Source organism: Rosa rugosa, chromosome 3 (genome assembly GCF_958449725.1).
Source record: "Rosa rugosa chromosome 3, drRosRugo1.1, whole genome shotgun sequence".
In the NCBI taxonomy this organism is placed as follows: Eukaryota; Viridiplantae; Streptophyta; class Magnoliopsida; order Rosales; family Rosaceae; genus Rosa; species Rosa rugosa.
Genome location: NC_084822.1, coordinates 25,823,617 through 25,881,867, shown reverse-complemented (window position 1 = coordinate 25,881,867; position 58,251 = coordinate 25,823,617). Strand labels below are relative to the sequence as shown.

General features: G+C 38.8%; 1 protein-coding gene across 1 annotated transcript; it reads left to right on the top strand.

Annotated features, from left to right (window-relative positions):
• The first annotated feature begins 32,889 nt into the window (after positions 1–32,889).
• LOC133738505 (sucrose transport protein SUC2-like) lies at positions 32,890–35,782 on the top strand. The gene is made up of 4 exons (XM_062166063.1): positions 32,890–34,434; positions 34,866–34,929; positions 35,049–35,092; positions 35,244–35,782. Exons 1-4 carry the CDS (start codon positions 33,187–33,189, stop codon positions 35,427–35,429), a joined length of 1,542 nt encoding a protein of 513 aa, XP_062022047.1. The 5' UTR covers positions 32,890–33,186; the 3' UTR covers positions 35,430–35,782.
• Positions 35,783–58,251: the final 22,469 nt, after the last annotated feature.

Here is a 58,251-nt window from a genome sequence, read left to right as displayed (position 1 = left end):
TATATATATAGATATAATATATGTACATATATATATAGATATATATGTGTGTGTGTTTACATATTCATATAGACACACACACACATATTTATCTTATGTCCACGTACATCCATCGATGAAATATTTACAAACGTGATGTAAAAAAATAAGTAAGTTTTGTGGTCATCACGCCATCGGTCAATCAAGAAAACATGCAAGCGATTACGGTTGACCAATCCGATCGGGTTCGAAACTATGGTGAAATTGACTAAATTTTTAATCACACTCATAATTTATTGTAATAATCACATCCAACGGTCGGTTTTCCCATTTTCTTTGAATTGGTAGAGGTTGCTCTTTGGAGTGTGTGATATATAAATATAGGTTTGTAAGAGTAACTAAGTTTGACCTAGTTGATCGAATTTGAAATGAGAACCAAATTGGCTGGAATTTTTACAACCACCATAAAATATTACAATCTCTCAATCAAACGGTTGGTTTTTCCAAATTCATTTTCCACTTCATGGTTGCTTTAGAATGAACCTCAACAATTTAAATGCAATGTATAAGTCATACAACTTTAAGAGGCAAATTGGTATAGGTCAATGTATTTGTAATTAAAATTGAAATTTGTATCTTATATCTACGCACATCCATCGATGAAATATTTACAAACGTGATGTAAAAAAATAAGCAAGTTTTGCAGTCATCACGCCATCGGTCAACCAAGAAAACATGCAAGTGACTACAGTTGACCAATCCGATCGGGTTCGAAACTATGGTGAAATTGCCTAAATTTTTAACCACACGTACTCATAATTTATTGTAATAATCACATCCAACGGTCGGTTTTCCCATTTTCTTTGAATTGATAGAGGTTGCTCTTTGAAGTGTGTGATATATAAATATAGGTTTATAAGAGTAACTAGGTTTGACCTAGTTGATCGAATTCGAAACGAAAACCAAATTGGCTGGATTTTTTACAACCACCATAAAATATTACAATCTCTCCATCAAACGGTTTGTTTTTCCAAATTCATTTTCCACTTCATGTTTGCTTTAGAATGAACATCAACAATTTAAATGCAATGTACCAAGTCATACAACTTTAAGAGGCAAATTGGTATAGGCCAATGTATTTGTAATTAAAATTGAATTTTTTTATCTTATGTCCACGCACATCCATCGATGAAATATTTACAAACGTGATGTAAAAAAATAAGCAAGTTTTGCGGTCATCACGCCATCAGTCAACCAAGAAAACATGCAAGTGACTACGGTTGACCAATCCGATCGGGTTCGAAACTACGGTGAAATTGACTAAATTTTTAACCACACGTATAATTTATTGTAATAATCACATCCAACGGTCGGTTTTCTCATTTTCTTTGAATTGCTATATGTTGCTCTTTGGAGTGTATGATGTATAAATATAGATTTATAAAAAATTAGTGTCTTTAAAAATTTATTTATCAATAAATTAGTATCTATATATAAATATAGATTTTTTTGGGTACAATATAGATTTGTTATCTTTGGTTGTATTTGATCATTATCCAATGAATTTCCAAAGCTTGATTAAAAAAAAAAAAATATTTGTGTCTTTAAATATTTATTTATAAATAAAGCCCGCAAGGCCCGGCCCAAAAAAGCCCGCAAGGCCAAGCCCGGCCCGGCCCGAAAAAGCCCGCAAGGCCCGCTTTATATGGACGGGCTTGGATCCTTCGATTTTTAATAAAGCCCGGCCCGGCCCGGCCCGCCATTATTTAAAAATATAGCAAGGCCCGGCCCGGCCCGGCCCAAGCCCGCTATGAATGGGCCGGGCCGGGCCCAGCCCGGCCCGTTGACGACCCCTAGATGATGCTACACGTTCCCGATCGACGATTTTCAACGAGCACGACTCTTCTTTGTGAAACACAATTGATAACTGATAAACATTTGGTCTTTCAAAGTCAGCAACTTTGACTCACGTTTTTAACATTTTATGCATTAAAACTCAAAACTCTATTGATTTCCTTATTGACTATAACCGGGTGGTCGGTGTGAAGGATAACTCTTAAGATCAAGGAGAACGAACTGTCCTGTGTGATTACATCATAATAAAAGTAGGAGACAATACGAAACATTAGAAAAAGCAAAACGAGCTACTTTGTAAGTCACAATATTATCTTGACAATAAATATGAGGAAACTAAGAATCTGACATCTCATAGAGACAAAATGTAATGTCATCATACATACAACCGATGGTAGATGTACAGAAAATGACTATGATTTTTTGCATTCAGTAGAGTGATTCAGTCGGTCTCAAAAATCATCGGAGGAAGGACTTGCTCAGAGACAAGTAAGACGGTGCCCTCCCTGCTATTGCCTCAACACGTGAAATTGGATGGTATATATGATCACCTAAACAGTGACAAGGAACATCTCTAATGATCAGTCCCACTCCTCCAGCTTGAGAGTGAGGATGAAATGCACTATCAAGATTCACCGAACTTATCGGAAGAGGTTTCCACCTTATGCTTCTCCTCTTAGCTATTGAAAGAACCAAGTCACAATTAATCACCAAGATATACGTTGATTGAATTAATTAAGAACCTACTCATATTACGCGATCGTAATTTAAGACTGATATCACTGAACTCATTTTGCAATAATAAGGAGAGGTGTATTTCATTCAGATTTTAAAAGATTGTGTTTGAATTTTTATATTCCATGGATTTACTTAAGCCACACACTGCTTAAATTTCATATGAACTCTGATTGATTCTAATGGATTCATTTATCAGCATTTCTTTAGATTTTAATAGGATTAAATACTTGTTACTCCTCAAACTTTTCCCTGAAAAACAGTTTAGTCCCTCGCCTTTTAAATTAAATTGGATAGTCCTTATTCTTTGCAATTCTCACATAATAGGTCCAAAATGACTATTATACCCCTCAATTCATCTTTTTATTATTATTATTTTTTCTCTCTCTCTTTTTTGGCTACATTAGAATGGGATTTACTCTGGACACCCAAAGGAGGACTTTGGTCACGCACGCAGCAGCCTAGAGCAGACGTGTAGCTCCGATAGTGCGCACAGCACATGCGTGCAGCGGCCAACCTTGCCCAGCGTAGAAGCGTGGCAGCCATACGAACCCAGCATAGCAGCCCCGCGCACAGCAGGCACGCAGCACAGCCTTCTTACACCACTCTACCCAACTCAGCCAAACCTCAGAGACCAATTCCAACAAGCGTACCTCAACCGAGCACCACTCCTAGCTTCGATCCCATACTCGCGGCTCTCTCGGAGCCTTGGACCTCAATCGACCTAATCGACTTCAATCTGAGCCTTGAACAGATCAAAATCTGAGCCCGGCAACGTAATTGGGCGACAGCTTGGTGGTGAGGAAGGCATCGTTTTGGGTGGAGTGGGGTCCGATGCCAAGCTCGGAGAGGAGTCCGACGTCGTTTTGGGTGGAGTGGCCCATCGGAGACTAGGGCGGGGCCGTCGATGTGGAAAGCGAAGAAGAAGAAGAGGTGGGTCGCTGTTGGGGAGAGAGAGAGAGAGGAGTCCGACGTTGTTTTGGGTGGAGTGGCCCATCAGAGAATAGGGCGGGGCGGTCGTTGTGGAAAGCGAAGAGGAAGAAGAGGTGGGTCGCTGTTGGGGGGAGGGCCGTCGTTGTGGAAAGCGAAGAGGAAGAAGAGATGGGTCGATGTTGGGGGGAGGGAGGGAGGGGGGGAGAGAGAGAGAGAGAGTAAAAAAAATAAAAAAGACAAAAATTACAAAAAGAGAGAAAAAAATAATATAAAAATAGAAGTGAGGGGTATAATAGTCATTTTAGACATGTTGTGGACCTATTATGTGAGAATTGCAAAGAATAAGGACTATCTAATTTAATTTAAAAGGCGAGGGACTAAACTGTTTTTCAGAGAAAAGTTTGAGGAGTAACAAGTATTTAATCCATTTTAATAATTCCTTGTGATTTTTTTTGCAGTACTTTTATTTTTCATTATTAACGTGGTGAAACCCTAGCAGCAGAGAGCGAAGCCATGATAAATTGTGATTTCGTCCAGCAGTGACTGATGTCAGTGGTGGCGCTTGCTTCGTTGTTGTTGTGTTGCTGCCAGACGGGATTTGTTCCATTGCCTCGGCTTTTGGGATCGGTGAGCTTGAGGTGATAGTGCTTGGTTTGAATTCGATTTCTAGTTCGAATCTTCTCGAAGGCAAGTGCGTTTCGTGGGCATTGGTGCAAGTGATGGCGACTTGCGGCATGGGCTGAGTTTGGTTTTGATCCAAATCTTTCCAAGCAGCAGCGACGACGACGACGACAACGTGGAGCTTCCGGTGGTCTGATATGCAGGGGGTTGCAAATCCATTTTGGGTTTGGGATCGGTGTACAGCTTCTGGCTCTTGTGTGGAGGCGTCATGGCGGTGGAGTAGTGGTCCTTGTATCATGGAGACAGTGAATGGTGAGTCGCGGTGATGGTGGTATGTGAGACAATTTTTAGGTTAAATATCCATTTACCCAAATTTGAGCTACATTAACCCCATTTACCCAAACATCTTATAAGATTGCCCACTTATCCAACAAATTACATATTTTTTGCTCTAATACCCAATTAAGTTATTTTTTAAATTAATTTTTGTTTATTTTTGAGACAATTTTGCCCTCTCTCCCTTTGTCACTTAGAGAAAGAGAGACTTCACGGGACTCCGGTCGCAGGTTGCCGAACTCCGGTCACCGGTCGCCGGAATCCTATCACCAGTCCCAGGACTCCCGTCACCGACCGCCGGAATCCGGCATCCGGCGACGGGCGTATGGTTTTATTGCCCCCTAATAAAATTTTTATTGCCCCCCAATAAAAATTCATTGGGAGTTAATGAAAATCTCCGGCGACTTCTTTGCGAACTTTCGGCAACCTCCAGACTGGTGACCAAAGTTTGGCGTCCTATTTTATTGCCCCCTAATAAACTTTTTATTGCCCCCCAATAATACCCAATAAACATTTTATTGCCCCTCCAATGATTTATTGGTGGGTAATAAAAGTCTTCGGTGATGTCTTTGGAAACCTCCGGCGACCGGTGATAAGATTTCGGCGACCGATGACCGGTGACTGGAGTCCAGCCATGTCTTCAATAACTTTTTAATTATTTAAAGGGCAAACTTGTCTTTTTATATTTAAATTGGGTAAGTGGCACACAAATCTTTTAGTGGAGTAAGTGGGCATTTATTGGGCCTAAATTGGGTAAATGGTCAAGAGCCCCAGTTTTTACGTGGGAGGTAGAGGCTAGTTCTGGATTGGCTTAGCCCTGTTGGACATGGGCTATATTTTTTCCTTTGGGTCATAATGGGTTGTTAGATTAATTAGTTTTAGTTTTTGCTTCAATAATTCCCTTCATTTGATGGGAGCTTTGGCTGCAGATTTTTTTTGTGGTCTTAGTGGTATGTTTTGGGTTTTGGGTTGTTTAGCCTATAGCTGAGAGTAGGTGCTTCTGGGGAAGCCCCCTCTATGTAGAGAGGTCCCAGAAATGTTAAGAATAAATTGGGTTGAGAATTTGGCATGGTCCGGTTCCTATCCTGATTGTGTCATGTTCTCGTAGTTACATGGTTTTGGTTGCTATCCAAGGCATGTTTACATAAGATTTTAGTTTCTAGGACTCTTAACAGTAGCTCATTTCTAACGGGCCCTTCATAGGCGGGTTATTGTGTATTGTTTGCCTCTTTCTAATTTTTAATGGATTGACACCCCACTTTGATGAAAAAAAAAAGAAAATGTTTTTGGTAGTTTTTTTTTTTTTTTTTTTTTTTTTTTTTAAATTAAGCAATGGATATATAGATCTAATGATAATGCTATATCAATGCCAAAGAAGTACGGCAACAATTCTCCCCTTCTTCATGTTGTCTAATCATATATGAATAATAAGATAAAATAATTACAACTTGAAACATTAGAGTTTTATACTTGAACCATGTATAGAATACTTGAACCATGTATAGAATACTATACAATATAATAGGCAATTAACTTTGAAACCAAAACAAGTTAGTGACTCCTAATTATAAAAGAAACACGAAGTTTTCTAGTTCATACTTACCTTGCATGCCTAAATAAATATAAATTAAATTCAACTTTCAAGTCTAATAAGAAAAAAAAAATCAACACTGAGAGTTTCTATTACGACCTCCAAATTTTCTCTTAAACTGAGAAATTTTTCTATCCTACGGTAGAACCATGTCAGCTTGCCACATGGTCTAACGCCCCAGTAAAAAATTGCCATGTGGAAGTTTTTACAGCTTATGTTACCTCCTGTTAGCTACTCATCCTTTTATTGTTATCTCCTAATTCATCTTCTCATTATTCTACAAAGATTGCAGTTTCTCTCTCCAACAATGAATAGAGATGGAGCCAAAGATCATGATCAAGGTAAACAATAAATGAAGGTATTTTATTAAAGATCTTCTCATATGATTACATCGATCATGCATGTAGTTAGATTCTTATACATAATCATTCATCTCAATTCTAATTGAAGTATTAGGTCTTATATTTTTCTTTTTCTTATGTAATCATTTGAAAAATTCTTAGATAGAATCTCAATTCCAATCGAACGATCTACTGCAACCGGGTTGATGAGTTCGATCGACGAGGTGTTCTTTAACAGGAAGATCTGGCCCATAAAGCTATCCACCCATCTGGAAAAGCCACAGGCGTCGTTACTAGATTTTGCAGCTTACCACGAGGAAGATGCAGATGACCAATTCGAGTTGGGGCCATACTGAGGCATAGATCTGAGGCTTCGTGACAAGTCTATGCAACGAAGAACAAGATTCACGTCTCTGATGATAAACATGCCTTTTGATTGCGAGATTTGCCGTGCTAATGGAATTAGTGAAAATGACTGCTGCTTTGTAAAAGATATGAAGGACAGTGATTTGGGAAAGAACCCCAACAATGGAGAAGAGGAGGAAGAAGGAATAGGAAGCTTGGAGACTACTTCGATTTAGGCTTCGTCTTCACTGAAATTTGAGTGTAGAATGAAAGAATAGTTTAAGAGAGGATGAAATTAGTTTCAAGATTTTTTTTATAAGGTTTGTATCGGTTAACAGCAATAGCTAATGCATGGTTTGAGCTATAAAAACTTCCACGTTGTAATTTTTTACTAGGGCGTCAGACCATGCGACAAGCTGACATGGTTCTACTGTAGGATAGAATAATTTCTCGCTCTTTACACCTCCCTTTTTCTTTTAAAAACAAATTTTCTCATTCGACCTCCCTTAAAATACTAACATAGCCTTATTCTTATGGTTTATATACAAGATATAGACACTTTGTAACATATAGAAACTTGAACTGAATTTACTCACTGTAACTCCATTAATTAATTTTACTTTTCAAATATTCCTTCTTCCTTTTCTTTCGGGCGTTCCCCCATTTTTATTGAACCTTGATGACTCATTTTTGATGCAAAACTATTAATTGTCTGCAAACCCAGTACTTCAAGGTGTTCTCCTAATGCAAAAATTCTTGAGGTGAATTTATTTTTGACACATGCAAGCTTCTTCATAGATGTCTATTTTTTTTTCTTATGTGCCTAGGGTGTCAAAATGTCCATTTAATCAACTGCATTCATGCAAAAAAAATTTAGTAACTTACTATAGTCCCTAACTGGTTAGTGTTCTTTTTATTGAGAACGTTGAAGTTGAGTGTTCTCTTCAATAGATACTAATTGTATATTACTATCAATTCTTTTAATGAGCTTTCAAGTACTTGTGTTTTTCACATGTTTAGCATCTTGAATTTGGAAAGTGATTGTTGTAATAATTAGATGAAGATATGAAAATATAGGTTTATGTCATATAAATTAAGTGTAGAGAAATAACACTCTTGCCTATGATTTTTTATTTTTTTTTAATCAATCCATAAATGATTGTGAGATTGTCATTACTCAAGCCAAAGTGGTCATTATATCCCTCACTGCCATTGAATAGACAAATAAGAGGTTGTGGGGATACCACGCTGGAACATAGGACTATACCATCCATTAAACGACCAGCGCTCACTTATTAAAACAAACCTATTAACGAAGATAAAACTAGGACATAGTAATATACATAGTTCAAACTAAACTACATTTTCTCCTAACTAGGGCTAGGAGGTTTCTCTGAGTACAACACACTCAGGACTTCTTATACACATATCTATCGTGATTTGGACGGGTTCTTGTTCTTGGATCCCAGTGGTCTTCCACGCTTCTTCTTGGTAGTAATCGGCTCGGCTTTCATTTCTTCATTGGACATAGTAGCAAGTGACTTCATCACTTCTTTTGGTACAAGCGTGTCACTAGGTGTTTCAATGAATCCAAAGATTTAGCTGTAAATTTAGAAGGGAATTCTGGCACTTTTACCTTTTCTTGTAGCAACATCCATGACCTTACCTCCCTGCAACCCTTCAAAGATAAATTTCAGTTTTTTTGTTGATAAAAATGGGGACGTTGTGGTCTATCCTGTTTCATAATTAGGAGGTGTAAAGAAATAGCTTTTGCCTATGATTTTTATCCATAATAGTAATTTTATCTTAGGATAGATAGGTAATTTAAAAATTAAACAAGAAAAGAGGTTAAATGAGAAAATTTGGAGGTCCCAATAGAATAACTCTAATTAGAGGTACTAAGGTAGGTTGTTTTTAGTTTGGCCTTTGCAATATTGATTCTTTTGTTTTATCGAAAAAGGTTGTTGGTGACGAAAAAATTCGTAGAGGATATTGACTCACCAATGAATGCGGACTGGAGCAGGAGTTGACCAGGAACGATCTAGAAGTTTTCTTTAAGCGTTGACTTGGAGTTTGACTGTTGGCTCATAGAAGAGGGGGTACCAGCAGAAAATCCTCCGATGCCTAAATCGATACGTTTCTTAGTCGAGTGGAGTAAAACAAGTTGGAATGGGATGGTTTACTTGGACGTCAAGCCTCCTTTATATAGGCGACGACTTACTTGTAGGACAAGCTGCCATTATCTCTACCTTTATGGCTAAATTTACTTACACGCTTATGATGATACTTATTGCTGCAATAATGGCGGTTAATCATGGCATATTTATAACGGCCATTCATCACGTATTCATAGTTGTAATTACTACGTGGGAAATTCTATCTCTCCCTTTAATCCACTTTGTTTTTTGTTCTTCTTCCACTCGACATGGCTGAAATCTCATCTCCACAAACAATAATTTTTTCTCTCACACGACACCAAGGGCGGATTCAGGAGGTGGCGAGGTTGTGCAGTTTTCCAACCTTAAATTTTTTTAGCCTGTTAAGAAGTTGAAGGCTAAGAAGACCTTTCACTTTGTAAAAAGGGCAGAAGGGAAGAACAACATTGAAGAAGAAGAAGAAGAACACACTCTAATTCTTTTTTGAAAAAGAGAAGCTGCCTTCAAACATCGATTTTTGGAGTAATCTCAACAAAACGATGACTTTTTGGATTGTTTAAAAAAAAAAAATTAAAACACATGGAAAGAACTAGATTCAAAGGTATAGTTTACTCGGTCTCTCTCCAATCACTATTTTTTTTTTATCTAGATTAATGGATTAATTGAAGTTATTAGTTGGACTTGGCAGCATCTTTGATATGAAATTCATCGATTCAATTTTTTTTTTCTTGGAGAAGTCTTTGAATTCTAATTAATCGTTAATTTTTATTTGTAAACTTTATGCAGATTTATTTATTTTTTATTGATAGCCATTTAATTTTATTCTTGACCACCCTGAAAAAAAATTTCTGAATCCACCACCGCGCGACACAATATTGAGATCCAATTCTTTCTTTCCTGAACAACATGGCAGCTATCTCACCTCCACAAACAGTACTTTCTCATTCTTCAATAGAAGGTGTCACGCCCCTGATTTTTAACACAATTAAAAATCGATATACAATCCCATAATTATATATGCGTGAACGTCCAGCCATCAATACAAAATACCTAGAAACTTTTTCCCTTTTAACCCAAGTACATATTGATGCCCTGAACCGACTATGTCAATATTGACTCGCTCCACAGAGTCATATATTACAATGCTTACGAGTTAAATTGTCAACAACAAAATAAAACATAAATGCTCCTCAGAGCTAACTATACAACGGAAGTCCTTATCAACGGTAAAGTCACAAAAATGGCTTCCTACCGTAAAGCTGCAAAGGCACTATCTCAGCTTCAGCCCCGATTACCCTAACCTGCAAGATTAACCCCTACACCGTTTGAATAGTGTACCAGGTTGTCACACAACAAACTTGGTAAGCTTTTGCAAGCCCGTATGAGTAACTCAAAACGGTCAACACAACTCACACTAGAAATAAGGAAAACAACTGATGCTTTGATTCCTTAAAACACGAAATAAAGGAGAATAACTCACACTTTAATTTCCATTCAAATCGAAATAAAAGAAAGCAACTTACACCTTGGTTCCTTTTAAAACGAAACATAGAAAAGAACTCACTCCTTGGTTTCTATCAATTGTACCAAAATCGTACCATAGAAAACACCCCACACATGAATTCTATCAATATAACATAGAAAGCAACTCACTCCTTGATTTCTATCAATTGTACCAAAATCGTACCATAGAAAACAACGCACACTTGAATTCTATCAATTCGTTAATAAGGAAAACAACTTGCACCTTGTCTCCCTAAAAACCGTTAATAAGGAAGCAACTCACACTTGTTCCCTAAAAATACGTAATGTCATGAGTTATCAATAACCAGTTCCCATTACCCCATGAATTACCTATATGGCAGACAGATTAGAGCTCTAACTGAAATGTAACCACTCATCCGGCCAAAGACGTGATTACCTGATATTCTGCCCAAGGTCATAGACCTTCGTTCCTCGGGCCGCACAGTCCCTTGGAGCAAAACATTAAAGGAGTCGCACTGGACCCAAAAATGTTACACAAATCTCAACGCTTTTGAAAACAATCGAAATCAACATTTTCATAATCATTGTTTTCCGAAAGCCATAACCCAAAACAATAAAAAGCATCAATTCATGCATATTGTTTTCATAAATCCACAAACCCACCAAAACATATATATTTCACGTAAATATATATATATATATATATAGGATTTTTCTCAGGTAAGGATGTCCTTAGTTTTTCTTATGGAACGGATTTACTGTTTTCACCCACTTTCCGATCACATTTTCACATCTTAACCGTTCAGTTTTTAGGTCCTAATGTATGGATCACCTCTGCAAAATTTCAGCCAATTTGGTGATCGTTAAGGCGTCCAAAATTGCAATTTACACGAACGAACCGAATCTGTCGAACCGGAACCTTTCGTTTACATTGTTGTAATTTGCAGTTTTGGATGCCTTAATGATCACCAATTTGGCTGAAATTTTGCAGAGGTGATATATACATTAGGACCTAAAAACTGAACGGTTAAGATGTGAAAATTTGATCGGAAAGTGGGTGAAAACCTGAAATTCGTACCTAAGAAAAACTAATGACATTCTTAGTGTAGCCGGACTGTATATATATATATACACACGTAGTCATCCGCTCAGGAATGCCTACTAATACCACTATAGTTTGCAGTTACTAAATAACTCTAAAAAATAAAGGTATTCCGTTCATTAATGAACTTTGTGAGATTACTCACCTCGAAACTCCTGCTGCGTCTTCAATACAGAACAAAGCAGCCAAACCACCCAAAATAGCTGTCCAAAGAATACTTCGTCACGTACCTAAGGAATTACAGCTCTGATTCAGTTAACGAATCACAATTTAATAAAGTTCGAATCCCCAAATCGAACCAAAATCTCAAGGTAACGCCAAATTTAGGCGAAACCACTTCCGAGATCTCCCAAAGTCTCCGGAACACTTCCACGATCGATGTGTCCAAACCACAAGTCGATCTGATGCTTAAATCCTCAAGGATTGAATAAATTCACCGATATGAAACGGTAAAAATCATAACAAATCCATTCAAACTCTAAAATTTGTATATTATATATCGAAACGCTCGTATCAACGAGTAGAACATATATAATACCAGAAACAGTCCCCTAGATGGCCAGAACACCGCCGGAACGCCGCCACAGGCGGTAGCGCACCGCCGCCGGCCAAAACTCATTATTTCCCAAAACTCCCAACATCAAAAATGTTCATCTAATCATGCTTGTGAATTTTCATAACTAGCTCGAAGTCAGAAAACAAGCATAAAGGATCGAAAACTTTGCTCAATCTGAGTTGAACTGATTTCCACGTAAATCGATCCAACCAAACACCATAGATTGATCCAGAAGGCTCCCACGAAGCCAAAGAAGGAAACTTGAAGCCGTGCCGTCGCCGAAGCTACGTTTTCCGACCGGGTCAGAAAACACCAAACTGCGCCGCCTTGTTGCGCTGCACACTGTGGATATCGCCGCTAGAGGATGCCACAGAGACGACCGGACGTAGGAGACGAACTGATCTGGAAAGTTTCGTCACCGGAGATCGCCTGAGCTCGCCAGAAAAGTCGGGTCGGGTCAGACGAAAACCTTCGGTACTGAAGTTGCAGCCAAGAGAGAAGAGAGAGAATGGATAAATTTCTGGAAAAGGAAATAGGATTTATGATTTCAATTTTCTGATTTTCTCTATTTATACTAAAACGGAAACTTCTTCCGATAGCCATAACTTTCGCATACGAGCTCCGATTTCTGCGTTCTGCATATCCACGAACTCGTATCGACGCGCTCTACAACTTTCGTGAAGGAAGTTTTCGGAGAATCCCAACTTACCAAAAGTCAACCTTGAACCCCCCCTAAATCCACACTTTACGAATGAAAATTCATCCGAAACACTTCCGCTCCGTCCACGAGCCACGAAACCGTCCAATAACCATAAAATTAATTCCGGAAAATCCTCGGAAAATAATTACGAATTTCCGGGGTATCACAGAAGGACAATGACAATGTCATACCCAGAATTTCAATCACAATAATAATAGAATTTCAACAACACATGAACTCCGGGCATGATGGTTCGGACATCTAACAAAACAGCTAAGAAAATTTTCCTTTAAACAAAGGCAGCCAATTACTATGTCCCGAACCTGCAGTGTGAATACAGACTCGTTCTTTAGAGTCACATATTACATTACACAGAGTTTACAAATTAAATTGCGTTAACAAAATAAGAAGTAACCGCTCCTCAGAGCTTACTACACAGCGGAAGCCTTAACAACAGTAAAGCTACAAAATTAGTTTCCTACCCGATCAGTTGCTACGAGGTCTCCGCTTCAGCCGCGATTTCTCTGACCTGCAGGATTAACCCTTACACCATTGAATAGTGTACCGGGTTGCCACACAACAAACCCGGTAAACTTACAAAAGCTTGTGTGAGTAAATTCAAAACCACAAAGTACAAACACATTCTTAAGTTACCTCAACCTAAACAACGATAAGCACATAACTTACAACTACAACCATCAGTTTCATATCCTTCCATAATATGCTTACGTAAGTCAACTCGTGATTAAAACCACATGCTCAGATTCTCAACCTGGCTTCCAATTACACAAATTCCAGTCAACCAAGACCTCCTCAAGTAATGTTTAAAATCATTTAAACGCACAATGGCGAATCACAAAATCACACTCCTTTCCTCCCCACTGGAAGCCTTTATCATCAACGTGACATTAAAGGTGAAAATCAATAAATCACATTCCTATCCTCCTCACAGGGAACACTAGTCACCACTATGGCCCCTTAAATCATTCAAACCCTTAACAATAAAACCAAGAAGAAAGCAAGGCAACCACAAATCAAATAAAGGTAAATCAATTCATAGTAATTGTCACAACTCCATGCTCTCACATCTATAGGTAACTCCGATCATCACGGTTACCATCTCATTAGTTGTTAACTTAATAACAAGCGTACCTCTTTCACTGAGAAATCATCACAGCAACCCTCTTGATCATTGTTATCTTAATAACAATTTAACTCCTTTACAGAGCAATCATCACACTGATCATCACACAGATTTCACCGGTCATCACTCAGATATTCCCACATTCTTCACACAGAAATCATCACAAAGATCATCACACTGATTTCACCAATCATTACACATATATTCCTACATAAGCTTTACACAACAATCATCACAAGGATTCATCACACTGATCATCACACAGATTTCACCGGTCATCACTCAGATATTCCCACATTCTTCACACAGAAATCATCACAAAGATCATCACACTAATTTCACCAATCATTACACGGATATTCCTACATAAGCTTTACACAACAATCATCACACTGATTTCACCGATCATTACAGATATATTCCTACACAAGCTACCATATCTTAAATCCTAATTAAGATGGTCTTATTAGACCCATGGTATCTCAACAAATGAAATTAATCACAACTCAATACACAATTTCACTATTCTCAAACAATAATGAACTCAATTCCAATCATTGTTTGCAATCTCAACAAAAGATATTCTATAATCATAACTCAATACACAATTTCACTATTTCTAAACGATGATGAACTCAATACATCATATACTGCTCATATCACAACAAATGCACCATTACATATATATTTCATGTAATTATATATAATATATATATATACACACGTAGTCATCCACTTAGGAATGCCACTAATACCAACTATAGTCACAGTTAAATAAATAACTCCATGACAATATGGTAACTTTATTCATAAACACATATTGTGAGATTTACTCACCTCTGAATCATACTGTGTCTTCACACGCTAACAAAGACAAGCAGAAATCACCGCAATCTGCTCAATAGAATTCTATGATGTACCTAAACACATACGGTCTCAATTTAGTGCACGAATCACAAAGTGATTAAAGTTCGAATCCCCCATTTGAACTAAAATCCAAAAGTAACGCCAATCAAGGAAAAACCTCATCCGAGACCACTCAAAGTCTCCGGAACAGTCATACGATCGATATGTCGAAACTACAAGTCGATTGAATGGTCAGATCCTCACGGAACATTAGCATGCTAATACGATCTCTAAAAATTACATATCATATATCAAAATGCTCGTATCGACGAGTAGATGATAAATGAAACAAGAAACTGCCCCTGACATGGCCGGACGTGCCGCCACAGACGGCTGCACATGCACCGCATGTGTCGCCGGACCAAACTCAAAACCACCTTAATCCAACCATCCAAAATGGAGATAATACCAAGTGGAGCAACTTTAATACCTGGGGTTCAAGCCAACTAGGCCTAGATCGCAGTCGCAACCCCTAGAATTATTGTTCACCTCGAATTGCAATTATATACTGTGAATCGATCGAAACCACCACCAAGGATCGAAAGAGGAGGCTGCCACGAGGAAAACAAGACTGGTTTCACGTCCAACCGTCGCCGGAGGGGCGAGTTCCGATCGGATCCGAAGTATCCAATTTTTCGCCACCTCGCTGCCTCGCAGTGGGGAAGAATCGCGGATAGAAACTGCCACAAGGAGGACCGAAACAAGAAGAGGAATCAATCTGGGTTGGTTCCACCGCCGGAGGTCGCCGAAAAAATGAATTCCGACCGGGTCGGAAATTCCGATACGGGTCGGGTCAGTCGGGGTTGAAGAGAGAGAACATAGGTTTCTAACTTTCCGAAAATAGAAGGTCTCCAAAAATATCAGATTATGAATTTCCAATTTCAGAAATTCTATTTATAGTAATTTCCAAAAATGGCAGAAACTTCCATTAATCATAACTCTCTCATACGAACTCCGATTTACGTGTAAATATCCACGAACTAGTATCGATTCGCTCTACAACTTTAGTGAAGGAAGTTTTGCGAGAAACTCAACAAATAAAAAGTCAACTCCTTGACACCTCGAAAATAAAACGTTTCGAGAAATTATTCGTCCGAAAGACTTACACTCCTTCCCCGAACTACGAAATCCTCCCAACCACCAACTTAATAGTTTCTGAAAAATTATTGAAAAATAATAACAAATTTCCGAGGCATCACATTCTACCCCCCTTAAAGAAATTTTGTCCCGAAATTTAAATGTACAACACCAACAAGTACGGATAAATCATCCTCAAAACCAATTCTCAATCCCTAACAAAAATTCCTCTCAACACGAAGCCCCCACAAGACATTGAGCTAGTCAACCATACAGAATGCAATCCAATCACCAATAATGATTACAGTCGCACTTTGAGTGATTCTTCATAGTTTCTGGAACAATCTTAATTCCTCAAAGTAAAACATGTCCAGATCAAACAAATGATACAGGTACACTACCCAGTATCGCCACCTTGGCACACTCTACCACTCCACTTGGTGGTAATTCAAATATTTCCTGAATCTCTTTCCTGCGCACAACACCACAACAATTTTGCTAACTATAGCATTGCACACAGACCACACAAGAATTCAGAATCCTGCCATCAAACAGTATCTGCATTAAAACATCGATAAGGCCACACTAGCATTCCTAGATATTACAATAGATTCCTTGTATTTAGGAAGCTAGGCACCGTTGTGCACTCTATGTATCTCTTGCGCCTCTGGAGTAGTACCAAAGGAGGGTCTCCGCTACCTCTACGTATTTGAATGTACAATGAGTAGGTCTATTTTTATGTACCACTTGTGGGTACTACCATTAACTTATTGTGACAGGACCCGCCCCAGATTTCACCCTGAAATCCGAAGTGGCCCTGCGGGGCCCACTTTAGAAGAAATTCTACCAAAAATTTGGCGGAACTTTCCCTAAAAGTAGGCTACCCAAAACCTGCAGGAAAACATTTACACTTCTAAATCATCCATCCTTAATCTTCTGGAGCCATCTGCTCCCCAAATCACAACTCCCATTTCACAAATATCAGTCTCAACCTAAAAACAATATTAATCTCATAGATTATCAGAGCAATACTAATCCCCTAGGTAACAAAGAAAACATAAATAGAATGAGTACGCGGAAGCAATGCTGTTGCCTATGCCTCGACTCCAGGTACGCCCGATCTCAACTAATTTCGCCTGCAAACTGGGCATTTGAAACCGAAGGGCCCAGGGGAAAAGTATTGAAAAACACGTTTGACAGGACCCGCCCCGGATTTCACCCCGAAATCCGAAGTGGCCCTGCGGGGCCCACTTTAGAAGAAATTCTACCAAAAATTTGGCGGAACTTCCCCTAAAAGTAGGCTACCCAAAACCTGTAGGAAAACATTTACACTTCTAAATCATCCATCCTTATTCTCCTGGAGCCATCTGCTCCCCAAATCACAACTCCCATTTCACAAATATCAGTCTCAACCTAAAAACAATATTAATCTCATAGATTATCAGAGCAATACTAATCCCCTAGGTAACAAAGAAACAGAAATAGAATGAGTACGCGGAAGCAATGCTGTTGACTATGCCTTGACTCCATGTACGCCCGACCTCAACTAATTTCGCCTGCAAACTGGGCATTTGAAACCGAAGGGCCCAGGGGAAAGTATTGAAAACACGTTAGTGTGAGTGGACAAAAATAAATAATTAAGATGATTTAAATGAAGCAAACTTAAATACTTTCCCACTTATTTAAATTTATAAAACTTCGATGCATGCCACGTTTATAAAACACATTTCTTTAAACTCAAAATCTCGTGAAAACATACCAGCCCCGCTGGCTAAGAGATATCGGACTAGGCTCCGCTAGTCAAGTAATAATAGGATATGGGGAAGAGATATCACCATACGGGTAAAGGAGCCCCTTAGGCTCTTCCTACCCTCGACTGCCACCCACACACAGATTGTGTGAGGAGGAGAACTAATAACCTCGACTACCACTCACGTGAGGAGGAGAATAAATCACCTCGACTGCCACTCACAAACACAAAGTAAGTGAGGAGGAGACCTAATCGAATGACCCGAGTATGGTGAGGAAAAACAATCGAAAACCGGTAAATCAGTAAGGCTTCCCCAACCTCGCAACAAAACACGAGTATGAATCCCATCCATACTCGGAAAATCTCAAGAAAATATATACTCCAATGACGTGGCCCCGCACGCCAAATTTCTAGAATTCATAAACCATTAGGCGAGAAATAATCGATAAAATAATTCAATCGAAAATTCCATTTTCGAAAAATATTCCAAAAATCTCAATATCGACGAATAAAATATATTAATAAATTCCGGAAATCACCTCGGAAAGTAATTCGTCGAAAATCACTTAAATCATGATTTCAAATAAAAGCCATATATCGGAGATACTTATCAAAGGCTCAAAATCCATTCCCGAATCATAATTGAAAATAAATTATAATTAATCTCCGAAAATTTAATCATATTCCGAAAATAAATCATAAAATCCAAATCTGAGCATAATAGATTCGTATATGAAATTCATATGGAAAAAAAAACAATGCCAAAATTAAAATCCAAGGCAAAATATTATGCTCGATAATAAAATGATAAATAAATTATTATTTCGGGAAAAATAAATGCATGCATCATTCTTTAAAAATAAAAGTCCACTCACAGTACTATTCAGGTGATCACGCATACGAGTTCCTTCGTCGAGCAATCGCTCGGTGCGTCACCCTGTACACAATTATATTCCGTGAATAACTATTCAACAAATTAATACGATTCCTAAAATCAATTCCTCATAATTACATCTCCACTTCTCCTCGGATTCAACCCACATTCTACCACTAATACCAATTCGTTATCTTAAAGGTTCCAAGTCAGAACCGAGAGATATCCGACGGTCGGATTCTCATAATTCGATAATCGAAACCCTAAACTTCAAAAATTCATAATTAATTCCAAGCTTCTCCAAAAATCACCAAACTTCACAAACAAGCTCTACAACATTTATAGAATTTAATGGGCTAAAAACTGGAATTAAAACACTGCCCTACACGCCTCCACGCGCCACCCACAGTGGCGGCGCGTGGGGCTCACGCGCCGGTGGCCACCACCTCCAATGGCCACCAAATTTGGACAGCACCACCTACTCATCAGACCCAACCATTCATTCAACTACAACAAGTTCCGATTTTACCTGGAAGAGCTCCAATTCGGCCGGTGAAAAATTTCCAGAAATTCCAAGAACCCTAGAAATTGCAAATCGTTAATTCGACCTCTACACTGCAAATTGAAATGAAAGACCTTAGGGGAAATGATCTATGTCAAAAACCGAACCTTCGATGTCAATTTCGTGGCCGGAAACGGCCGGAATCGGAAGAATCGCCGGAAAACCCCAATCTGCTACAGTGAAGTTCACGGCTCCAAATCGAGCTCCACCGGTCGAGCCACCGCAAAACACCACCCCAGGCGTGTCAAGGGAGAGAAGGCGAGCCTGATGATGTCCGGATTCCATCGTGGGGTGGCCGGAAAAGGAAGAAATCGGAGGGAGAAGAAATCGGGCCGAAGAGGAGAAAGGATCGGGGGAGAGGAGAGAGAAAAGCCGGTAAGTTTCCAAAATGGAAACTTACCACAGTTAATTGGCTATTTATAGAAACTTACCCTGAATAGTAACTATGAACAGTAACTTTAATCTTTCGCTTATAACTTTCGCATACGAACTCCGATTTTTACGAACCACATATGCACGCGCTCGGTTTAACGTCCTCTACAACTTTCACGAAGGAAGTTTTCTCAAATTTTGACCCGATCAAAAAGTCAACTTTTAGGGCCACTAAAGTTACCGAAAAAGAGTAAAAGTAAATCGAATTGTCGTTTACTGTCCAAATGACTAGTAAACCGGTGAATTAAGATACGGGATGTTACAACGTTAGCGTGAGTGGACAAAAATAAACAAATTTTAACAAAAGGAAATTTAATACTTTCCCCATTTATTTCTCTAAAAACTCCCGATGCATGCAATGTTTAAGGACAACAAAACAAGAGAAGTTCTGTACAAGAAAAACCGACTAGCCCCGCTAGTCACAACTAAAAGAAAAGATTGAAACTCCGGTACTCAAGAAAAATAGGACCAGCCCCGCTGGTTAAACGGAAATCGAACTAGCCCCGCTAGTCAAAAATAGTAAAGTGAGTAGGGGAAGACGATAGCCATACGAGTGAGCCTCCCAGGCTCGGGTGATAGCCTCCCAGGCTAAAGTACTCCCATTACTCCCGTAATATACCCTTACGCCACTAAGTGTAGCGATAGGATACTGGGCTTCAGAATTACTGTCACAGAGACAGTAACCAGCGCCACAAAGGCGGAGGGCTTCGGTGATCCCATCACCTCGCCACAAAGGCGGAAGATCAAAGCTAACAATGATAATAGTCACCTAAAGTATGGCAAAAGAAAATCCGAAAACCACAGTAAAATCATAAATACATAAGGCTTCCCCAACTCTCGCAAATGAATTTCCAACGACGTGTCCCACACGCCAAGAGTATCTCAAATCAATAGCAAAAATGCGAGAAATAATAATAAATCATAATCTCCATAATTCGAAACAAAACCAATTCCAAAATCATCATCAAGGCATTCCCAATGCCAAAATCTGAAAGTCGATAAATAAATAAGAAAGATCAATAAATCAACGGCGTGTCCCACACACCAAAAATAAACTCATATTCAAAAAATAAATAAGATAAAATAAGCATAATCCAATGACGTGACCCCGCACGCCATAAAATCTTCAAATAATAAATTATCCAAAACCATTTCCGAAAATAATCATATGCACGAGAAAGTAATACGATAAATAAATTATCATCTCGGAAACAAATAAATAAATGCATGCATCATTCTTTGAAAATAAAAGTCCACTCACAGTACTATTGTGCGACCACGCAAACGAGTTCCTTCATTTAACCGTAGCTCGCGGCATTGCCCTGTACACAATTATATTTCCGTAAACGACAATCCGATAAAATAATTACGAACCTAAACGAAACCCAAAAATCCCTATCTCCATTACTTCTCAAATTCAACCCAAATCTCTTCCACAACACCAATTCCTCAATTTATATATTCCACAACGAAAACGAGGGAAATCCGACGGCCGGAAATCCGACGGCCGGATTTCCCACAATTTAATCACAAAACTTCAAACTTCGGAAATTCACAAATAATTCCAAACCCCTCCAAAATTCACCAAACTTCACATACAAGCTCTACAAAAATTCTACAATTTAATGGGCTAAAAACTGAAATTAAGACACTGCCCTACACGCCTCCACGCGCCACCAACAGTGGCAGCGCGTGGGCCCCACGCGCCACCGGCAACCACCTCCGATGGCCACCAAAATTTGGCAGCACCATCTACTCAACAAACCCAACCTCTTTATCAACTACAACAAGTTCCAATTTTACCTGGAAGAGCTCCAATTTGGCCGTTGAACACAAGCCCAGAAAACCCAAGAACCCTAGAAATTGAAATTGTTAATTCGACCTCTACACTGCAAATTGAAATGAAAGACTTTAGGGGAAATGATCTATGTCAAAAACCGAACCTTCGATGCCAGTTTGGTGGCCGGCGACCGCCGGAATCGGAAAATATCGGCGTTGACTCAAAACTGCTACAGTGACCGTCCTCTTCTTCTCGTTGCTGCACCTTCCACAGTTCATATTAAGCTACGAAACGAACCTAGAAATGAAGAATAGGAAGAGAGCTTTCCAACGACATCTTATACGTCAAAATCCGTCGCCGGATGGAGGAGTTATGGCCGGAAGAAGGTGAAGAGGTCGGAGAGGAAGAGAGGGTCGGGGAGAGAGAAGGGAGAGGGCTCGGTAAGTTTCTGAAAATGGAAACTTACCACAGTAACTCGGCTATTTATAGAAACTTACCGTATGAACAGTAACTTTAGTATTTCGCTTATAACTTTCACATACGAACTCCGATTTTTACGTACCACATATGCACGCGCTCGGTTTAACGTCCTCTACAACTTTCATGAAGAACATTTTCTCAAATTTTGACCCGAACAAAAAGTAAAGTTACCGAAAAAGAGTAAAAGTAAATCAAATTGTCGTTTACTGTCCAAATGACTAGTAAACCGGTGAATTAAGATACGGGATGTTACATATTGTCTGTCTATGTCCTTAAATGACAGCGGAAGGATATGTAACGGCCTATTCTGGCTTGTGATGAATATACTATTTTTTTATTAAAAAAAAATGATAAAAACAATCAGTTTGATGTTTGGTAACTAGACCTGTAAATGGACCGGATTTAGATCGGATCGACCTAAATCCAAATCCGTTTACTTAAAAAAAAATTCGATCCAAACCCACTCCGTTAATTCGGCGGATCATTGATAGCTCAATCCAAATCCATATCCGTCGGATTAACAGATACCCGATCCGCTAATCCGACCCGTTTATAATTCCAAAGCAACATTTTTTTTTCTTTCTTTCCAATTATGGACTGAAATTGAACAATATCGCTGCTGTTCCATAAGTAATCACTCTATGAACAGTTGGTTGAGTCAACCAGAAATCTAAAACAAAATTAATTTGTAAATGGATGACAAATTTGAGACCAAATGACTTATGTCTGTTGGTGTCTTTGTCTGTTGGTGACCAAAGAAGAAATCCCTGCCAAGCAAATTCAAATCGCTGAGTAAATCAAAAACTACCCAATCAATTAGATTACGAGCATAAAAGATGAGACTAACAACGACATATATCAATTAAACCAACTCCATAAACCTTGAGGAAGAAAAACTGGAAGACTAAGAAATTTTGTTCATCGAAAAACAAGACTTCAAGAATAAAAATTAAGAAATTATGACCCTTTTGAAGGAATTCAGAAAAACAAGACTTCAAGAATGGCTAGTAAGGGAACTACTGCATAGGAAAAATTCAAGAAGGAAGAATAAGAATTGGATTATGAGAGTACCAGATTCACTCGATTGTACTCGACAAGAGATCACTGAGCACAAAAGAGGGATGAAGCAAGTTGAAAACTACGAAAGGACAGGATATGTTGAAAGAATAAAAGTGTCATTTTGAAGAAATTGTGAGGGAATTATAGATCTTGAGAAAGTTTCATAAACTTCCTTTTGGTTCCGCGTGTTGTATAATTAATCAGTTTCTCAAAAGCAGCCAAGAGGTTGCTTTTAAAGAGCGATGTTTAAAAGATCATTGCGTCCTTAATAAGCACTTCTATTTCCTTACCTTAACTGATCAAAACAGTAATAATAAGTGATTTTATTTATGGAAACGCACATCCAAACTGCTCCTTAATCTCAATACCAGAGAAAATCAAGGGACTTTAATTGAAAGATTGAACATTTTTCATAGTCATAGAAAACCTATTTCATCATTTGTCAGGCTCATTCCCCCAAACCTTACCAAACCTCACAACTACACCCTCAACAAACCTAATTCTCCAAAACGAACACATTTAGGCAAAAACCCATAAACAAAATCAAAACCCTCATAAAGATTCTAACTTTAGAAAGATTGAATAAGAAAGAGGAAGACTAAACCAACCTATTGAGCTAAAGTTGAAGCAACAAAGCCCAAATAGAAGGATATTAGCAAAGCTGGTGAATTTTGTTTTCTGGGTTTTTGGTATCATGGTATGGCATGGATGGTGTGTGTGTGTGTGTGTGAGAGAGAGAGAGAGAGAGAGAGAGACTGTGATTAGTAGGGGAAGACTAACAAGGAAAAAAAATTAACTTGATGCCGTTATAACTGCAGAATATGAAAATTGTGTCGGATTTAAATGTTGAAGTACCAATGTGATAGTTTTTTAATAGGATTTTTATCATGGATGGGGTATGTACTTTTCATGATCGGACAAGCTAGTACCCTGACTTTAAAAGCAATCAATTAGGTAATGGTGCTTCCATCGACCATCTGTCAATTCTCCGTTAACTTTAAGGGCAAATAAGGCATTTTACTCAGGTTGCCTAATGAAATGTCTATTATATCCTCATCTGTTGTAGCAATCTTTCTCCAAATACTATTCCTCTGACACTTGCATTTAATTTCCCTCCAAACTATCAGGCCAAAAAAAAAATTTCCTCTCCAATTAATAAATGTACCCATTAGAAACAATAAACCAAAGGCACAAGAGCAAAACATTTGAAATAGTAGAGACAACAATAGAACAAACCAAATAATAATCGTCCTCTTTTATTGGAAGCACATCACGACTCATCTTCTTTATCTGGAAGAATGAATTTTTGGGTATATCAATACATGTTTTAGGATCGAGATTTGAACTTGTGCATCAACTTATTATCAATTGAAACAGAGAAGACAAAATGGCTACGGTTCTCTCGATCTGTGGTGGGTTTAGTCACTGAAGAGTGGTTTCTCTACCAGCTTGGTGTTGTTTAGCGTTAAATTTCTGGGTTTCTTTGTTCTTGGTTTTCGTTCTTGATTTGTGTGAATTTCTTGGGCTTTTCCTTTATCAAACAATATTTGATTTAATCAATCAATAAGAATTCAAATGCGGACGAAGTGGTGTTAGCTCAGTGGTTAGAGCACCCACTACCTAAGATCGAGGTCATGAGTTCGAGTCACCATGGGGGTAGGAGTGAAATCTTTTGATCCTCTTTATATGAAGAAAAGAAAAGAATTCAAATGCAGACTTTCTTCTTCGATCAAGGATTCCAACTCCAAATCAGACTCATTCAATAAGATATTTCATCTTCATTCTTTAATTGAACAATACTTGAATTAATCAATAATCATTGAATCTTGCATCTGCTGGTGGATCTTGGACACCTCATGTCCATCATCTTGAATAGCTTAGATATATCTATGCTTGTAGCAACAATATGTTTTTAGCAAAGTTAGGAGAATCTCTCAGTTCCCTATGGATTGATAGAGAACTTTGGCTAGAAGTGATAAAGATTTTTTTTTTCCCGACTGGAACGAACGAGTTCAAAGGATGGAGATTTGGTGTATAAGTCCTCATAGGTTTTATTTGAGGTAAAAAGTCAATTATGTCCCTATGTATTGGGTCAATTAATTGACATGTGACTAATACTAACAGAGAATAGACGGAGTGTGGACAGAAGTATCTTATTGATGTGATTTTGAGAATTCAAGTACCTAATTGATTGTTTTTAAAGTCTGGGTATCAGCTTGTTCTATCACGAAAAGTTCAAACCCCACCCATGATAAAAATCATTTTTAATATAATGTACTAAAATGATGAATGGTCTTTTTTTAGGGTATTGTTTGTAAAATTTTATTTTTTATTTTTTGAGAAACAAATTGGACAAATTTCTTGATATAAGAGAATGACTTATAAAATTATTACCTTCAAATTTTTGATTGCATATGACTTTTGGGATCGTCTACAGTACATTAATGTACCGATACATTAAGTAGACTACGTTCAATACAGAGGTAGACTAGCTCAGTACATGGGTAGACATGCATGGAGTTAGTCTACCCTTATACCGAGCTAGTCTACCTCTATATTGAACCTAGTCTACTTGATGTATCGGTACATTAATGTATTGAAGTATTTTCCATGACTTTTTATCAATTTTATGTCACTAATCATGTCTTATGTCACTAACTATATCTCAAGTCGCTAATCATGTTACTAACCATGTCTCATGTCGCTAACTATATCACTAACCATGGATCGAGACGACATCACAGCAGTCGAACTCAATCATGTCACTAAACATGTTTCATGTCGCTAATAATGTCACTAACCATGGATTTGAGACGACATCACATCAATCAAACTCAATCATTTCTCTAACCATGTCTCATGTTGCTAACCATGTCACTAACCATCTCATGTGAGTCAACCCCCAATTCTCCATTTTTGTAATTTCAAGTGTCCAAATCCAAATCAGTAATCAATGTATCATGGGCTAGTTGTGTCCCCTCAAAACTTGATGACCTCCTAGAAGTGGCTTTCTACCGTGACCTGAACAAGCTCTCCGGCAAACCCAAACCCTCACTGATGCACACATGGTGTACTTGGAGTGTCTAAGAACACTCGGCCTCTCCCTCACTCATTTCTTCGATATTGGAGTACTTGAAAGAAGAGTACTGCAAACTGATCCACAAGCATTACTAATCAGTTCCACAAATTCAATATCAAAAAACATTAAATTCGAAGAATTTAATTCTTGAAATTCAATTTTTGACTGCAACAAAAGAATAATAAACAATGAAAACAACAAAATTGAGAGGATTTAGGAGGGCATACCTCAACATCAGCGACAAGTGCGAAAGTGAGAACGAGAAATTCGCGCACCAAAAGCTTATCATCGACACTGAGCCGGCCACCTAAAACGCGTTGAACTCGTCATTGCATATGAAACCGTCGCGATTTGTGGGATTTTCTCTTCTTCTTCTTTTTTTTTTTTTTTTAAGAATATTCGCTCTATTTTTTTTTAGAATAATTGAGAGAGAGAGAGAGAGAGGATGGCATAAGTTGTAATTTTTATTCTTTTTAATGTCATGTTGTTAATAGATTGAGTGATTTAACATGAAACATATTGTATGACCTAATCTAACATAACATATGTTAGGTACATATGACTTTATTTATCATTATCTCTTTTTTTTTTTCTGTTTCCTTTTTAGTGGAATAATATCACATTATTCACAAATTTCATTTCAAAAGGTTCGAGTCTTATAGAGAGTTTGTATTTGCTGTTTTTCTTCTACCTATTTCTAATACAAAGAAGGATAGCCGTGCCGATGCTATTATTTTATCTTTTTAAAAACAATAAATAAACTTCCATAATACAATTTGAACATATTTACCCCAAAATTAAAGAGAAAGTAAAACTCAATACTTCATTAAAGATGTTATTATTTTTATCTTTTAAAAATATATATAAATAAACTTCCATAATACCAATTTGAACATGTTTACCCTAAATCAAACAGAAGGTAAAGGAAAGTAATAAAATTTTCCTTTGTCCAAAAAAAAAAAAAAAGAACTAAAGGAAAAAAATTTAATTAATAAAGAAAAAGACTAACACTTTATGCTGAGACCAAATCAGATAGTAGATATGATATGAGCAACAATTCAACATTAGTTAGATAATACTTCTTTACAAATTTCCATAATATACCAATTTAAACTTCCACAATACCAAATAAATTTCTAGATACAATTGAATTTCTATACTGTACGTACATCACCTAGGGTTTGCGTCTGCAACCTAGGGTTTGCGTCTAGTCTGCTAGATTTCTGGTTACTATCTACCATGAACATGGACATACTCAATTGGAATTGTAGGGGCATCTGCAATGATGTAACTAAGAGGGCTTTGAAGGATTTGATATCCCAGAATCGTCACCAAATTGTTTTTCTTTGTGAAACGAAAATTAGTCGAATGTCAGACTTTCTTAGCCTTCATGCAGCATTAGGTTTTCAACATTTCAAGGAGGTGCTGAGTGATGGAAACTCGGGGGGACTAGGGATGTTTTGGAATGGTGATGTGGGAGTCTGACACGTTCGTCGTCTGCCCACCATATTGATCTGGTTATTGAAGGCGATCCAGGGGAGCCATCCTGGCGATTGACCAGTTTCCATGGTTTTGTACGAACGGGAGATAGAGACAGGTCGTGGCAGCTTCTCAAGAATCTCAATGATCTTGATTCGCTTCCTTGGGTTGTCATAGGTGATTTCAATGAGATCCTGAATAGCAGTGAGAAGATTGATGGGCCGGTAAGGGCAGAGCGTCAGATGAGAGGTTTTCGAGATGCCCTTGGCTATGGAGACTTGCTTGCTCTAGGGTTTTTGGGACCAATGTGCACTTGGTGGAACTCAGAAACGCAGTTGCGGTTGGATAGGGCAGTGTGCACACCCTCATGGTGTGATATCTTTGGTTACTCAAGGTTGCGTCATCTTCCTCTGAGTGATTCCGATCATGTTCCTATCCAGTTGCAAGCTAGTTCGGTGCCTCTGGCTCCCAGACCGCGTCATCATCGCTTCAAATTCGAAGCATATTGGTTGCAACATGTGGAGTGTGATGGAGTGGTACAGGAGGCATGGCAAACGGATGTTACAGGGACTCCTATGTATTGTGTTTCGCAGAAGATAAAGTACACCAAAATGAAGTTAGACAAATGGTAGAAACAAACCTTTAGGGTGAGGCAACTAAGCATGCTTGGTATTCGATCCCGGCTAGAAGAACTGATGGATGTGCCTATTTCGGAGATAGTACAATTGGAGAAGAAGAATTTACAAGATTGACTCCAAGTCCTTCTCTCATAGGAGGAGACTTTTTGGTGTCAGCGTTCAAAAGTTACTTGGCTCCAAGATGGGGATAGGAATACAAATTTTTTCCACCGAAAAGCTTCTAATCGGAGACGGAAAAATCAGCTTCATGGTCTCTATAATGAAGAGGGAGTGTGGTGTGAGGATGATGTAGGTGTTGAAAACATTGTTACTACCTACTTCACAAAGATGTTTGGCTCACAAGCTATTGATAATGATGCGGTCAATTTGACTCTTGACGCTATTCAACCTTGTGTTACCCTAGCTATGAATGATCAGTTATGTGCTCCTTACTATCATGAAGCAGATGTATCCCACGAAGTCTCTTGGGCTGGATGGGATGCCTCCCTTGTTCTTCCAACATTATTGGGATACAATTGGGCAAGATGTTACTTTAACGATGCAAAGCTTTCTACAAACAGGTCAGTTATTAAGACAAATTAACTTTACACATATTTGTCTTATTCCAAAGAAGAATGATCCTGACCAGATGTCGGATTTGCGGCCTATTGCTTTGTGTAATGTGCTGTATAAAATTTGCTCCAAAGTGGTGGCCAATCGACTAAAGCTAATTTTGCCTGAGTTGATCTCTCCTTTCCAAAGTGCTTTTGTGCCAGGGAGATTAATTACTGATAATATTCAAGTGGCTAATGAGATTCCCATTTTGTTCATAACAAAAGAGAAGGGAGTGAAGGTTTTATGGCTTTGAAACTTGACCTTAGCAAGGCTTATGATAGGATGGAATGGTCCTTTCTCCGAAAGGTGATGATCCGATTTGGTTTTGCACATGATTGGATTGAATTGGTGATGCAGTGTGTCAGTTCTGTGAGATATTCCTTCTTAATTCGTAGGAAACTGCGTGGCTATGTTTGTCCGAGTAGAGGATTGAGGCAGGGAGATCCTTTATCTCCTTACTTATTTTTGCTTGGAGCTGAGGGGTTTTCGGCTTTGCTGCAAAGGAAACAGGATGCTAGTCTTTTGCCAGGGATCGAAGTATGTGACAATGCCCCCTATGTTAATCATCTTTTGTTTGCAGATGATAGTATGCTTTATGCTAATGCATCTTTGGAGGCTTGTTATGAGATTCAGGATGTCATTAAGACATATGGGCGAGCTTCAGGTCAGTTGGTTAATTTTAGTAAAAGTTCTGTTGTGTTTAGCAAGAATGTATCGGAAGAGATGAGAGAAGAGGTCTCTAGTTTAATGGGGGTTGAAGTGGTAGCTTCACATGAAAAATATCTAGGGCTTCCTACCTACGTGGGGAGGAAGAAGACTGCTACATTCCAATATATTAAAGATAACTTGGCCACGAAGATTGAAGGTTGGCAGGGTAAGATGTTAAGTGGTGCGGGGAATGATATTTTGATTCGGGTAGTAGCTCAAGCTTTACCTTCTTATGCTATGAGTGTTTTCCCGCTGACAAAGAACTTTTGTGAGGACTTGGAACAAATGTGCGCCAGATTTTGGTGGGGTAGTACTTTGGATAAGAACAAAATACATTGGAAGACTTGGAATGCTTTGTGTAATCCAAGGGAGGAAGGAGGATTGGGATTTCGGAGTCTTACAAATTTCAATTCGGCAATGCTAGCGAAACAGGCATGGAGGGTAATTCTTTATCCGGACTCTCTCATTGCAAGAATTTATAAAGCCAAGTACTTTCTAGAGTCTTCTTTTTAGGAGGCTCCACCCCGTGCTTCTCCCTCGTTTTCCTGGAGAAGTATAAGTTCTACTAGGGACCTCTTGAAGGAGAATTCATGTTGGCAGATAAGTAATGGGGAGGAGGTTAATTAACATATGGTCAGATTTTTGGATTTCTGCTTTGCAAGCTGGGAGGCTGAGTCACAATGATTCAGCTATGGGGGAAGTTAGCAAAGTTAGTGATTTGATTGTAGTTACAGGAGTTTGGAATGAGCCTCTGATTTAAAGGCTGTTTGATAGAGAGGAGGCCGAGATCATATTAAACATCCCTCTCAGTCGTAGGAATATACATGATCGATTGGTGTGGAGGTTGGACAAAAACGGTGAATTTTAGGTTAAAACGGCTTACTGGTTTTCATTTTTTCATTCTTCTTGTCGGAGCCCTTTTACTCTAGCGGTAAATGGGAGATTTTGGAAGAGGATTTGGAAGGTTTCGATTCCTAATGCAACAAAAGTGTTTGCTTGGAGGGTGTGTCATGATATTTTACCATCAGTGGAAAGGTTAGCTACAAGGCATATTCAGGTAGAATCTCAAGGATGCGTTTTGTGTGGAGGCGGCAGTGAGTCCACTTTACATCTATGTAGAGATTGTCCTTTCACGAGACAGGTGCTGCAGGGCCATGGGATCTTAAGGAGGAAATGTTTTGATCCACAAGTAGCAGACGGTGATTTGTTGACATGGTTTGATTATTGTGTGAAGACATTATCTCTTACAGAGTTGGGGGTGTTGATTTTCCTACTGTGGAGCATTTGGAAAGAAAGAAACTCACAAGTCTGGGAGGGGAAGAGTGCGTTGGCTTGTGATGTTTTGCTTAGAGCTGATGCTCGTATGCAAGAGTTTCGTGTTCATAACACCAACTTTGCAGTGGCTGGTGCTAGAAGAAGAAGAGTGCAAACATGGGTGGCTCCATCAGCAGGAGTGTTAAAAATCAATGTTGATGGCTCCTTTCATCATAACACTAGGTCTGGAGGTTTTGGTTTTGTGATTAGAGATTCAGGTGGTGCCATGTTAGCTAGAGGTGCAGGTCCTCTACGCGGACTAATATCAGCAGAACATGCCGAAGTTTTGGTTTGTGGTGATGTAGGACGAGATTTTAGCCAATTTCAACCAAAAATCTCGAAAAGAAAGAAGAATCTTCACATTAAGAAGAATAATTTGAATATTGAAAATTGGTATTCAAATAGGCTTCTTAATGATGAAATTAATCATAAATTACTCTTTTGGATATATCGGGATTCTCGAGCAAAATCTTGATTGGGATTCCAAGCGTAATATTCTTTAGTATCTAGGATTTTATTTCTGATTTTTATTTAATCAGGTTTAATTAGGTTTCCTAGTTTTAGTCTACAATAAATTCTTCTTTATGTTTTCTAGTTGTATTAGGTTTATGCTATGTGTCCTATATAAGGCACCTCTTAGATTGTAATTTTCATTCAAGTTATCAATAAAAAAACCCAAATATTAGAGAAGTTTCTCTATGTTTTTACGGCTGTGTCCGTAATTGCTAGTGGATTCTAGCTCATCTTATATGGCTTTTGACGCTTGACGGAGTCTTTTATTATCATGTACACGCTTCCCGCATCACAGGACGAGATTTTAGCCAATTTCAATCAAAAATCTCGAAAAGAAAAAAACGTCTTCACATTAAGAAGAATAATTTGAATATTGAAAATTGGTATTCAAATAGGCTTCTTAATGATGAAATTAATCATAAATTACTCTTTTGGATATATCGGGATTCTCAAGCAAAATCTTGATTGGGATTCCAAGCGTAATATTCTTTAGTATCTAAGATTTTATTTCCGATTTTTATTTAATCAGGTTTAATTAGGTTTCCTAGTTTTAGTCTACAATAAATTCTTCTTTATGTTTTCTAGTTGTATTAGGTTTATGCTATGTGTCCTATATAAGGCACCTCTTAGATTGTAATTTTCATTGAAGTTATCAATAATAATAAAAAATATTAGAGAAGTTTCTCTATGTTTTTTACGGCTGTGCCCGTAATTGCTAGTGGATTCTACCTCATCTCATATGACTTTCGACGCTTGACGAAGCCTCTTACTATCATGTTCACGCTTCCCGCATCATGTAGGAATGCAATTAACTTTGCTATTGATCATGGCTTCGTTCCAGCCCTTTTGGAGACTGACGCACAAGAGGTGCAGCGTCAACTAGTTGCCCAAGCTAGCCATAATGCCTCAGCCTTGGGACGACTTTATGAGGATCTGAGTCTACTCTTGGATTCTCAAAATATTTTGAAAGTTAGCTATGTTAGTAGAAAGACAAATGTAGTTGCCCACATGTTAGCTGCACATGGTAGTACTATTGTGCAGGATTGTTTTTATTTTTCAATCCCTAGTTTTCTAGCAGCTGCTATTGCAATTGAACTTCCAGTTGTGTAATCTGAGTTTATACATCTTTCTATCAAAAAAAAAAAAAAAACCTTCCACAATACCAATGTGAACATATTTGCAGCAAACCAAATAGAAAGTAAAAGGAAAATACCTTTGTCAAAAAGAAAAAAAAAAGTAATTAAAAAAAGTTTATATAATAAAAAAAAAAAGACTAAAACTTTTTGCTGACACGAAATCAGATAGAAGATATGATGTCGGCAACAATTTCAATAGTTAGATAATACTTTTTTGTAAACTTCCATAATACCAATAACCAATTTGGGGTAAATATCAAAGAGAAAGTAAAGGAAAGTGCCTTTGTCCAAAAAAAAGAGAAAGTAAAGCAAAGAAAAGAAAAGTTTATGTAACACCAAATACACGGCATCAATTGAACATTAGTTAGATAATAATTAATAAAGAAGTATTATACAATAACATTAGTTAGATAATAAAGAAGTATTATACAATAAAAAAAAAAGACTAAAACTTTATGCTGACACCAAATGACAAATCAGATGTTAAGTTGCAACTAGATTACCTACCATTTGAATTGTAGATTTATTAGTTTGAAATTACAGGTGAAACAGTACACAGATTATTTGACCACTCTTCTAAAAAGAAAAAAAATATTATTTGACCACAATTAAGGTATCATGTCTGGATTTCCGAGAAAAGGAAACAGCGTATTAATGGCGTTTTCCACACTTGGCATCAATGACTGACTTGTGAGTGTGAGGCTCAACTCCAAACGGATAAGGCCGCCACCCTTTGCCAGTTGCCTCGATGCAACACCACCTTTGCCTCCTTAAATTTCCATGCACTCCCTCACAACCTCCTCACTCTCACTCCAATTTCCAGAGCCTTATCCGAGAAAAAAAGTCGGTTTAAATTTGCTTTTTCGAGAAACCCAGTCTGAGACTCTCAGAGACCAGTGACAGAGACCACTGTAGCCATAGCCAGCAATGGAGGTCGAAACCACCCAGAAGAAGAAGCCAACACCACCCCAATCAAGCCCACTGAGAAAGATCATTCTGGTGGCCTCAATTGCCGCCGGAATCCAATTCGGATGGGCCATACAGCTCTCCCTGCTAACCCCCTACGTCCAGCTCCTCGGCATCTCCCACACCTGGGCACCCTTCATCTGGCTCTGCGGGCCCATCTCCGGCATGCTCGTCCAGCCCATCGTCGGCTACCACAGTGACCGCTGCACCTCCCGCTTCGGCCGACGCCGTCCCTTCATCGCCGCCGGCTCCTCTCTCGTCGCCATCGCCGTCTTCCTCATCGGCTACGCCGCCGACCTCGGCCACCTCTTCGGCGACTCCCTCGACAAACCCACCAAACCACGCGCCATCGCCGTCTTCGTGGTCGGGTTCTGGATCCTCGACGTGGCCAACAACATGTTACAGGGGCCCTGCCGTGCTCTCCTGGCCGACATCTCCGGCTCCGACACCAAGAAAATGCGAACCGCGAATGGGTTCTACTCTTTCTTCATGGCCATCGGCAACGTCCTCGGGTTCTCCGCCGGGTCCTACACCCACCTCCACAAGATGTTCCCCTTCACCATGTCCAAAGCCTGCGACGTCTACTGCGCCAATCTCAAAACCTGCTTCTTCCTCTCCATCGCTCTCCTCATAGCCCTCACCATTCTCGCTCTCGTATCCGTCACGGAACCAACACCAACTCCGGAAATGGTAGAAGCTGTGGAGGAGATTGAGGAGGAGGAGTCGGAGAAGGCAGCACCGGTGCCTTTCTTCAGAGAGATCCTTGGTGCTTTCAAAGAGCTACAGAGACCGATGTGGATCTTGTTGGTGGTGACATGCCTCAACTGGGTCGCGTGGTTCCCTTTCCTACTGTTCGACACTGACTGGATGGGAAGGGAGGTGTACGGAGGGGAGGTCGGGAAAGGCAGGTTGTATGCCTTGGGGGTCAGAGCCGGTGCCCTCGGCCTCATGCTCAACTCTGTCGTTTTGGGCTGCGTCTCTCTCGGAATTGAGATTCTGGCGCGTGCCCTTGGTGGGGTCAAGCGCTTGTGGGGCGTTGTCAACTTTCTCCTCGCCATCTGTTTGGCCATGACCGTTTTGATCACCAAACTAGCTCAGTCCACTCGACACCACACCGTCGTTTCAACCGGAGCTGAGCCACCGCCGCCACCCGCCGGTATCAAGGCGGGTGCGCTGGCTATCTTTGCTGTCTTGGGTATACCTCAGGCGGTAAGTAATTAGCTATTCATATCTAACGCCCTTAAAATTTCTCTGTAAAACATGCGTCATTTTCTGCTTTTCAGTCAAGTGCATGCAGATAAAGTTAACACACTTTCACGTTTTACCAGACCTTTACAAAGTGATAGTTAAATCTGACCTAGCTGGGACCGATAGTTATATATGAAGCAAGTAACAAATATGAGAAAAACCATGATATTATTTTAATGATTTCAACTAGCGGTTTCGTGTCGAAACTTCTTGATAAATTTGGTCAACTCTGTAATTAATTGGCACTGGGCCAACTTTTGCAGTCTTTATTGTCATTTTTTGGGGGAAGTTTATTGCCAGTTTGGTTCTGTTGCTTACTTTTGCAGCAACTATTTTTTTGTGCTGTTTCTTTCTGCTTCCTGTTAATCGCTTCGTTAATTTTACACCTACAGATAACCTACAGTGTTCCCTTTGCTCTGGCATCCATATTTTGCAGCAATTCTGGTGCAGGCCAAGGTAAAGTTTCCAACAGTACTAAATTAACTGGGCATATATGCATCATATATGGAGGTTACATATATATGAAGAAAAATGCTGCCACTCACCTACGTCGATCGGATCTTTGGGTTTTGCAGGGCTTTCTTTAGGAGTCTTGAATCTTGCAATTGTTGTGCCACAGGTAATTCAATAAGTCACCTTAATTAATTTCATCACAATCAATTAACTTGGCTGGCTGCATGCAACAGAAGAGGTTTCGGTTTTAATTTGGATTTGGATTTCGATTTCGATTTCGATTGTTCTCATATGAAATTTCATGCATAAACATGCAGATGGTAGTGTCAGTAGCAAGTGGACCATGGGATGCTCTATTTGGTGGTGGTAATCTACCAGCATTTGTGGTTGGAGCCGTTGCTGCTGTATTCAGTGGAATATTAGCACTCTTCATGTTACCATCTCCACCACCTGATCTTCCTACAACTAAGAATGCAAGAGCTGCAGCTGCTGCATTCCATTGATTTCGATCGCAATCACCCAGCTCCAGCCGAGAGATATCGAGAGAGTTTTAACTCTAGCTTTCCTTCTGATATTTTTATTTTATTTTCCATTTAATTTCTTTCATCTTAATGGGTTCTGTACTAGATCGAGTATTAGTAGGTATCTTTCTTCAAACTTTAAAAAAATGCTGCATTGCCATTTGTAAATGGCATAGAAGTTACTCTGTATCCATGCGTAAGCATGATACAGTTGATACAACCAGGAATGGTTGACCCCAAAATCCTTGTCTTTGTATATTGCTTCATCTTCATCTAGTAGTTTATGGATTTCGTGTCTGAGTATAATAAGGATGAGCATTAATATTTTTCTTTTATCTTTATTTTGATTGAGAATCCAACCGCATGAGCACAGCATCTAAATTGACCGTTAACTGGAAAACTGGAAACTGAACAAAAAAATATGAGGTAATCTCTTCAGTGAACCGTTAAGTTAAGAAAAAAGAAAATTGTTACAACTAGACCCAATTCAATATCATGCTTTTCTCCTAGTATAGTTCTTTCAATTTGAACCTCAACCCAGTCACATACTTGCGTACGTTGTTGAGTCCCAATTCAATCACAGAATCAAGAACAAGTAATCAATGATTATGGAAGCCACTGTTGGTTATATAGAGCTTGGGTGGAAAACAAATAAAAAAATAAAACGTGTTTATCAATCTCTATGGGTTTATATTGAAAGAATGAAGACTTCATTCTGTTGAGGATTATGATATTATTAAGGCAGATGTAGCTGATATGCAGATTGCCGATGACTATGATATATTTTTATGCTGTCCTGTGGTTTTGCTATTTGAGACTGGGAAGAAATGTGACATTGTGGTTGGTACCATGCCAAAGGAAATCTATGTTGCTGCCATTGAGAGGGTCCTGAAGCAGTAACCATCTTCCTATTTGCGCCAAAAGGAGTTAAAAACAGTATTAGTTGATTTTACCCCAACATGATACTAGTAAGATTTCCTACCTGAATCTTCAAAGGGCCTATTGTTTCTTAGTTTCATATCTACTGAGATGATTATATATGAAGATAGAAATACTCCATTCTTTGCAAAATCTGCCACTACTACGATTGCATTCAGAACTTAAACAATCACAATACACTACAAGCAAAGCGTTTAAATGCCTGCAGGGATGAAGAGAAAGAATCATGAAAAGCTAATGCAAATACAGGCTGTAAGGCAAGGGCTACAGCACTTTTCAACACATTAATGTATCCTGCTCTTGTACAAAACATAATTTAGGTCCCAATTCAATAAATGTGGCGAAGGGGAAGCACTTTTCAATCATAATATGACACCTGAACTCTTTCACAAACCAGCATAGGTCTTAGCTACGGCCATTACCAGTTTCTAGCTCTTCTTCTTTGGCACGGTCACATTCTTGGTTGAGGTATTGGCTGAAATGAACGTACGTATTGCACTATGGCTGATTGTTCATCCCTAATTTATTTATTGGCTAGCTTGAACACTGATTTGTGATTGTAATGCAGAGTTACTCTGTTGAGGAGAACACCAATAAAAGAGTCAGTTTTTTTTTCTTTTCTTTTTTTAATTTGTAGAAGGGGTAAAATAGGAAATAAATTTTTACAAAAGTTAGAGGAGATCTAAATAATAAATTGGGAGGAGAGACATGTTTGGTGCAATACCTATGCTTTCATTCACATTGTTGAATATATAAGCCATTGTGTTGTTGCCTCAACTAGTGGTGGATTCAACAGAAAGAACTTTACATGGATTAATACTACGATAGCTATTCTAAAAATAAAAAAATTAAAAAATTAGTAAGATAGCTAATCCAATAGTTGGTCACTTTTTGTTAGTGGTCAAATGGAAAAAGCCTTATGTACTCGCACATAAAGTACATAAGAGCAACTCCAACAGTTTCTCTATAATTTTTGTATTATAGGGAAGCAAAAGTCAAAGCTTTAAGCAATTTTTCTTCTCCAACTCCAATAGATTCCCTATTTTACAACAATATCTAAAATCTCTATAATTCTTCCTTAAAATTTTAGAGATTGCTGTAAATTTAGGAAATTTTATTTTCTCTTTCTTCGCTATCCCTAAAATGGGGATAATTATAGAGAATCTATTGGAGCAAAAGAATCTCATTTTTCCCTAAAATAGAGAAAAATCAAAATATAGGAAAGCAGAAAGCTGTTAGAGTTGCTCTAAGAGGACAATGGCGTATGATAAAAATGGAACAAAAATTGATTAAATCTTCTTCAATGACCCAGATGGATTCATGATTGAGATATGCAATTGTGAGAATCTCAAGCTTGTTTCTGTAGGTTCCTTGGGCAAAATAAAATTGTCATTTGATAGACATAATCCTTTTGTGGATATGGTCGACAATGGTACTGATGCTAAGTGAATGTATGCAGACTTTTCCTTTTGATGATCAACATGGTAACATTAGGGTAGCTAGGTGGTTTTGAAGTTGATAGGGTATGGTAGATTGCTCGGTTTCGATTGTGCCTCTGTGAGTCTCAAGAGATCTCTTCATATTATCAAAAGATTCATATTCTTAGGTTTTAATTTCTAGTCAATCTTTCTATTTTAGTTGTTGATTTTTGTTTTAAATGAAAAGGAATAAAATACATGCTAGAAATGGATTAAGATGATGATGTGGCACATGCCATGCCATTCGGTATAGGTTTTTTGTATAACTTTTTGGATCTCAAGCATTTTTCCTCGGATATAATTTGACAGGACCTGCCCCGAATTCCACCCTAAAATCTGAGGTGACCCTGTGGGGCCCACCTTAAGAATAATTCTATAAAAAATTCGGCAGAGTCACCCCTAAAAATGGACTACCCAAAACCCGTAAAAACACATTCACACTTCTAATAAGCCATCATTAATCTCCTGGAGCTACCCTGCTTCCCAAATTACAACAACTCCGCAAGCAACTGAGATCCGAAATACAACATGTTCCAAATACACAAATGTAATTCCCAAACTTTACAACAATTGTCCCACAGGTTATCAGAGCAATCTAAAAGAGGAAAAGAATTCAAGATACAAGTACGTTCAATAAGTAACCTACAATATGAAATACAACAGCGGCAGATGCTATGCCCCTAATTCTACTATGCCGAACCAGCTACTCTGCAAACTGGGCACTTGAAACCGAAGGGCCCAAGGGGAAAGCACATAAAAACATTAGCGTGAGTGGACAAAAATAAGTAATTAAAAAGAAAAGGGATTTTATACTTTCCCACGTTTATTCCTTTAAAAACCCGATGCATGCAACAATTAAGGAAAACAATCTGAATGATGTTCAGCTCAAGAAAACCAACTAGCCCCGCTAGTCACAAACAACCAAGTAAAAAGAGTAAAAGATTGAAACTCTGATACTCAAGAAAATAAGACCAGCCCGCTGGTTAACAAAATCGAACTAGCCCCGCTAGTCAAGTAACAGTAGAGTATGGGGAAGAAGTTATCACCATACGAGTAAGGGAGCCTCCCAGGCTCTTGAGCATCCCATGCTCTTTGCTCAACTCACCCACAAACACATAGTAAGTGGGGAGGACTACTAATAGGCTAGCTAGCAATAAAATAAAACGACCCATTTATGGTGGAGTAAAATCATACGAAAACTAAAAACCAATAAGGCTTCCCCAAAATCTCACAAAATAAGAGCACGAGTACAGTTCCCAACCGTACTCAGTAAATCTCATGATAATCAAATAAATCAACGACGTGTCCCACACGCCAAAAGAATATTCTTAAATCCATCAACAAATATGTGAGAATTAATATATGAATATAATTTCCTCAAAAATCCCATTTCTGAAAACCTTTAAAAAATCTCAAAATCGACGAATATAAAATATATATTTAATTCCGGAAATCACATCGGAAAATAATCGTTCAAAATCATCATAAATCATAAATTCAAATCCGAGCATCGTAAACTCATATCCGAAAATCATAACGGAAAACCAATCAATAAACCAAATTATAATCTGAAACCACTTCATTTCGAAATCAAATTATAATCCGAAACTAAAATATATGCTCAATAAATGGAATGATAAATGAATAAGTCAATAACTCAGAAAATATTTGCATGCATCATTTAAAATCAAAGGTTCACTCACAGTATACAGCTAACGTGGCACCTAAGTGTAAGGATCCTCGTTGAGCGATGGGTCGGTACCTCGTCCTGTACAAAATTATATTCCGTAAACAACAATTCGACACTTAAATACGATTCTAAACTGAAACCCGAAAACCCCTCGTAATAAACCAACATCTCAATTTCTTCTCGGATTCAACCCGAACTTCATCACTAATATCAATCCGTCGATTAAAGTATTCCATAGTGGAAACAAGGGAAATCCGAAGGTCAGATTCCCATAAATCGACATCCGAAACTCCAAACTTCAGAAATTCACAATGGATATCAAACGTCTCCAATTTTCACCAAAATCACATTTACAAGTTCTACAACATATATATGATTTAACTAGCTAAAAACAGGAAGCTAAAACAGGCCCTATGCGCCTCCACGCGCCACCTACAGTGGCGACGAGTGAGCCCCACGCGCCTTCGGCCAACTTCAAACCGGCCCACCAAATTTGACCAGCAAGATCGTCTCAACATTTCCAACATCTTTCTCAACTACAACAAAATCAGAAACTACCTTGGTTGGCAAGAAATGGAGCTTGATCGAAAAACTGCCGATTTGCATAATAAACTCTTCAATTCTTCGATTCTCCTTCCACACCTCAAATTGGAGTATGAAACTTAGAGGAATTCATCAGTGGAGGATGGGCTTTCGATTAGACCTAGTTTCGTCGCCGGAGGTGGCTTAAATCGGAAGAAATCGGCGGTTGAAGCAAACTACTATAGTAAACGTTGGAGGTTCGATTTGCAGTATTCCGGCCAAATCGTCGTGAGCCACTGCCGTGGGCATCACGAGGAGGAGGAGGCGCGTCGATGCAGACCGGTAGCTCGCCGTATAGTGGCTGGACGATGAGGAACTGACTGAAAAAAGAAAAAAAAAACTCAAAGAGAGGGAGAGAGAGAGAGAGAGCGCGGGAGAGGAGAGAGAGAGAGAGAGACTTACTGCGGTGGTTTCCAGAAATAAAAACCTACCACAGTAACTTTCCATTTATATAGAGACTTACCTCAAACAGTAACTTTAGTTTTTTGGTCGTAACTTTTGCACACGAACTCCGATTTAAGAATATCACATGTCTACAGACTCAGTTTAACGTCCTCTACGACTTCCATGAAGGAAATTTCCTCAAAAACTGATCCTAACAAAAAGTCAACTTTTAGGGCCACTAAAAGTATCGAACAAAGTAAAATGTGAAAGTAATTGTCGTTTACCGACCAAATGACCAGTAAACCAGTAAATTGAGATACGGGGCTTAACATAATTGAAGATAAAACAAACCTCATATACTTTGTTCTTTTTAATTCTTTTTTTTTTATCAAATTGTTTTTTTTTAATTCTTGAAAACACTGCTAAAATTATTATTTTTTAAGAAATTTTTTGAAAACCCTAACAAAGAGTAGTGGTTATAGAAAAACCAAAAGCCTCTTCTATGGGCGTCTTCGGCATCTCTACTAGCGTGTCCAAGTTAAGAAAACTGAAATGACATCGGAGTTGGTCCATGGACTGTTGGCTACTGTGGATGTTAGGTTTAGATGGCGAAAGTGGTTTGGTTCCTTTAAGGTTGGCTTAATAAAAATTGAGTCTGATATGTAGATGGCAAATTGTGCAGACTCGAGATCAACACAAGGTGGTTATGGAGGTTGATTGAGTTGGTCAAGGCGATTGAAGGAAAGAGGCATTGGATTGTAGGGCTGGGCATTTGGACCCGAGAACCAGACCCGAACCGAGCAAAAAAACCCGAATCGGTTCGGTTTTGTGTTGGAAAATATCAGTTCGGTGCAAAGCCAGACCCGAATTACAGTTTATCGGGTCGGTGTCGGGTTTGATATTTTCTGGGATCGAAAGATCGACCCGAACCGATTTCTTCTCCATCTCAGCCTCTCGAGACTCTCCTCCCAAGCCAGCTCCTCCTCCTCCTTCTCCATACTCAAATGTGCAGAATTTCAGAAGAACCTAGAACCTATATGAAACAAAGTATTAAAATTTGAGCATAGGACATGGGAACACAGAGAAATTTGTTGCCTTCAGTAATCTTACCTTGGGAACCAGTGAAGCCGAGAAACTCCTTCACCTGCAAAAACTCTTTTCTTGCTAGTCTCGTGAGCTTGAAGCTCGGAGCGGAGTAGATCGAAGTTGCCGAAGAAGAAGAAGATATGGTAAATAGAGAACTACATAATGGGGATTGGGGAGGAAGAAAAGAGAAAGAAAAAAAAAAGAAAAAAGAAGAAGATATGGTAAAGAGAGAACTGCATAATGGATTAATGGGGATTGGGGAGGAAGAAAAAAAGGGGGGGAAAAAAAACGAAGAAGAAGAAGAATACGGCTAGAAAAGAGAGAGAGCAGAAAGTGAAACTGTAAGACCTCGGAAATTTGTTATTAATTCCTAAATGTTTCTTGGGATCAATAAAGTGTTCGTTTGTAATATTTCGTGGTTCGAGGGTGGAGTGGAATTATTTTCGGACGAATAATTATTCGAAGTGCACATTTTAGGGGGTTACGAAGTTTGACTTTTTATACGTTTAGATTATGTGAGAACTTCCTTCACAAAAGTTGTAGAGCGCGTCGATACGAGTTCGTGGACATGTGGAACGCGAGAATCGGAGTTCGTATGAGAAAGTTATGATCGATTGAAATTTGGGGAAATTTCTATAAATAGGCGAAAATTCCGGATCTTTTCATAAATCCCAAAAGTTTCGAAATTCTTATTTTCCTCCCCAGGTTTCTCTCCGTTCTCTCTCCTCAGACCTGACGGGTCGCGCTCGACCCGACCCGGCTGGAAACCAGCCTTCCCGGCGGCCGACGACCGAGGACCCGGCCCAGATCGACTCGCCCAGCCCTTCTCCATCGACCACTGGCGTCAGTTGCACTGGTGGAGCAACCCAGATGGAGATCGGAGACGTGAACAGTGACGGCGGGCCGACTCGGTTGGATTTCCCAGTTTCCGGCGACTCCTTGGCCGATCCTTCCCGGTTTTGGAATCTTCTCTTCCTGCTGATCATCCCCATATAAGCCTTGCATCACGATTTGGAGTGTAGTGCGCTAGATCAAGGTTTGACTTTTTTGATGGTCCTGATTCGATCTGGAATCTGATCAGACGCACGAGATTAATCCAACTTCCAAGCTTGATCTAGAACGATCTAGACCGAATCTCGCTTAGCTCCAGGTATGAAGGTGGCTCATCTCTTCATTTTGAACAAGTTTGTAGTTGACGACTTTTGCATCGGAGGTGGTTGACTCGGCGTTGACCACCTGCTGACCCGTCGCTTGTGGCGGCGCGTTAGACCATATTTTTGTGTTCTGTTTTTAGTTTATGCATCTACGCATCGATACGGTCGTTTTGATATATTATAAGGTTATTTTGGAGAAAGTTGATGCATGTTAGGGTTTTAGGGTTTTCGATTCGTTTCGATTTTCGATCCGTGAGGATTTGGCCGTCCGATCGACTTGTAGTTTTGATTTATTGATCGTATGACTGTCCCAATGACTTTGTGTGGTCATGGGCGATGATCCGACCGTTGGATCATCGTTTAAGTGTGTTATGAATCAATTGCTAAGTTAGGATCGTATTTGTTTAGGTGATTGACGGTTTTGTTTGGGCGGACGGTTGTAATTGTGATTTTGAGCTGTATAGAAGACGCAGCTGGATTAGAGGTGAGTAAATCTCACGTGGTTCATTTACGAACGGATTTATTTATTACGCAGAATACTTGTTTAATTGTTAAATCATTTTCGAAACAAATTATTTGTTTTAAAATATATGAACTTGATCGACAATGGTTCATGGGTAACTTAAAACAATGTTTTGATATAAAATGATTTTCGAAATGAATAATTTATAAAACTATAGTTGGTATTAGTTGTCATTCCTGCGTGAATGACTACGTATATATATATTTACGTGGAATATATATATTGATTGGCGTGTTATCGAGTGATGAGATTATTGGAATGGATTGATTATTATTCAAGCTTTTATTTCCGCACGTAAGATGTTGAGTAATGAATTGTTGAACATATGGTGAGAAAGCTATCCTGTATGTTACAAATTTTGGATTTAGGGTCGACGTAGTGACCGGTATGAGGGAATCGGATGCTCTAATCTTAGGCGGATGATGGGCTACGATTAGTTGAGGGAATCAGATGCTCTAATCTTAGGCGGATGACGGGCTACGATTGGTTGAGTGTATCGGATGCCATAACCCTAGGCGGTGACGGGCTACGATTGAGGTAACGATGTCAAGTTTTGAAACGAGTTATTTGTGAGATGGTGTATTCGGAGTTGAAGGGTGAAGTCTTGGTTTTAGCTTGAGTTGTTGATTTCTTTAATTAATTTCCTTTTTCATTTCTATTGTTTGGTTTCTTTTTCTCTTCTATGATTGATTTTTAAGTAATTTCCTGAACTAAATTTCTACGCAGGGATTACTGCATTTTGTATTGTTTGTTTTAATGTAATCTCTTGAACTAAACTATATGCAGGGATTACTATGAATTCTTTTGTTGTTTTCATGTGATCTCCTGAACTAAGTTATATGCAGGGATTACTGCTTTTGAATTGCTTGTTTTTATGTAAATTCCTGAACTAAACTCTATGTAGGGATTTATATGATTTCTATTGTTTGTTTTGATGTGATCTCCTGAACTAAGTTTCTATGCAGGGATTACTGATTTTGCTTAATTCTTATTGTGGGTACAGTTGTGGGTTGTGATCTGTAGTGATTGGAAAATAAGTTGGGATGACATGATTTTGGCAACCGCGTTATGTTGAGGGAAATGAGTATGATTTCCTGGTTGTGTCGTTGAGGCAAGGGAATGGTGATCTGATAGATTGTGGGGACGTAAAATGTTTAAAATATTGGGAGTTATTTCTATAATTGGAGATTGCGGGAAATAAGATAAAATGAGTTGAGAGTCAGAGCATGTTGATTTTGATATGAGTTAACTTACGTGAGCATGATATGATATGATATGAACTTGATGTTTGGTTGTGTTTTGTGGAATTAAATATTGTTGCTTTAATTCATCTCACGAATTGAGAAATTATAAGCATGCGTGACGTGAGTCACTTTATTTGAGTTTACTCATACGGGCTGAAAGGCTTACCGGGTTTGTTGTTTACATTCCCGGTGCACTATTCTATGGTGTAGGGGTTATTGTGCAGGTTTGAATATCGAGTGATCATTATCAAAGCTGAGGTGTACGTTCGATGACGTGGACATGGAAGGGTACTCTTAGTTTTAAGTCTTCCGCTGGGTAGTGAGTTGTGGTGGGTGTGTTTACTTATTGAATTGTCATTCAGTTTGATTTGTAAACTATCTGTAATGTAATATGTGACTCTAAAGAACGAGTCGGTATTGACATTGTGAGTTCAGTTGTTTGTTGCTTAGTTTAAATGAAAAATTTTCTATGTGTTTTTCTTGTGCTTGTTAAGTTATCGCATTTCGGATTTGAATTTAATTATTCAAAATTCGGGGTGTGACAGAAAGAGGGTTCTGCACTTCTAGGTTTTGTTTTGTTTTGTTTCATTTCTCCCGCTTAGGATCAAATAAATATAAACTTTGGACAAATTATGCCGAGAGCGTCTTGTGCTCCAGTGGTTGGGAGCAAGGCTTTCGTGTAGGAGGTCGGGGGTTCAAACCCCGCCTCTCACCCAATTTTGTGTGTATTTTGCATAAAGCTGGGAAACTGGATTTGGGCCCGAAAAGCCCGAAGACCGAACCGGCCCGTTTGGGGTCGGTTTCTGTCGGTTTCCATTTTTGAAAAAGCCCGAACCGGCCCAGACCAATTATTTGGGGCTCGGTCTCGGTCTAACCAAATTTTGGGCCCGACCCGGCCCGAGCCCAGGCCTATTGGATTGACAATACTTCATTATTGTGTGCACCTGACCTAGTGATTGATGCATTTGGTCAATTAGGCTCTTACAACCACAAATTAATCTTCATTTCTTGTGTCGTGGATTCGTTGACGTATCGGTCTTTCTTTTTTCAAGCAAGGTAGTTTAGTTCTAGTGGCTATAATAATCGTCGTAATTGTAAGTCCTCAATTAGTACTATGATTGTGGTCACTTTTGTAATTATCAGCAATGAATTTTACTATGATAAAAAAAATAAAAACAGTTCTCATTTGTTTGAAGAAAATAAATAAACAAATAAAATAGATGATACATTGTTTCTAAGAAAATAAATTACCATTTAAGATGAGTATTAAAAGTTGATAACCACAAGATTTTTCTATTTATTAACCAAAAGAGAATAGTTGTCAAACCAATAAGCTTATGAAATAAACCTAGTGCTTCCTCTATCGACTGCTCTATCGATGGCATATCCTCTATTGTTGGTGCTTTATACATTGCATACGACAACGTGCTCTCCCCTATTATGTTGTGGTGAGTATTTCAGTTTTTTAGTCTCATTCTTGACATGGGCATGTTCTCTCTTCTACTTTTAGTTGTTTTTGGTGCTTGTCTTCTTTTGTTCATGATTCAAGAGATTTATAGTCGGATTGAAAAAAAAATCATCGTTTTGATTCATAATTAATAGTTTTTTTCTAAATTCGTGTAAGTTGGTTTTACTTACCTAGTCGTTGGTACATTATTGAAAATTAGATTGTTTTTTTCCTATTGAAACTTCATTCTTGAACAAAATTTTGGAAATAAAAGAAAAGGTAAATTCACCTCTTTGACTTTACACCTTAAATCACTTATGCCCTGCACTTGTAATATCATCATCGCTGCTCTTGTACATAATTTTGCTTGTCCCGTTAGTGATCGAATCATCATCATACAAAGGGAACCACTGCAAGCGGCCTAGTGGTTCTTGCCTAGTTGGGTGTGCTCCCCAACCTAGGTTCGAACCACGAAGCTGTCAAAGTGGCCAGGCACTGTGCTGCAATGCACAGTTTGAGCATTTCACATGAGCCGAAGAGGTTTATCTTGGGCCTAGGAAGCCTTTGGGTTCCCCTTGACAAAGTCAAAAAAAAAAATCATCATACAAAGGGAACCCACTAGAGCTATGTATTCAATTTACAAAATACTTGATGAAATAGTTAATGGTTGGACAAGATTGATAAAAATTGGAGAACAAAGGGATATATGTACATGATGAAATACAAAGTGCAGGACTATAACTGATTTAGAGCATCTTTAGCAGATTCTTTGTCATAAGCCAAATTTTGAATAAAAAAATTCAAATCCGAAACGCGAAAACCTAACAATCACCAATTAAAAAGCACTTAGAAAATAAATTCATTTAAACTATGCGACAAAACCAACCGAGTTCACAATGTCAATACCGACTCGTTCTTTAGAGTCATATATTACATTACAAAAGGGTTTACAAATTAAACTGAATAACAATTCAATGAGTAAACACACCCACTAAACTCACTACACAATGGAAGACTAAAACAAAAGGTACTTTAACATCCAAGCTACGACAGCAACAACACCTCATCTTTAATGACAGTTACTCGTTACTCTAACCTGCACAAGAACCCCTACACCATGGAATAGTACACCGGGTTGAAACAACAAATCCGGTAAGCTTTTGCAAGCTCGTGTGAGTAAACCCAAATAACCACAAAACACATTTCCGACTCAATGATAAGAAATCAACTCAATGATTTCTCAACTCACTACGAATCTCAACCACAACTGCATTCATAAATAAACTAAATAAAACTAGTAAGTCCTGCATAGAAAATTAGTTCAGGAGATCACCAAAAAGCACACAATCCAAAATCATAGTAATCCCTATGAAAAAGGAAAAATAAATAAGGAAGTCAAACAACTCACGCGAATAACGAGGAAAACTTTTCAACTCGAAGAAAATAACACACACCAAAATCACGAGGAATCCATCGATTCAATTTACGAAAGCAACACACAAATCCCGAGGAAAAACTTTCAACTCAAGATAAAGAAACACACACCATGATTCCTTAAACCCCAAATATTCTTTTCCCAAAAGAAACAATTCAAGTCACACCGTGACAAAATCATATGAAATGTTAATCGAACAAATCAATATGAAAATCATGTCCAACCTGGACAATAAAAGAAAGTGTCCAACCTAGACAATAAAAGAAAGTACACCCCGGAACTCTATTTTAAAACATATACCCACAAGTGCCATAACACAAAGTTATACCCCATGACAGTACAACGACAGACAGACTAGAGCTCTAACTGAATCGTAACCAATCACCCGGCCAAAGGCTTGGTGTCCTGATATTCCTGCAATGAGGTTACAACTCGCAACCCTGGATCCTTAGGCCAACCTGACCCTTAGATCAAAACATTTAAAAGCAGTCACTCGGGACCAAAATGTTACTCAACTCAAAAGGAGAAATCACAACCTATGACTCCTAAATCCTCAGACCCCTGATCGTCAGATCAAAACATTTAAAATGGTCCCCCAGACCTGAAAATATTACACAACTCTCGAATGGAGAAATCACAACCTGTGACTCCCGAAACCTCAAACACTTTTCAAAACAATAGAAAATCTCATTTCCCACAACATATTGTTTCTCGAAAAGTCATACTCCAAACAATAACACGAACTCACTCACAAATATTGCTTGCATCACAACAAATCAACCAAAACATATATATTTCACGTAAGAGAAAAGTTCAGTCACCGTCCCCAAACTATGCTGCCAAGGCCAATTTGATACCCGAACTCTCAAAAGTATCAATGTGATACCCAAACATGTATTTTGACATCAACGTGATACTTCCGTCAAAAATTCCTAACGGCTCCGTTATTTGATGACGTGGCAAGCACGTGGAGACAAAAAAAGAAGTTAAAAGACCAACTTACCCTTTTGTTTTTGTTAATTCATTTTTATTTTTATTTTTCTTTTCATTTCTTCTTCTTCTTCTTCTTCTTCTTCTTCTTCTTCTTCTGTTCTAACTAAACCGCCGCACCTCCGAAGCAAGCTCCGCCACCAACCACTCACCCCAAAATGAATTCCGATTTCGGCCTCGAACGTGAGCTCGGCCCCGACCACAGTTATCGCCCCCAACATCAAGAATATCACATTACATGCAAATGCAGCAATTTGACAACTTCTAATCTAATTCAAATTGAGAAAACAAGAACAAACAATTCAACTTCTAATCCAAAATTTCAATCTCCCATCTCCACTCCCAAAATTGGAATCCCACCTGCAACAATCAACAATTCTCAACGATTTGGCCGGAAAAATCAACCAAAAAAACCAAGAACTCGTCAGTTACTGTTCACGCCACTGTTCACACTCTCAAACACCTTCAAATCTTCCTCCACCTATCATGAAAAGCTGCAAGAGGTTAGGGATGAAGGTTAGCTTCGACCCAGCAACAAAAATCCCAAAGAAATCCGGTCGGAACCCGCCGGAAACCGGAGATCGAAGGAATCTCCGATTTCCCCCTTTTCTGGAAATCCCTATTCGATTTCTTCTCAAATCAAGGCTACCCAATTCAGAAATCTTACCTTAGATGCAAGAGGAGGAAGAGAGGATCCTGTAATAGCCGGTGATGAGGCCGGCGGCGGTGATTCCACCGGAAATGGGTTCCGGGTCTGAAGAGAAGAGAAAGAGAAAGAAGGGGGGGCTGGAGTCGGTTCTCCCGAATTCACTCTCTCTCTCTCACCTTTTTACCCACTTTCCATCAATTCCTACCTCTCCTCTCACTCCTCCAATCAAAATTTGCAGAAACAAACAAATGCGAGGCCGAAATGAAATGAAGCACATCAAATGAACCGAATCGACCACAAATCAGAAAAGAAAAGAAAAAATCGCAACCTAATTCCAGTGCATCATCATGAGCGTAGAAACGGAAACATGTATGGTAAGAGTGAGAGAGAGAGAGAGATGGAGGAGCTCTGTGCTTTGGTGTTTTTGGGGTTTAGGAGTCGCCGATCAGAGGCGGGGGGGGGGGGGGGGAGAGAGAGCGAGAGAGAGCTTTGTGTTTTTTTTTTTTAATTACTTAGTAGTGAAAGACTATTCTGCCCCTGATAAAAATATCACATAGGACCCACGTGTTTGCCACGTCAGCAAACAGACGGCCCCGTTAGGAATTTTTGACGGAAGTATCACGTTGATGTCAAAATACATGATTGGGTATCACATTGATACTTTTGAGAGTTCAGGTATCAAATTGGCCTTGGCAGCATAGTTTGGGGACGGTGACTGAATTTTTCTCTTCACGTAAATATATATATATATATATATATACAGATCCAATCCAGAGCGGAGCTCCGCTTTGAAATTAACGTGTGAAGTTCGAGTTTTGGGCCACTTTTTGGTCGCATATCCACATCTCGACCGTTCAGTTTTTAGGTATTAGTGTATAGATCATCTCTGCAAATTTTCAGCCAAATTGATGATCGTTAAGGTATCTAACTCGCTTAAACCAATGGACGGACTGAATCTGTCAACCTGAACCGTACTAGCTTTGAGGCAGTTATCAATGCCTTAACGATCATCATTTTGGCTGAAAATTTGTAGAGACTAGATATACACTAGTACCTAAAAACTGAACGGTCGAGATGTGGATATGCGACCGAAAAGTGGCCCAAAACTCAAACTTCACACGTTAATTTTCAAAGCGGAGCTCCGCTCTGGATAGGATCTATATATATATATATATATATATATATATATGTAGTCATTCACTCAGAAATGCTACTAATACCAACTATAGTCCACAATCGCAAAACTCGAGCAAATCATTTTTATAATAGAATCTCATTTTAACTTACCTATGAACTGTAGACGATCAAGTTCATATAATATGAAACAAATATTTATTCCCAGAAAAAAATTTCATAGTTTAGCGAATAATCCAAAATAATAAGTGAACCCCGTTCATAAATAAACCTTGTGAGATTACTCACCTCAGAATCCTGCTGCGTCTTCTACACAAACGGGATAACACACTAATAAAAAATCATCCAAGACAACCTCGTCAAGTACCTAATCACATACAGTCTCATCTCAGTACACGAAACACAAAGCAATTAAACTTCGAACCCCCGTTTGAACTAAAACCCTGAAGTAACGCCAATCGAGGTGAAACCTCATCCGAAACCACCCAAGGTCTTCGGAACACTCCTACGGTCACTATATCAAAACTATAAGTCCATTGGACTGCCGGATCCTCATGGATTGAAAACTGAGATAATCGAAACCGGTAAAAACCCTAACATGTTCATATGATCGAAAATTACATATCATATATCAAAACGCTCGTATCGATGAGTAGATAATAAATGGAACATGAAACTGCCTCTAACATGGCCGGACGCGGGCCACAAACGGTTGTACGTGCACCACCGGCCAAACTCAAAACCACCGTAATCCAGCCGTCCAAAATGGAGTTCAAACAACAAGGATCAACTTTAATACCTGGGACTTGAGCTAACTAGGCCTAGATGGCTATCGCAAGCTAGAGATTACTGTTCACCTTGAGTTGCAGCTATCCACTGAGAATCGATCGAAACCACCACCGAGGATCAAAAGAGGAGGCTCCCACAAGAAAAACAAGACCGGTTTGAAGCCTTGCCGTCGCCGGAGGAGCGAGTTCCGATCGGGTCTGACAGCTTTCACCTTCGCCACTTCGATGCACTGTCGTGGGTGAGAATATGTGCAAGCCACCACAGTAGGGAGGACCGGACAGAGGAGAGGAAGAAATCTAGGTAGGTGCCATTACTTGGGTTCGCAGGAGTTCGCCAAAAAAGTCAGGTCTTCAATCTAGGTTCGAGTCGGGTCAACCGGGTTTTGAGGAGAGAGAACGGAGAGAAGGGAATTTTTGGAAACCTTCCGAAAAGGGAAACTCCAGAATTTTTGGGGGTTTTTTTTCCTATTTAACCAAAATAGAAACTTTTTCCGTTGGCCATAACTTCTTCATACGAACTCCAATTTTCGTGTTCCACATGTCCACGAACTCGAATCGACGCGTTCTATGACTTTTGTGAAGGAAGTTTTTGGAGAAATTCAATCCTTTGACCTCTCGAAAATAAAACGTTTCGAGTAATTATTCGTCCGAAACACCTTCGCTCCACCTTTGAACCACGAAATCGTACTAGCGACCAACTCAATAGTTTCTGAAAAATCATTAGAATTTAATAACGAATTTTCAGGCTATTACATTCTCTATATTGACTCCTTAGCTATTTTGGAGAGCACATTTAACTTTTTTTTTTTTTTTTAGTTTTAGTAACTGTACAAGACTTCTAAAAGCATCTTTAGCAATACTAGTCATTTTGTAGTCAAGTTTTGGCTAAAAAGTCATTTTGGCTAGCCATTTTTAAAATACGTTGGCATCAATTATCTCTATTTTAACTAGTTTTGAATTAATATTGTTTATTAAGGCCACTATCAACTCTCTAATTTGGACACCATGCCGGTTAAGACCATAATATCCAAAATTAGAGGCCTAGAGAGCTAGATAATAGAGACCCAAGCAAGCTTAGCTACAATTAAGCTAGCTAATGGTTATTACACTTAAATCTTAGATGCCATAAACTAATAGTTGTCAATTTATCAATCTAATGATCACAATTGCCCATAACATATTTTCAAAGGGTGGCAAAGCCTAAAAACATACTTCTAAGGACCAATACATTCGGATTTAAAACATAGATAAAGGAAATTACATTTATTTCAATTAAAGCATCAACATTTATACAAGATGATGTAGAACTTCAAAACCGTACTCATTTGATCTTCCTTGACACTTTCACTCTGAATTCCTAACTCGATACCCACCAAAAACTTTGCTCCACAGATCTCAATTCCACCTGGAGGAAGAAGATCAAAAGTAGAGAAGATACGATTAAGATATCAAATAAAAAGATCCCTTAATTTAGAAAACACAATAGCTATTCTTTGAAGTTCAATTTTGTGGTCAGATGAAGACAGAGAGAAGAAGAAAACCTTAACACCAAATTGTCTTCAACAAAAATGCCTAATAATCCCTAATTTCTAGTTTCCAAATCGACTTCACTACAAACCCTAATCCCCAAATCAAATTCAATTTAGAACCATAATAATCCCCAATCCAACTTTAGTAGGGAGCTCTGGATGAAATATAGAAAGAACACAAAAATACAAATTTTGCCAAGTCTGGGAAACAAAAGTCGTGTAGAAAACAAGAGAGAGAATAATAAACAAGATAATGAAAAAAATGGGACAATAGCAATAACATGGCTCTAGTGTGAAGTAGGATTAAACAATTGTAGCGTATGAAACTGGGCAATGAAACAACACCATAAAAACAACTATTGTCTCTACCAAAATGTGTGACAACATCATAATCAAAGCTAATGTCTAAATTTTCTTAGTTTTCCTCACTACTACAAATATTACTTTAAACTAACTCACACAATAAAAAATTTCTCAATGTAGTCTAATTTTTTGAGATGACATTTATTTTTGTTTATGTTGTTGGACATGTGTTGTCTAAGACTCTAAGTCTGTTATTGGTAACTGATCATAATCGAGAGCTGCTAAACTAGACTCTTCAAAATAAGGTAATTATGGACTTGAGCTCTATGAATGAGAAATACCAAACCAATTCATGACGAGACACAAACTATTGGATAAACTAATTTCATAAAATTGTTAAACTACTGTCGTCTATAAAAGAAACAAAATTGGACAAATGCATGAACATACTCACTCTAAACAGTCTAAGTAAGCATGCTTACATGCATTTACGGATGTTATAGTTTCATTATTGCTTTAGGCCTCCCATTTAAGAAAAGAAATGGTCAAATTATCGCATTTCATGATGCTTTTAATTAATTACGAAGACCGATAAAGGAAATGAATAAATATAATAATATATTCACATACGAGAAATAAGAACAAAGACTCAATTAGTTAGTGAAATAAATCGGCTTCAACGCTTGCATTTTTATGATTAGCCAAGGGAGATGGTAACATATTGTGATGGCCAAGATTCCACTTATCACAGTAGCAAGGGCTCCTAATACAAATGTTCGTACATTACCACCTCCAAATAAAGCATCCAATGGTCTACTCATTACAGATATATATATCACCATTTATGATATCGTAATAGAAATATTCAAGACTCCCACCTTATCATGCAGTAGAAGTGTTGGAGAATATGGATGACATTACGAAGGGTATATTGTAGGTCACCGCTTGATAGCCAACGCACTAGCCTTGACATTAGCGAATGACGATTGCAGTACAGCTCCGACAGCAATGTCAACTACTTGACCACTCAATTTGTTAAATTGAATATAAATATAAGTATACTTAAGGATCATTTCACAATCATATATATATAAATTTTTTTTTCTTCTATTAGAAAAAGAGGATCAAAAGATTTCACTCCTACCCCCATGGTGACTCAAAATCATATATATATAAATACGCACACACTGGCGGACCCAGCTCATGCCTAGTGTGGGTTACTGCCGTCACTCAACTTTGCATCCTTATGTATAATTAACATACTTCCCATATATGCTATGAGAAAGTTTTGAAAAAATCAAGGACAGTCCCCATTTAAAATGAAATTCAACACATATTTATAGCTTTTATACATTAATTATATATATATATATATATATATATATATATATATATATATATATATATATATATATATAATCTTTCTGGATTTCATTGTACTCGTCGGGTGCAAGACATATTAACCTAAAACCTCGCCCCCACAAAATTAAAATCCTAGGTCCACCATTGTGTGTGTGTGTGTAGTGTAAGGCTTAGTTTGGGATTGCTTCCTGAGCTGCTTTTGGGACTGCTTCTGCTTTTGGGTCATCGTGTTTGGTAAAAATTTTCAAAGCTGCTTTTGATCCAAATAGCTTCTCCCTAAAGCTGGTTTTGAGAAGCTACAATTCCTAGTTTTTGAAAGCTGCTTTGGGGAAAAACACGGAGCAACAGTAGTTTATTAATGAAATATGTTGAGCTACCAATTCTGTCATCCTCCTTTTCTAAAATTACATCTGCAAATTCGTTCTCCTCCTTGACTCCTTCCTCTTTGCCGTCAAAAATACATGGAAACAAATCGAGAGGGTCGAAAACCCAAAATTCTTAGGCGTTTTCTGCGAATGCCCAGATTTTGGGTTCGTACTATGAGGCCACCTTCGTCGCAAACATGGGCACCAACTATGTGATCCAGTACAGCAACCTGGTCGAGGAGTTCAACGACTCTGTGTCGCTCAAAGAGACTGTCAAGGCGGCAGAGGTCCGGCCGTGCCCGCCGGAAATCATGGAGGCTAATGCTGTGTTTCATGTGGGTGATAGGATCGATGCTTACGATCTTGATGGGTGGTGGGTCGATACGATTTTGTCGGAGGAAAATGGGTCTAGGCATCAGTCCGTGTTTTTCGAGACTACTGGGCAAGAGCTTGATTACCCAGTTTTGAAGCTGAGGATTCATCAAGATTGGCGCTGTAATACCCCGAAAAATCCAAATTAATTTCCGTGGATTTTTAGAAATGATTTCACAATAGTGGGAGCGAGTACGAGGCTCTGAGAAGTTGTAGAATTAGTTCGAACGATTAATTTTCGAAAACGTACGTTATTTAGGGGCACGCGAAAATCGACTTTTTATACGTATGGAATTTGGGAAAACTTCCTTCATGAAAGTTGTAGAGCTCGTCGACACGATCGCGTGCATATATGGAACGCAAAAATCGGAGCTCGTATGAATTAGTTATGTTTTTTTGAAAACGTTTCCAGTTTAATATAAAAGCTTCCTTTTTTGTTAATTTTTCCAAAAATACATTAAGTTTCCAAAATTGGAAACTGAACATTCTCTCTCTTCCTCACGCGTCCGAAACCGACGGAAACTGGGCAATCCTTCGCCGGCGTCTATCTTCCAATTCCGGCCACCTCTGGACGAGAAACCACGTCCATCAGCTTCGCCTCACTCCTCCGAAGCCATCTGTGGCAACCTTGCACGGCGGCACGGCCCCTAGCGGCGGCGGCGGCCCGGTTTCGATTTAAGCTCGATTTTGGTCAACGCCGGTTTTCTCCTAGCTCCGGCCACCAAAACTCACAATCATTAGCTCCTTGAACTCACCTCAACCTAGTGATCATGCTCGGAGAAGGATCGCACCTGGAGTGAAGGTTTTCACGTTCGTCGGAGCTCGACTGTTCTTGATCGAGAATCAAACCTTTCGATCGTGATATCTCGAGCTGTAGTGCATCGTTTTGATTGATTCTTGAACCAGTGAGTTCGCCTTGATGTTCTTAACAACTCTCCAGAAGGGATCGAGGCCGGAGGATGAAGTTTTCACGTCGAAATCATAGCATATCGGTTTCTGCATTTCTTCGCCGGTTTCTGGAAAAATTCCGGCCACTCCAACTGTTCTAGGTAATTTTCGACTACTTCCGGTCATTTTCAGACTTCATGCTAGTTATGAAAATTGTTAAGCTTGTTGAGATGAAGAAGGGCAGCCCGGCCCCGACACCATTGGCGGTGGTCGGCGGCGGCTCTGCCACTAACTCCGGCGGCCCTTTCCGGCCACCTCCGGGGATCAAAAATATGGTTTCTGTACATTTTCAGATTCTATATTTCAATACGATCATTTTAATATATTATGCGCAATTTTTGGATATCGTATGATGAAGTTATGAATTTTTAAGTTTCGATCGATTTCGATCGTTAGATTTGTGATATGTGAAGTTAGGACCGTCAGATGGACTTGTAGTTTTGATATGATGATCTTATGACTGTCCCAGTGGCTTTGTGTGGTCATGGGCGAAGATCCGACCGTTGGATCTTCGTATAATTGAGAAATGGTGATTCGGAAGGCGATTCGTGAGAATCTGACCGTCAGATTTTCATATAATTTTGTGGAGATGTTTGTAAGGATGATTCGAGAAGATTTGACCGTTGGATCTTCATTATAATTTTGGAGGATGATCCTAAGGGCGATCCGTGAGGATCTGACCGTTGGATCATCATTAAATTAAGATTCGACCGTCGGATCATCACATAATTAGAATCCGACCGTTGGATTTCAGTATATGTGTGGTTTATGAGTAATTTACTAAGTCAAGATAGTATCTGATTAGGTGATTGACGAATCGAGTTGGTGGACGATTCAGATGGATATGTGGCTTTTAGAAGACGCAGCTGGAATTGGAGGTGAGTAAACCTCACGTGGTTCATATTACGAACCCAATATATTTAATTGCTTTATTTTGCAATCATATGAACTATTGTTGGTGTATTAGACATTCCTGTGTGAATGTCTGTATATATATTATTACGTGAAATAATATGTATTGTTGGAGTTGTGTTGAGTTTATTGTTGAGAAACAATATATTGTGAGGGGTATTGAGTTTATTGTTGTGAAACAATATATTGTGAGGGGTATTGAGTTTATTGTTGAGAAACAATATATTGTGAGGGGTATTGAGTTTATTGTTGTGAAACAATATATTGAGAGAGATGTTGAGTTTTATTGTTGAGGAACAATAAATTGTTGTGATCTGTGGAGATCAATAGGTCACGGGGTGACCATGGCATACTATCAGCGAACCACGCTCTCGCGCCGGGTAGGTGGAACTGAATAGTATTAAATCGTGAACCACGCTCTCGCGCCGGGTAGGTGGAAACGATCAGTTAGAGCTCTAGTCTGTCTGCCAAATATTGAGTGACCTTATGGGGGAAATTGAGAGTAACTCATAAGTGTCTATATATATATATATGAGAGTGAGAAAGTAACGTGGGTTTGTGGTGGTCTTGTAATTTAATAAATCAACAGTTCTTTCTTGTTTACTCATACTAGCTGTCAAAAGCTTACCGGGTTTTGTGTTGTTGCAACTCCCGGTACACTATTCAAATTGTGTAGCGGGTAATCCTACAGGACAGGAGAACCAGGACGGTGATCGTGCGGTTAGAGCAATTGTTAGAGTTTTACAGCAATTGTACGTTGTGAGGTGTGTTATGCTCATTTGAGCTTTACAATATTGCTTGTGAGAGTGAATTGTAATAATGAACTCGAAGTTTCGAGATTTGGATTTTGTAATTGTAATTATTCATGTTTCGGATTTGAATTTATTATTCAAAATTCGGGGCGTGACAGTTTGGTATCAGAGCGTAAGGTACATATTTGGTGATAATCAATACTTCCCGAGTGATGGCCCGTCTGCAGCGGATCCCCATCATATACTCTTCGGTATTGGTATAATCATTGGGTATGTCTTAGTATGGGGTCTAGACAGCGTGTATGTCCGTAGGACGGTAGAGTTGCCTTCTAAGTTCGTATTAGAATAAGTTTAGTTTCCGCGAGTTGTGATCTTCGAGGAATGGAAACCTCCGGATTTAACTCTGATGAGTCAGTGAGGATTGTTTATGGAAATGAGTTTCCTTTTGTATGTAGAAGTGTTGGTTGAAGGCATGATGTTGACCTATGCACGTACCTAGTGTGGATACGGGTATGAATTGTTATAAATTTTGTCTTCTTAAGTTGGACATACAGATGTTTGGATGGGATGTACGTATCAAGGATTAAATACCTTGTTTTGTATTGAGATGTCCTTGTGGAGTTTGTTAGTAGGGTTGAGGTTAGGGAAGAAATTATTGTGGTTACTTCTTCCTTGTGCTTGTAAGTTGTTAAGCAGGATTTAAGGTGCGAGACAAGAATTTTATTTTGTGCTCGATGG

What these genes read in the sequence shown, in the direction of transcription:
- LOC133738505 (XM_062166063.1), top strand. Translation starts at nt 33,187, where the DNA reads ATGGAGGTCGAAACCACCCAGAAGAAGAAGCCAACACCACCCCAATCA. An exon ending in TCTTGGGTATACCTCAGGCG is followed by an intron (nt 34,435 to 34,865) that starts GTAAGTAATTAG and finishes TTACACCTACAG; the next exon opens with ATAACCTACAGTGTTCCCTT. An exon ending in CAATTCTGGTGCAGGCCAAG is followed by an intron (nt 34,930 to 35,048) that starts GTAAAGTTTCCA and finishes TGGGTTTTGCAG; the next exon opens with GGCTTTCTTTAGGAGTCTTG.